Source organism: Lytechinus pictus, chromosome 11 (genome assembly GCF_037042905.1).
Source record: "Lytechinus pictus isolate F3 Inbred chromosome 11, Lp3.0, whole genome shotgun sequence".
Lineage (NCBI taxonomy): Eukaryota > Metazoa > Echinodermata > Echinoidea > Temnopleuroida > Toxopneustidae > Lytechinus > Lytechinus pictus.
Window position 1 is genome coordinate 31,797,188 of NC_087255.1, and position 72,089 is coordinate 31,869,276.

At 35.6% G+C, this 72,089-nt stretch overlaps 2 protein-coding genes across 2 annotated transcripts; one reads left to right on the forward strand and one right to left on the reverse strand.

Annotated features, from left to right (window-relative positions):
• Nucleotides 1-5,364: 5,364 nt before the first annotated feature.
• Nucleotides 5,365-25,027, forward strand: LOC129271680 (solute carrier family 23 member 1-like). The gene is made up of 13 exons (XM_064106358.1): nt 5,365-5,461; nt 6,550-6,774; nt 12,723-12,880; nt 13,161-13,249; nt 14,343-14,419; nt 15,120-15,301; nt 16,774-16,894; nt 17,639-17,795; nt 18,122-18,375; nt 19,684-19,813; nt 20,669-20,812; nt 22,180-22,275; nt 22,674-25,027. Exons 2-13 carry the CDS (start codon nt 6,568-6,570, stop codon nt 22,928-22,930), a joined length of 1,872 nt encoding a protein of 623 aa, XP_063962428.1. The 5' UTR covers nt 5,365-5,461; nt 6,550-6,567; the 3' UTR covers nt 22,931-25,027.
• Nucleotides 25,028-36,187: 11,160 nt separating this feature from the next.
• LOC129271189 (uncharacterized) lies at nt 36,188-55,511 on the reverse strand. The gene is made up of 7 exons (XM_054908562.2): nt 55,343-55,511; nt 48,913-49,208; nt 46,873-47,169; nt 41,862-42,361; nt 39,520-39,745; nt 38,084-38,227; nt 36,188-36,492 (listed from the first exon to the last, which is right to left on the reverse strand). Exons 2-7 carry the CDS (start codon nt 49,094-49,096, stop codon nt 36,272-36,274), a joined length of 1,572 nt encoding a protein of 523 aa, XP_054764537.2. The 5' UTR covers nt 49,097-49,208; nt 55,343-55,511; the 3' UTR covers nt 36,188-36,271.
• Nucleotides 55,512-72,089: the final 16,578 nt, after the last annotated feature.

A 72,089-nucleotide genomic window follows, 5' to 3' on the forward strand; every position in this document is an offset into this window, starting at 1 on the left:
TACTATCAGTCACACATTCACAATAGTATACACGTACCTGACTCATACCTTATTCTGCATTACTACATCAATGAAATAGGCCCTATTTATATTACAATAAAGAGATAAATATGAAAGCATGCACTCATAAGACTTATATCTCTCGTAAAGGTTGGTATTCGAATCACCAATCAGAGCAATTCCAACTCTATATATAATTATATTCTATTATTTCCAATGTTTGAATTGACGACTCTCTCGCCCCTTCCCGAAAAGAAAATTTCCCAATTGGTTTACTTTTAGAAATCCCGGTAGTTTGGCAGGGCCCTGAAAACGATTTAAAAACAAAAAGGGGGGGTTCCTTCAGAGCCCTCAGCACCCCCGCTTCCCAGTGCCATGTAGTTCGGATCAATCATTGAGTTCGTAACATTGCTCGCAATTGTCGGGATGGGAATGGGATCTTATTAAAAGACCCGGTTACGATACATATAAACACATTTCGGAAATCGGGGTGTTTGGAGGCGTAGATAATTGGATTCATTGCAGAGTTGCTCCAAAGAACACAAAATCCAACAACAGCATAAAACGGGTTTGACAAGTTAATCATGAATGGAAAGGGAAGGAAACATATGACGAATACTACAGTAACCAGTGCCAGTTTCTTCGTGACTTTGACTTCACGAGCTCTAAATCGGTTAACTGGGATTTGATGACGTGGGCGAACTGGTCTCGCAGGTGGTACTTGGTTCTCTGCTCTGCGGATTGGTAGAGACTCATTCTGATTTACTAGCACCCGTGCCTGAAATGGTGGGGACTCATTCTCATTTACTAGCACCCGTGCCTGAATTGATGGGAATTCATTCTCATTTGCTAGTTCTTGTGCCTTAATAGGAGGAGACTCATTCTGATTTGCCAGCTCCCGTGCCTTAATTGGTAGAGACTCATTATTTTGATTTGCTAGCTCTCGTGCCTTAATTGGTAGAGATTCATTCTGATTTGCTAGTTCTTGTGCCTTAATTGGTAGGGACTCATTTTGATTTGCGAGCATTCGTGCCTTAATTGGAGGAGACTCATTCTGATTTGCTAACTCTCGTGCCTTAATTGGAGGAGACTCATTCTGATTTGCCAGCTCCCGTGCCTTAATTGGTAGAGACTCATTATTGTGATTTGCCAGCTTCCGTGCCTTAATTGGTGGAGACTCATTCTGATTTGCTTGCTCTCGTGCCTCAATTGGTGGAGACTCATTCTCATTTGCAAGGACTCGTGTCTGCATTGCTTGGGGCTCTTTCAAATTTGTTAGCTCTCGTGCCTCAATTGGTGGAGACTCATTCTTATTTGCAAGGACTCGTGTCTGCATTGCTTGGGGCTCGTTCAAATTTGTTGGCTCTCGTGCCTCAATTGGTAGGGACTCATTCTCAGTTGCTATTTCTCGAATTGGTGGGGCTACATCTCCAGCAGCAGCAACTGCCATCCTTTTGGTGCTAGCTCTAACATACAGAATTATTTTGATATAGGAAATCAAAATAATCAAACTCGAAGAGACCATCAATGTTCCGTCGATTACCTGGTAAGGAATTTCGTTGATGTTCGATGTATTGAACCAAAATATCTTAGCCTTTGGATCATACACAATTAAATCAATGGGTCTCTCCATCAAGAACAGAGCCGTGTTTATTATAACCGGGAAGGCCCATGAACTCAAAATGAAGAGTGCTATTTTGGGCCTTGTGAAAAGTTTGTCAAAGGTAGTCAAGGTTTGAGTGATCTTGATACATCGTACAAATGCGATCATAGCCAATGTAAGAATTGTAGTGTAAGTTGAAACCACGACGAGTAATTCCAGAGAGTTTATGAATTTCGTTGATAGTGACGGTTCATTGGGTGATAATAGAGCAATAATTTGGGCGGGAATAATCAGACAGGTCACCACATCACAGAATGCTAAGTTAACCACGAAGACATTGGTTTTGGTTTGTAGTTTAGTTGACAAGAATACAGAGATGATCGTTAAGCTGTTTCCCACCAGACCAGTAACAAATATCAAAATCAGAAATGACGCAGCGACGATGTACCAAACGGTATGCATTGGTGTCAAATCTCCTGAAGTTATATTTAAATTAAATTTGTCATCCATGACTGCTGAAATTAAATGTGCGATCAGTTAAAACAAACAAACAATATCAGACGTACATGTTATACTCAACAATTGGGCACCAGCCTACAATTGAAATGTCCTCAAAGAGAGTGTCAGAAAATGTCATATTCTCCCCATGGACATTGAATAAAGTTATGAGTATAAACTCTAATCAAGTCACCGTGCTACACTTTTTACTATAAAATAGCATCTTGCGACATGTTTTCCCCCTGAAACTGAGAAAGAAAGTCATTGATGCATCCCAGCTTAGATAAACGTTGTCAGACGGTGAGGTCAAACTAAATGCATTAATGAAACATGATATGATAATTATATTTTCCTCAGGTTTTCAATTTTCTTTTGATAGGAATGTTTTGGACAGGCCTTTTTGGCGGCAATTTGTCACTGCAGTTTATAGCAAAGAGAGGAAAAAAGAGGGAGAAATGGTAAAAAGGAATTACGAGACAAAAAAAAAAGGATAAAGAGAAGAAAACCAAGGAGGTGAAAGAGAGGAATATCATTCATCACTTTCCATTGTCATTTCCGCTGCTTATCTTTCCATTTCATATCTTCTCTCATTTTTGCCGATATGAATTTTGATTAAAAATATAAAGGTTTATGAAACTTTTATTAACATTTTTCCTTCAAGGTTGCTCAACACATGCCGTCCATATGAAGACTGTTAAGAGTAAAAAAAATTTCACATTACTTTTTCTTCCAAATAATGTATCAATAAGCTGCATGTTTGTATATTATAGCCCTACGTATTTTTTTTTTATTTAAAGGAAGCTATATTTTCATGAGATATAACGGCCAGGGGCTGTGTAGCGTTATGTACAGCGTTAAGTAGCCATCATAGTTAAGGCCTTTGGTTTTTTTTTCTCGATTGATCCTTTCATGTGTTGTGAATATGATGCATTTTCATCGGGTTTGTCTGGCCCGTGAATATCAAGATTCGAGGGAGCAAGACAAATTATGAAGTAATTGTTATGTAGATTTGCCCATTTGTCAAATATGACGCCACCCATGAAGAGTTCAATACAAAAATCTTTCTGAATCATTAATCATTTTAAAGGGATCAGGCCATATTTGTTTAATCCTGGTTATGTTCAAACCAGTATTGACAATAAACCATAATAACACGTTTCTTCATCTTCTTCTCTCGTAATATTCGAAATGACTTGTGATAAATTCGTGATTGGGCTTATATGTCTTTGATTAAAGAGAAAACTACTATTTATCATGTTTAATAATTCCAACTGAACATCTGTAAACACTATTTTTTATGTTTCAATGGATAGGTCCTATGTCATGATGGGGGGGGGGGTGTGGTGGGCTTGTGGGTGCTTCACTTCATGGAAATACAAATGAAAAGGAAAGAGAGAAGGGTAAAATATATTATTATTTTCTGAATATCATTTCAAAAGCTATCACAAAATTGGAATTTTGTTAAAAGAATGTCGAAAGTTTTGCTCGGTAGCTTCGCTCGCTCGCAACTATTTAGAAAGTTTGCCCGATATATCTGGCGCCCTCGAAATTTTTGGCTCATTACCCCACTGCAATACATGAATGAATCAAATGGATTTGTGTATAGCATAAATTGATTAAAACAATTTAATGAATCAAAAATATATAAACGATTATGAGAAATAGTGAGAAAAATGCAAATTATGAGAAAAAGAAAATAATATCAGTGTAGAGCTAGAGATATGGACAAAACAAACTTATAGAGGGAGAAAGAGTGCAAGGCAGTGGCGTCACCAGAGTGTCTAAAGTGTGTGAGGGTGTGCGTGTATGAGGGTGGGTGTATGTGTGTGTTGGAGGTGCTACTATTAGTAGCCAAAGGGTCCGATTAGGGTGCATGTACTTGCTCATGCCCGCCTTGATCCTGTTGATGCCGCGATTTCTCTTCGCCTCAGAGGGGTCTGGGATGTTTAATTATTTATTTTCAAATTGGGAAACTTAACGTGTCGAATATGATCATGTAACATGCATAACACAGCATACGCTGTGGAAGGATTTTTCGGATAGGGAAAACAGATACAAAAATAATTCTAGAAAATAGAAAAAACTGCAGTATTAAGCGCCTTGAAAATGTTATGAATATTCCTTTTATTAATTTGTCTGTGAGAATATTTAAAAGTCGTGTCTATTTTCAAGAAAAAAAAGAAATTTATTCTAGAAATAAGGGTTAATTTTGTACACTATATTTATGTAAGCGAAAGAACTAACAACGAAGGAGTAAGAACATTTTTAAAACTGGTAGCGTAAACTGGTACAGAGTGTTATCGCAGAAAACTTAACGATTTAGAGACTTAATGAGAAAAAAAAGAGACAAGATCAAGTATAGATAATCAAGGCGATTTGATGATGATGAGATTACTAGATCCCGTCTGTCGTCAAGGCAACTAATACCCCTAAAATTTCCATGACACAAAGAAAAAAGAAAACAAATCTGGGTCGAACATTTTTAGCTTTAGTGTGCTCATGACATTTTCCTAGAACATAATCATGATAATGAGGAAATGACTCATTCTGCATTGTTATAATGAAGTATCAATCATCTTCCGAGACGGGTGCTAACAACCCCCATGTCTTTCGCTAATTTCGCTAATATATCGTATATATAAACCGAAAATAATTATGATCTGAATACAAATGAAAATGATAAACTTTTTTCAACACAAAAGGATTTTTTATATGCAATTATTATTAACAAAAGTTGGATCCTAATTATCATAGAGTTTAAAAAATCAGATTCTTTTATTCTACAAAATACACAATTTTTATCTTCTTTTTTTTCTTTTAATAAAATTTGGACATAATCATGATAATGGTGGAAGCGTGCAATGGTGATGGCATCGTGAGAGAGGAAATAAAACGGATAGTTCGAAAAATTGGGCACCATACATTGCCAAAGGTCATATCGGTGAAATCGACTTTAGACCTCCAAAGACTATGACGTTACCGGGGAGATTCGAGTGATGGGGGGGGGGGGCGCAAGTCCACCTAAAGATGACGTCATGTTATACTAAGGGAGAGTATATTGCTTTACGCGACTTAGACTACTTTACTGACACTCTTCTTTTTCTCTATTCCATTTTCTTCTTCTTTAAAAAAGGTTCCCTTTCATTACTACTTGAAAAATTAAAGGGGCGGTACGTCGCCCATGCACCCCCCCCCCGAAATGTCATGGTTTGGTTTAGATCCAGTTTCGCTTGTGTGCCTGCATCATTAAACGTGGATAGTCATTTGTGAATTTACCTTTGATCAGGGTTCATTTCGAATTCATAAATCTATAACGGATTTACCTAAGGCCAGTCAGTGTTTGTAGTTGGATACAATTCGGTAAGTATTCCCATGTTTCTCTCTTCGTGCTGTTAGCAAGTTTGGACGTTTCACTCAACCAATAATGACTAACAGAAGAAATTACTTGGAAGAAACGCTTTCGAAAATTTTTTTTTTTCATTAGAACGGGAAAAATCGTTTAATATTTACCGATGCAACCAAATCTCAGCCCCAATTTTTTTTTTTTTTTTTGGGGGGGGGGTATTCTGGAGGCTGTGTTATGCCTTTTAGATTAAGCGAATGATATATTTAGAACATTGTGAGGAAATAATTAATATTGCATTGTTTTTAATTATTTTATTATTCATGACGTGGCAATCAATCATCGAGAAGAGTGTTTGAATATCACCTCCATATCAGTTTATAACGAAAAATTAAAAAAAATTAAATAAATGTGGATAAAATATTAGACAGAGCATATACAAAAATATACCACATGTGCTGATTTCATAGATTAGCCACTGTATTGCAAACGCTGTTTACAATATTAATTTGATATTATTTCATTTTCAGGCAAAACAAGGTTAGAGAAACAAATTTTCTTGAAAGAATACAAATTATGAAATCGTCTGAAGGAAATTATTGCAAGTCGATATCAATATTTTACTTTTCTACGATATTCAATACATCGGAACGACGTATGAAAGCGCTTTGCAATAATTACCCCGGTCATCAGACCCTGGCATGCCATCACACAATGCATGAACTTTCTCTACTCCTTGGGGAGCATTCTAACAAGAATATCCAGGCTATTTTTTAAAAGCAATTCTACATTGTTTTGCATCCTTCAGACAGGTCGGATACTCATTTTGATACTATTAACAAAATCGAACGAACCTTAATTGTCAGAATTATTACACTTCAAAGATAAACTGCCAAAACCTTCATGATTTTCTCTGTTTTTTACGAGGAGGTGGTGCTATTTCATATAGTGTATAAATCGAGAGGTTGATGTAAAGAAAAAGAAAATAATGATCAAATAGTTTTTATTCCATTGTGAAATTAAACACAAGTTGGATTGTATCATATAGTGACAAGTTTCTCTCATTCCACAAAATAGACAATGTGTTATTGTTCATTTAACAAAGTGTGGATATCTTTTTAAAATGGCGGAAGCGATCAATGGCGATGGAGGGATTAAGCTTACGAGTTTTGACAAAGAAGATGACCATGACGACGTGGAGAAGGAGGTCGACATCAAGAGCATCGCCCAGCAAAGAGCTGACGATATTATGAAGGAGACATCGAGTAGGGTTATGTATGCCGTGGGGGATAGACCGCCTTGGTACACTACCATTATACTCTCCTTTCAGGTAGGCCCTTTTACATCTACCGAGTGAGTTTTAAAAAAAAAACATGACGCCTCACAAATCCAAAATTTTAGGAAAAGATATATCATTAACACATACTTATAACATATGGCCTGAAAGAGTATCTCCCCCCCCCCCAAAAAAAACAAAAAAACTAATCTTTATGTGGTATGTCTTCACGCATGGATTGATCAGAAGACATTTTTTACTGTGATGTAAAGTTCGATTTGTGACAAAGTAAGGCATGGCTGCAATGAATTAATCCAGATTCCAATGATGTTCCAATCCTACATGAGTTAATAAGCATATTGCAACCCCTTTTTCAATAAAATTAACTTGAGAACTGATAATAAAAAGTGTTTTTAAACAATTGTAATGTAATGTTGAAAAGGTGTTTTGCAATTGATTTTAATGCAATGCTTTTTAGAATTATTGACATCTGGATTAATTAATTGCAGTCCTTACTTTGACGCAAATAAAAATTTACATCACTTCAAAGAATACCTACTGAATATCTATGCGTGAAGACATACCACATTAATATTATATCAAATTATTTCGGAGATGATACTCTTTAATATAGAATTATTATTTGGTCATGAGATATTTGTGAGATTTCAAGTTGTTCTTTTTTTAAACTCACACGGGTATATTTTGAGGACTGCGAATTTTGTTAAATAGGATTGTTCTGCATTATAATCAAAGGTCATATTCGAAAGGAAGTATCTCTTTTCTACAGTCATGTTCTCAATAACACTGTGGGCGAAGCCACAGGATAAGGGGGGGGGGGCAGGGGGACCGTCCACTATAAGTGAACATGGAGGAGAAGGAGGAAGAAAAGTTAAGAAAGAACCCAACATAAATTATGAAAGGCCTAAGAGGGCGGTGCTATATAAAGACATTTTCTATCAATTGCAGATATTCTGCTTTAATTTTACTATTGATAGATCAATATTAAATGGAGCAAGTCAGTCTAAACTCATTGTTTCAAGAATCAGATTAACAATCTGCAAGTTTGCAATTAATTGCAAGAGATAAGATTGATTTAGGAGCGAAAATGGACTTGCAATTGATTGCAATTTTCTTGCAACATCCGATAAGTTGTGTAAGTCTATACCTTCGTTAGTCAACAGAGGAGTTTCATTTACGTCGTCTTACCCCCCCCCCCCCCATTTAAACATCCTGGAGTCGTCCCTGCTACATACGCGCAGAAATGTTAATTGTTAATTGCTATAACATGATGGATTGTGACTCTATGAACGCAAATGGACATACAAAATAAATGCAGATGAGTTCTGCAGTTTATAGCTCATAAGTATATATATAAATAAATAAAGTCACAATATGAATCGTTAAACAATATTTATAGGCAATAACTCAAAGTTTGGACTATAATACCGGTAGCCAAATTTAGGGTTACTTCGGATCGGAAAAAATGAACTAGACGTTGAATAAATTATTTCAGACACACAATAACAATTCCGATAAAACCAAAAAGGGTACGCCTTGTGTTTTGGGATCGCATATGTCTAATAATCTGGATTAATGATTTGAGTCAATTTGGGTTCGAAATTATGACAAGCCTTTTTGTAATTGTTCGTATACCGATACCATAAAACTATACTTCCAAAATTATAAAATCGATTATTAAGATCTGTGATTCTAGTACTACATGTTTGGTTTATTTTCAATTGGTCTAATGCCAATTCATCCAATTGCCAACTCGTCTACTATCATTTTGGTCTACCATCAGTTTGTCCACTATCCACATGGTCTAATTGCCTTTTCTTCCACTCACCATTTTGTCTAATAACCCATTGGTCCAATAACCAAATTTATTCCATATACCATTTGGGCTAATTGGAATAATGGTTAATTGGGCGAAAAGAATAAACGTAAAATGAAGTAAGACCAACTGGTTATGAGGCGAAATGGTCATAGACGTATTGGTGATTAGACGATGACTTGTGATGATTTGACCAAATGGTTGATAGACGAAATGTTGATGGACGAAATGGTATTCGACTAAATGAAGGTAGACCATGTTAAGTGGACGTGTTGGTATACTTAGACGAATTGGCAATTAACAACATATTCGAGTTTGTGATATATAATTGGAATTTGGGGTATTGAAATTGAAACATGGAAAAATGGCTTGCCTTATGCATGTTATGCAGGAGTAAAATCTTAAGATCATATCCCGTTTATTTACCACAAACAAAGTGAATTGTAGTCTTTGTTTTGACTTACCACGCGGCAAATATCGCAATCAACAAGTACACCTCAAACCGTCATATTGGCGAACAAATTTGGCAAAGTTTGTGTCTGGAATCAATAGCCACTTTCGGTCGACTGGAGATAGTGGACGAAATGATGGTGACCAGATGATAGTAGACGAGTTGGTAATTGGACGAATTGGCATTAGACCAATTAGAAGTAAACCGTTTATATTCACTTGGTCTACAGGTAATTTGTCCACTTGTCTGATAGGTCTAATTTATTGACCCATTTGGTCTACCATCAATTTGGTCTAAATGTCGTTTGGTGTACGGTCACTGGTTGAAGGTAAACTGTAATATGATAAGACTATGTGGGATAAGACCAAACGGACCGTAGATAAAGCGGGCCTAGTCCGGTAATTTGCCAATGAGAGGTAACAATTTGCCCCATTCTAAAAATTCATAACAAAATTTAGATTCTACAGAGACCTCGACGAGCATATACACCGAAACATAAACAGGAATTCGGTGAAAAGTTCACCAGGCAGCACATTGCTTAATCGAGGCTGGAATGAAAACAACAGGCCAATTCAAAACATTTGCTTATGAGGCTACATTGAGGTACCATTGCGTAATGCGTAACATGTACTTTTTCTCAAACTTGAACGATATGCAGAACAACTTTGATTGGAATTATAATCCTTAATTCACCGGTAAATGGCTGAAACTCAGACTATAGTTTCAGTTTCCTGTTTCAGCTAAGATTTGTTAAAAGTCAAATCAATGTTAATTTAACTGCTTTCTTTATTCGACTTAATTTTGTAGCAGTAGAATATAGAACAAAAAATATATTCTCTATTTTCTCTGTAACACATAGGTTTCAATGTTTATGTAGAAATTATATAATTGAATGTCGATATATATTTACGACAGGTGTGTTCATATAGACAAAAGCAGGGATGTCGGGCTTCAACCCCTGTAATTATTCAATATCTATCTAAAGGTCAACGTATAAAATTATAGTAAACGCGTATGAAATTGTGCCATTAATATTGATAAAACAAGGTAAACAAGAACATCATTTCCTTTCTGATATTTGAACAAATAAATGTCCACTGACTCTCAAATCTCTGTTTAGTTATAAACATAACATAAACTGATTTCTGAGAGATAGAGAGGTAGGAGTTTACTTTACCGAGTAAATATGTTTACTCAGTCAACACATACACATGTGAATAAAAAAAAATGTATATTATCATGTTAAAGTTGATTAGAAAATAGTTCAGTGTAAATGTATGGTTGATATATTCATATTTAAATGCATGGAAAACCAGAGCAGTTTTATCCCACAAATTTCTACAATAATGGTGGTTGTATTGTATTCATGAATAAACATAAAATATAGAAACTATACATGTAGATTAGAAGTTAAAAGCTAAATATGATACTCCACCGCCCCCCCCCTCCCCACTCCGGGGTCGGAGGGACCGCATGCGTGTTTCCAAAATGTCCGGTAAAGGGGTACTTTTTCGCGAGACAAGTCCGGTCCGCGAATTGAAAAAAGGGGGTGTATTTGACTTTTCACCCGGAGATGGGCTCCTGAGAAATTCAAAATGGGGGTTATAGAATATCTTGAATATCATAGAAAAATTGATCAAACCCCGGGATCAAATCCTGAAATTCCTGCTAGTTTTGAAAGCTCATTCAGGATTATTTAATTTTGAAAAGTAAAATCATAGTCCCCCAAAGCCCGGGAAAGGGGGGGGGGGTCAGAAATTTTGGCAGACATGAGATAGGGGGGGTGCTTTCAAAGGGAAGGAACGAGCATAGGCGTATCCAAATAACACTGAGTGGGGGGATACTCCCCATCTGTATCACAGAGACATATCTGCATGGGAGGTCACTCGGCCGATGCCGGAAAGAAAATTATTTGATAGAACAATTGAGGTAAAAAGAATGGAGTGACAACGATATGCAAATAGCTTCCAATTTCTAAAGAAGTACAAAAGGAATATACAGGTCATGCAGGTGCAATGTAGCCTTTGGTTGCGACCTGTGATGCCGCCAGTTTCATGGAAAAACTGAAAAATGATTTGTGGCGAAAAAGATAACTGGGATATTTTCATTTGAGCACAAACATAGATATTGAAGACATGACAAAATATACATCAAAAGTGTATTGTGTCCTGATATTGGGCGAAATATTGAATGATAACAATTTCAAAATGTGATAAAACCGAATAATTTGACATTTTTTAAATCAACATTTTACAAAACCCCACACACTTCCACAGTATAAAAATTACATGATTAGTTTGTTAGAATGTATCCATTTATGATGCTACGTGACAGAACTGCGGCCACTCGAGTAATTTTAAATCATATTTCAAGAAATACTGCAACATCTATGTTTGATGTCCCCTGTAAAAGTGAGCAATGCGTCTGCACATGTTATCCGACCAGAAGCAGCGTAAAGTAATCATTACAAAAGCATGTTTCATTTTGTAATTTGCCTGTATGTCTGTAGTTAAGCAGGAATCTTTTGTCTTAGTACAATCTACAAGACATGTGTATCAAGTGTTGGATGGTTCTCCATGTCTTTAAACTCCTTGACAGAACGTTGATAAGTCAGGATTTGTTTCCTTTCTGTAAAATGAATGAGTTTGCATCCATGATGATACGTCTGAAGAAAGATGAATTGACTCTTGGTTATAAATGGGATAGAATATGAATTTAGTCTCACTCACTATTACAAACTATACACTGGGCGTTGTGGCATGCATCTGTAATCCAAGCCATGTGGGGAAGTTACAAATTGATGCAGAGGTTCGAGCCCTGGTCACGTCTTTCGGATGGTGACGTTAAAGGTCGGTCCCAGACGTAAATAATCATATCTGATTGATACACGTCTGACAAAACTCAAATACACACATAGTATATGTTGGCACACTTTTACAATATAAAGGGGATCATAATATTTGTGTAGAAAGCAAACAAAATAAAAACAAATGTCCTCTTTCTGTTTGCATGATGGCGCCATGGGGTCACCTTTCGAACAGAGTTGAATAAAAAAATAATAATATACGGTACATAAAAGAAGAAATGCATACATTCTATTTGTGAAGTATATACAAAGGTTATAGTATACACCTAGTCTGCTGGGTGAACCATTCACTCGAGTTACGGGTCTGAATGTGCAGCCTACTCATGCCTTGTGTACTGAAGGCCCTCTAGCTCATTTAATTGAAACAGCAAGTTTTGTATGTGGTAGTCTTTGCGTGGAGACACACTTGCTAATCAAAGTTTCAACCAGGGTCTGTGCCTGCAGACTAGTATTCACCAGTATCTTTATTTTCTTCACAATAGGTATCACCTCAAAGTGTAGAGTGGGGGTGTTACTTTCCACGTGGATTACTGCCCATCTGTGTCCAACAACCTCAGAAATACACCCTAAATGACGTTATCACGATATCAAATTTCCAACCCCTATGGCATAGAGTTGGATTTGCATGTTTGAAAGTGCATTTAACATGTTATAGCTCCTTCTGGAGTGAACTGTGCGTATATTTAGACAATTTCACTGCAGGAGGAGCTATAATCCACTCTCTGAAATGATGCAAATCCCACTCCAACATGACTGGTCCCTTGCCTCACTCTGAGAGGAGTGTAATTAGGGACAAAATTAGCTCTTTTGCATGTAGACTAATCTCTATGTCTCCCCTTTTCATTTAGAATTCTTTAGGAATGTTTAGTGGCGCCCTCTCCATGCCCTTGGTTGTCGCTCCGTACCTATGCATCCTGGATGATCACTACAGCCTGTCACGTGTCTTTGCATCAACATTCTTCGTCGCTTCAATACAGACCCTGTTGCAGACTACCTTCGGTGTCCGGTAGGCTATCATGTTGTTTTTCCTAATACGACGCCCCCCCCCCTCTTCCCCTGTCATCAGAATAGGGTTTATGCAGTGAAAACTAATACCCCGTTTAGACAGTTTGTCCACTGTAGACGGTCTCGGCACAAAGCGAGGTCAAACGGCATGAATTGACATTGTTTTCTATTGACCTAATGTCAATTCAGTATTATTTCCGGTCTTTTGAACAATTTTTAACAGATTTTCCTATCAAAACACCTTCTTTGATCCCCGCTTTATTTTCACCTGACCTTGACAGATTACCCATAGTTCAAGGACCGACAATGACCTTCGTACTTCCAATGTTTACTCTGATGTCACTCCGGGGTGAATGCCCTGTAATTGGAGGTAAGTTCTCCTACATCTTATCCATTTTTTTTTAATTCTAACGTTTGTAACATGATCAACTATAAAGCCCGACAAAATTAAATATTTCTATCGGTCATCAACATTAACCCTACAGTCACTCCAAGTTCCAGCGAAACCGAGTCGAGATCGACCTTTTGTCGTGTCATTGGTCTTAATTTCACCGGTTTGACGTTATATTGAAGGTTTCAAGTCCACATAGCCAGTTATATTCATTCCATTTATAAAATGATGCTATGGATGCTTGTCAAATAAGACATTATAAATTCTAAGATAATAAAATTAAAGTTGTTTGGAATTTAACATTAAAAAAAAAGTGTTTTATTGTATTCTCTCAAATCAAAATACACATTCACATTCCATAAGCAAGTTGTACAAATTATTTGAAACATGATAATAAATTATACAATAAATCCATAACAAGTATAATTATACAAATTATGCATCAAACTTCAAAGATACTGGAAATTAATACTAATGCGTTTCAGCAATTACAAAATGAAATATTAACAAGATGTATGAAATGATAAGAGAGAAAAAAAAGATAAAAAGTGATGTATTTAACATATAAGACGTAATCGATAATCAACTGTGTTGAGAAAAAGCTCCATAACTATCAGTTATGGCGCAGTCACATCTCCCAGCCGTACGGCGGGTCATAACAATCGTTTGAAAAACGAATAATAAAACGGCTGTTTTCGACTCGCCCTATAAGGCCGCCGTGGGGAGAAATGAGACTGCGCCATGATCACTTTGACCGAGTTAAGTAAATGATGTTAACAATATCCTAGTCTTGATTATCAAAAATGAAATGCTTGATATAATGGGATTAAAGGACGTCGGCGTAGGCTGGCAAAACGCCAGGGCCCATTGCAGATAGACTTGCCTTGAAATGCAACAAATGCAAACAATCAAGCGCAAGTCACACAAATAAACAATCTTGATTGGTTGTAAATCAAGTTGCCGTTAATTTTTGACGTCGCGTTTGGCTGCAATTATTTCTGCACCCCCGGTGTCATAATCCCTTGATACCTACTTTGCTCACTTTGCTCCTAATCATTATTTTTGTTTTTAGATCCTGTTGGTAATGAAACCAATGTCACCGTAACGGTAGAGGATGTCAGATCAGAATTCCGGATCAGAATGAGAGAGGTAAGACAATAGATCACACCTTTGAATGTCATTATAGGGTTCTAGGACACCTTCCCCGGATAAACACCCGAATGCCCCCCCCCCCCCCGGAATAGGCAGTGATAGATACTGCTGTCTTGAAGGGGGGCAGAGTTTCTCTCTGGGGCATTCCGCCAAGGGCAGCCAATCCGCTATTCTCCCTGACAAGAGAAGACCAACTTCTGTGCCCAGGACGACTACCCTCTATAACAAGTATGGGGGGGGGGGGTGCCCCTGTAATGTTCTTAGAGGGTGTATATAATATGATCTTGGGGGATGTACACGGAGAACGTGCTCGGGAAATTCCATCTTCACTATCCAACATATCTCACGTTCATCTTCAAGGATTGACTGCTTGTCTCTCCATAATCAAGTTCCAAAGAGTTAGGCAAATGCCTCACCAGGAAATTTACATAATTTTCCTTGTTATGTGGAGAAGTTTAATTTTTACTATCAAAGCAATCTTATGATCCTATTCAAGAATTTGTAGATATTATTTTAATAATTGTTTTCTTTCTGAAGTCAAGATAGAACACTTACTTTATCTTAAGTTTCTAATTGTATATTATTATATAACCATGGGTTCAGTCAATGGTTGAATTCCTGCCAACTATATTTATTGCCTTTATCATCTGCGTTTGAAGGATACACTTCTGCTAATTATGTATTTTCATTAACCAAGTTCCAAGGAGCTCTCTTGATAGCTTCCCTGTTCGAGACCCTTGTTGGTTTCCTCGGCATCGTAACCCTGGTCATGAGATTCATTGGACCGATAACCATAGCACCAACAGTCGGACTAATCGGATTCTCACTATTTGAAATCGCAATCCTGCAAGCTGAGAGTAATTGGGGAATATCTGCTTTGTAAGTATTTATTTGTATAATTTATATAATATGCTATGGATAAAGTAGAACCATTATTGGCGCACCATGACATATATGTTTCTGTTCTTTTTCGCCAACGTAGAAGGATCTTATTTTGAAAAGTCCCGATATTCCATATTGATAACTTGATAAATATTCATAACGTTTAATGTTCAATCAAACACAAGTGTCCGTTATTCGTATAGGAGGCGCTGTTGACATTCTGAGTTGGCACACAATATGTAACAAATATTTCCCTTTCAGTCTTTTCTATAAAAAAAAATGCTGAAATTTATTTACCAAACCCTAATTAATGTACCAAAAAACGCTACATAATCAAGTCAGGGGCGTATCCACACAGTAAAAAAAAATTATACAACGCTGTTTACTATATGAACCTTACAGTAATTGTTTAAACAGTTTAAACAAGTGTTTAAATCTTAAGCAACAAAGTTTGATTTTCAATATCAAATCTTCAGTAAATTAAACATGATTGTTTAAACGGTTAAACAAATACTGTAAGGTTGATATAGTAAACAGCGTTGTATAAAATCTTAAACAGCGTTTTTACTGTGCAGGGTTTTCCAAAAGGGGGCACATTTTCCCGATGAAAATTTGACAAAAAAAGTTTTATCCTAAAATTTAAGATCATTTCGTCCGCAGACATTTTAAAAAGCCCCCCCCCCCCTCCAAAAAAAAAAGGTTTCATACTTTAGTAAAAACGGTATATTTACATTACAAATTTTGATTATGGCTCTCAAGGGGGGGGGGGCACGGGCCGACTGGAGGGCAAATAATAAACATTAATGCATTAAATCGTGATAAAGCAATGTTTTTGCTGTCTTATGCACATGTTTTAAACTGTGACGTCATCTGAAAATGCTCTCCATGTAATATCATGAAAAAGTATCATTTTATTGTTTTAAAAATTATCTTTAAATGATAGATTATCATGGATGGTATCACAGTTATTATTATCACACTGTGTTTTATTCATCATCATCTTCATCTTAATGATTATTATCTTATTATTTACCACTATAGTAATTATAGACCCTAGACTTATTGGACCACTTCTTTAATTATTATTTGGCCTCGAAAATTTCATTATCCACGTTATCTTTGCAAATTACATTTTGGCTTGCAAAATGAACTCATAAATTCAAAAGCTTGTTCACATTTTAGAAGCAAACTATTAAACATTCTCCAATATCATATGCAGTTCTCGGTTCACCAAGTAATAACATTGCATTCTCTGTCCTAAATGTTTCTGTAATATCCTGCATGCACGGTAATTCTGGGGGGGGGGGGGGGTCCCCTTGAAAATCAAATTTTGTACAGCAGCCTGTGTGAGAGCCCTCCCCCTCCCTCCCCCTCCCTCCCCCCCGAGGAGACCAAGATTTTCACGATCAAGACACATTATAAGTACAAACAGGTTGCTTAAGTCTGAACGCATTTTTTTCTCTCTAAAGCGTGGTAATCTTGGTAGTGCTTTTCTCCCAGTACATGGAGCGTCTGATGGTGCCTTGTTTATCTTACTCGAAGGAGAAAGGCATCCACATCTCCCGGTTTCCCGTATTCAGAATATTCCCGGTAAGATACGATTGGGAGTTTTACTCCGCGACATAAGGAGGATTCAAGTCCACAGTATAAATGTATTGAAGATCGAAGCCCATTAAAATGACAAAGAAAAGCTGGGAGGTCTTTTTTTTCCAAAAAATTGGTAAAGAGGAACAGCAGTTTCGCACTGAGTGAGATGACGAAAACTTACAAATATGTAATTTCTCGAGAGTCGAGGACTAAACTGCTGATTTGATTCACCGATTTTCGACAAAGACTTCTTAGTTGTTCTTTGTCGTGAAGGGCATTTGCCAGTACATTTCCTCTGTCCTCGAATCCTCCTTTAGTCAATGTGCGGAAACCCCCTAACAAGATAGTCAAAATGTCCTCATTGTGCCAGTATAAACTCGTATTTAATTTCACCTCGTTGCTAAATTGTTTTTCCTTACCACATTCTCTTCCCGATATCATAAAGGGTTTATTATTTCAAAGTCTACACATGATGAACCCAAATCGCAGTATAATATAATTTGCGACGGCTTTATCCACTCGTCAGTATTGAAGTGTATTCATAAAAGCTAGATAAAAAAATAATAGGAACTGAAATTATCCAGAACATTATATCGCATGGATAATGAGAGTAAAAATAAATGTTTTCAGTAATCAGTTGTTACTTGAATATTTCTGCTGATGAAAGTTGTCGTAATTGGAGAGATGTGTATGATGTCTATGAATTCGTTTTTGTGTGTGTGTGTGTGTGTGTGTGACTATTAACAGATCCTTCTGGCAACTCTATTAGGATGGCTGCTTTGCTACATTCTGACCATCACGGAAGTATTTCCTAGTGACCCGGAAGCATCTGGTTACCGAGCCAGGACAGATCTCAGAGACGAATCCTTCCGAGAAACAGACTGGTTCTTTTTCCCATCTCCAGGTACCGAAAACAGTTGTTAAACAAATCGCAATTAATTTATGAATTATTATTTCAAATGCTCATGTGCGACTTTGTGTCAAAGAATTTCAGCGTACTTGTGTTTCTGTCTATATTCGGTGTCACATCGTTAGTTCAAGTGAAATATGTTGGAATTAAGAACTTACTATCTAATGATAATGATACAACTGTTCAGGATTTTCAAACCATTCTGTCGAAATCAATGCTCACTGCGATAAGGTTATATTTTTGTCATGCTCGTAGTTCGTAGTATGTTGCCTTTATTTTATTGCTGTCAATGATAAATTATTGTTTTTTTTTTAATAAAGGCCAGTGGGGTGCTCCTACCTTCAAAATTGGTGGAATCCTGGGAGTAACAGCTGGCACATTTGCATCCATCATTGAATCTATTGGAGATTACTACGCATGCGCAAAGTTGGCCGGAGCGCCACCCCCACCCGGTCATGCGCTGAACCGGGGCATTGGTATGGAAGGACTCGGCGGATTCTTTTCGGCATTATGGGGTACCGGTACCAGTTCTACGTCATATAGTGGTAATGTTGGTTACATCGGAATAACAAAGGTAAATACTATGGATTTGTCCCTTTGTACGTCTTAGATAAATACCAAAACTTGCCCTATTAGATATTCAATTATGAATATAATCATCAGTGACGCCTGGCCAATATGAAGGCACATCGAGCCCGTGTAGCGGCGGATGGCGGATTCGGTGCTATGCAGATACGGTTGTAGGAACACTATCTGCCGGTGGATCGTGTTCCAACTCCGGCGGATTCAGAACCGATTTCTCATCGGCAGATATCGTTTTTATTATCGTTTCTCGATATGCATGCACACGGTACACATTTTCTTCAAAATTATATCGGGCCTACCATTTGTATTTATCTATTTTGATAGGAAAATATATAGTAAGAAAATCAAACCATCAACCGGCAGATATAGTTCCGAGTAAGAACAATATCTGCCGTTAAGAACGATACCTGCCTGCGGATACTTTATGAATTAATACATTCATTCAGTTTGCTTAGCTGTTACGTTATGTCATATTTTATAATTTCTTTAGCTGCATGCAGTAGTCGTTAAGAACGTTATTTCCTATGATTTGGATTATGTTTCTGTTCTAATACATTATCTTCTATGTTTATTTTCCAACTGTCTGTAATGTTATTTGACTTGTGTATTCACAGCTTCAATCAATTTGTTATATAATTTCTATGATATTTTCTAGATTATATGTATGTATGTATGTATGTATGACTTTTATTTGAAGTGAATGAATAATAAAGATTACTTCAAAACAAAAAGTACCCGCCTGTGAAACCAGATCTGCCGCTACACCGGCCGCACATTTTTATTTCCAACATAAATTTCATCTGGAATGGAAATTCACTCAAGATACATCGTCCTTAATTGGACAAAGGACCAGACATTTTATAAAGCTTATAAATCAGGAAACAGTTTTCCAAATCAAAGATTCGTTAAGAATGCTTGAAATAGTTTTGAAATAGCATTTTCCATGTTTCTGGAGATTCCATAAGTTTTATTTCAAAGGTAGAATGTGTGTTTTGTATACCAAAGTATCAAAATATAAATAAACTTAATAAATACATGCAATTATCTTAGACGAAAATGACTAAGAAAGGTGTTATAGCCGATTGTAGGCGCCGGTCGAACCTCCCCCCCCCCCAAAAAAAAAAAAAAATCAAAAATCAAAAATTTTGCAATTATAATGTGAGGTGTGTTAGCTCTCTGGAAAAGAAAATGAGCTCAGATTCTTGAATTGAGATAGTGGATGGTAATGTCTTTATCATGTTTGTGATAGACATGTACATGCATATAAATTAAATATCTTGTTTGTTTTATATCCAAGGTTGGAAGTCGACTTGTTATACAAGGAATGGCTCTAATACTATTATCGGGCGCTTTTCTTCTGAAAGTTAGCGCCTTTTTTGCCCTTATTCCTTTACCGGTTGTAGGCGGGATATTTGCAGCCACCATAGGTATGGATATCTTGAAATTCACAACAATTGAAGTATATATGTGTGATGTAGAAAGTCAAAGGTGAACAAAAACACATGTCAAACATGTCAAAAGAAACGGACCAAAATGAATATTTTATTGACCATTGCCAATTAAAACAATAGAGCATACCATTGTATCCATTAATTCTTAATTACGTCTTTAAAATAATGCAATGGTTTGGAGGCTATTGTGTTTTGGATGAGCCATCATAGCTCAACTCACTTGTAGGAACAGTTCATATTTTTTGCTATATTGCCACAACACAGGAACTTGATCTGAATCTGTACCATCATTAAAGGTGTTAAAGAGGGATGAGCGATTTTTTAATTTCCTCATAGCTATTTCGTAAAATAAATTTTAGAGCAACTTTTCGCGAATGACTTTTTCATTTTTTTAAATTTTTTATCAGATAGGTTCTAAATTGATTGTTATATGTTTAATAAGATGTTACATAAGCTTGCATGGTATACCAACCTGCGACATTCAACCAAAATAAAGAAACCGATGCAAAGGTCTAGTGACACGATTTGCAGGTTACTGTTTATTACATTAAAAAAAAGTTTCGGTACCTTCATTACATCGCTCTAAAGTAATTGGCTATCAATTGACGTATACCAAACATGACTGAACACTTTCTTCATGGGATACCGATCATATTGTGAAATATGTGAATAATCATGTTCATCTCAGCGATATAAAATAACACTATTCCGGCTTACGCATACGGCCAATGACCTTCATCTGCTCCTCCGCAAATTGTGATTACGTCACGTCACGTCACGAAATGGGCTTATTTGAGTAACAACATAAATTTATGCTCTATCCATCCTTAGGTATGATTGCCGCTGTCGGTATGGCAAATCTTCAATATATCGACATGAACTCGCCCCGTAATCTCTTCGTTGTTGGGATCTCTTTTTTCTTGGGTCTCGCTCTTCCACAGCATATTCAAAGAAATCCCACCCTTATCCAAACAGGTATGACTATACTCTATTTATTATATAATGTATATATATAATGTATATATATATATATATATATATATACATATATATATATATATATATATATATATATATATATATATATATATATACTCTAATCTAAATATAACATGATTATATATATATATATATATATATATATATATATAATTCACATATGATTAGGGTAAAACCCCATGGTAAGAGTGCTCGAATACACATATGTACAGGAGCAATAAACAAAAAACAAAACAATTAGTAGCACTTCGTGAACTACAGATCTGTAGGAACAGCAAGAATGCAGTTCCTACTCTTCAGGAACACTCTTCTGTTCTTACGAAATAGATCTGTATGAAGTCATACTAATTTCGATTTGTTTATAAATATATGGTCTCACATGGAAGATGACAAAAATTATGTTTAAGTTATGAAATTTGTTTTCCGAGTAGATAGCAATAAAAGCGAGAAAAACTCTCTTAAAATCGTAAATTGCTCGTGCTAATGGAAATTAGAACCTCTTTCTATTGTTCTAACTCAGTCATGCGTGCATTATGAACGTTGAGATTGGCTTTAAAATAATGAAAGAGGGGAAAACATATCTTTCCATTGATGTTCATAGCATGAAGCTAAATTATGATTATGATGGCATAAAATTATACTGAATTCCGCTTTCCTTTTTTCTGGGACGCACTGTATATTATCATAAATTACCTGGATTACCTGGCAAAACTCGTCAGGAAGGTCCGGAATTTTCGGACAAGCAAAAGAGTAATGAAAAAGAGGTCAATATTTTTGCAGGACCGGTGAAAACGGAGGTCAATTTCAATACCACATTTCCTGCTATTATATTTGTTACGAGGTCGGGTTTAATATGTTTCAGTCCCATTATGTTCCTTGGTTCACAAACTTGTTCCTTAATACGTGCAAATATTATATAGATATTTGTAACAGTGATTATAATAATTATTTAGTAGAAAGTGTTTTTCCATATCAGTGATATTTACAGTATATTTATATCTATATCAAAACAAAACCACTGAAATTAACCCGGAAGTTTTTTTCTCTTTTAGGGGGGGGGGGGTAATGGCGCAGCCATAGAATGAATGTTAATGATTTCAATCGCTATGAATAAATTAAATGATTAAGCAATTATCGACCGAAACGAGTACTAATATTGCAATTTGTTCTAAGGAATTTGTTTTAGTTCCCTACATATCAATTATTAAAATTCGTCCCCCAAATGCAAACCCATTTTTAGAGATATCTATTATAATTGTGGAAAATATAGAACCTTTTAACAGTATAGAATATATCATAAGTCAGTCGATAAAATATCATGCAAACAACTTCCTTTGAAACAGGATCAGACACACTTGATCAAGTTCTGCTTGCGGTCCTATCAACGAGTATGTTTGTGGGTGGTGCAGTTGCTTGCTTTCTGGACAACACTGTACCAGGTACGTCTTCTATAGTCATACATTATAACCTTTGTTTTGGTTTTTGTTAGACAGAGTTCGAAAAATTGGCCTAACAGTAATTGTCCAATAAAATAGAGAAATATGACTGAATGTGATATTACTGTGGGATAATGAATTGACATATGAATCATCGTTGAATACTTACAACTTGCAATCCTGTTAAAATATCAAACACTAATTATTTTGGAAAGCTCATGACTAATTGCTGTGTATATGAATTCCGAGATATATATATATATATATATGTATATATATATATATATATATACATGTATATAAACATTCTAGCGCAATCAGAACAAAATGTGTAAGTTCAGAAACATCCGAAGAAACATGTTATAATTCTGTCGATGATACCCTTGTCTTTTGTAATGTAGGAACAATCGAAGAGCGAGGAATGACTAAATACTTGAAGTTATACGATGATGACAGGTATGCAGGAGAATACGACGAAGAAACCGAGGATAAGATTGAAAAGGAGGTGACTCGCATTGTCAATAAGTGTTATGACATGCCATTTGGCATGGCTCGCCTTCGTAGCTGGTCCTGGTCCTATTACGTGCCGTTTAGTCCAACGTTTAAGGGATTTAATATCCGATGTGGCTGCAAGAAACAAGAAGCGAAGGCCTCGTAGGTGATCTTGGAACAGACTTTTATTAAGGGGAGTCTAACCGGAATGGATAGTCGTTTCATAATTGATAAGAGAGAGATATAGGTGGAAAATCGACAAAATACTACCAAAATAAGAAAATTCTGATTTTTTATAATTTGGTTTAAAAAAACATGCTCGAGTGATAAGGTAGAGACAAATTATCTATTGGCTCTAAAAATGTCAGAAATATCATCTTGTCAGAGTTTTAGTCAGTACGATATTTTGGTTGTATGTATAGCATTTGGACATTCTATAAAGCGGAAATTATGTATATAATAGTTTGTTACTAATCCGATAGCAAAATGTTTAGGAGAAAGAACACGACAAATACAAGAATTTCTCTCTTTCGCATGTCAAAATATACTTTTAAAATTTATGATTTGGAGATTTACACAGTCTTTTTTTTCATTTTGAAAATGGACATATCTTTCTTGTTCTTTGACAGATATGCAAGGGCTGACAATTTGTCCTGTTAGTCATGTATAAATTTATCAGCTATTTGTGACAGTATTTTTGTTACACTGAAATATCCCAATAATATTTTGTCATATCAACTGCATTCTAAAGATCTGGTCAAAATTATTGTTTTGGTGAAATTATGTTCCCGATCGGTCATATATCACGAATTTGGTTCAATTAAAGAGGTGAATATTTTCGAATCTGAATACATGTTGACCTTTTAGTGAGTGCACCGAATGAATTAAAATGGGTTTAATGTCAAAACATTTTTGCAGCTGGAAAAATATTCTGGTGCGTGTTACGTATTCAAATCAAGTACGATAACACGATTTATATACATATATACAAAAGGAACTGCTGAAGACTGTAGGTAAATGAAGATTTACTACGTATGCGAATACATATTTTTATGAAGTTATATATGCACATTAAACTTTTAATAGGGATAATTCATTATCGCATCGTTTCTCACCTACATCTATAGGTGTGGAGTTTTACGTCATTAGATCATGTAGATTGAATTCCACCTACCAAATATCGAAATCATTTCACCACTTTCCTCGTATGTGTGTGTGAGATAGAGAGAAGGGGGGGGGGTGGTGAGGGAGGGGGAAGGGATTGGTGGGGACCGTGAATTATGTCTGTGAGGGGATTATGAATTTCCCGTGCATCCAAAGATAATCTTTCTAAAGACCCTTTTCCCTATTCCAGTATTTTCGTAACACATATGTGTATACAGTGCGTCCAATAGAAAGGAAACCCGTTTTCATGGATAGATTTCACAATTATTGATTTTTTTTTAATATGAAATTGATACTTATGGTAAGGGTGGGATCTCATCTTTAATTTGAGACCAACAGCTTAGCAAATCATTCACGCATGGCAGGTTACAAACAATAAATATTGAGGCCTATCAGAAACGATTTGCGCAGAAATTCACGTGTTAATCTGAATCAACACTTATTTCAGGTATCAGTGAGAGAAACTTAAAGAAAACAAAAGAAACGCTGAGTCAATCGTTATTTAAGCACGGCTGTCGTATCACGAATCAATCTTTTCCAATTTTTCTGTGCAAACTGATTTTGACATCCAAATTTCAAACTCGTCTTGCTCATTAATGCGTGAAGCGTTCGTCGCATATTCTGTATCAAAATGTAGCGAAATAATTGAATTGTTCGAAGATGTAAATGAAATATCATACCAATTTTCCTTTAAAGGAAAAATATGTAGGAATCCCGGATTCCTTTTTTCTGGGACGCACTGTATACACACTACAACTACTCACACATACACCTCCCATCCTATCCATTTTCCTACTCTTCCTTTTCAGAAACAGACTCCTGGGGAGCGTTTCATGAAAGGATTTTATCCGACATATCCTGTTTTATCCGACAATTACCATAGTAACAGTACCTCTCAGCCAATCAGAATCAAGGAAAGTTGTCAGATCTGACAACTTGTCAGACAAAAATGTTGATTTTTAATTCATCAAAATTGAAGATCTGTGAGATTACATAGTTTAAGTTTTGGTTTGAAATACCCATGCATGTTTGTTTGTTTAGTGTTTGCTTGTGCAGAGGTGTGTTTGATTCCATGTTAATGTTGATGTTTAGGTGTATGAAAAAAAAAGAAACTGCTGAGAAACTCACTCATCACCACGGAAAAAAAGAACAGTGACTTTCAATATTGTCATTTTGCAACTTTTGAATTTTGACCTTGCCCCCACATTTCAAGGCACTGCACCTCCATGTGAACCATAATCATAATATGTAGGGTATCATTTTAAAGAGAATTAAATGATCTTCTGAATGATATCAAATGTGCATTGTGTAAAATTGAGAGTTAAGAGAAATTAATGGCCAAACTCAGATTTCCAAACTTTTTGAGGAGTTTATATGACAACTATTGTCAAAATCATGGTCAGTTATCATTATAACTGTTATTATCATGTGTAAAATCATTATTATTATTATTATTATTATTACTAATAGTATTATTAGTTACGGTGACTTTGATCTTTCATTATCATAATCGACATTATTATCAATTATTTTACGGTGACAATTATAATAATAAAGTAGAGGGCACTATTAGTACTAGTATTATGGTAATATTGGCCATCATTGTCATTTAACATACAAAATAATTAAGATATTTAAGTTTAATACAGAAAAGACTATAGAAATTATAAATTAAAAAAAAAACTTTGAAATGCCTTGAAATTTCAAGGCTCAAAATCCTCGAAGCCAAGGCTTGAAAGTCCAAGGCCAAGGCTTTGATAAAGTAGGCCTTAAAGCCCAGGCCAAGCATCAAGGCACTACAACACTTCGTGGTAATTACAAGGATTAAAAAAATCATGTCAACCATGTTATATTTTTTTTCAAATTAGATGTTACTTGGTTGCCATGACAACGGATTTATATGTTATTTGCATGTTAACAGCAAACATATCTATTCTTACCCTAAAGTTAAGGGAAATGAAAGAAAAATCAGATTATACAGTCCTCTTTAAAAATCAAAACTGCTACTGTTCTTGGGTAAATGATCCGTTGCTATGGTAACAGGCCATTTGGAACATTGATATTTATCGTTGAATTCAAGTATTACCAAGGCAACATCAATGTTTATTATTTTAATTAGTTCATGCAGAACACTGACTGTATTATTTTCCCCTAAATTAGTTGAGCAGGTCAGGCCTTACGAATGCACATTAAGTTAATATTCGTTGTATCTTTCACCTGTTTTTAACCTTATCATCCACTTTTTAAAAAAATTAGATGTTACTTGGTTGCCATGGCAATGGCTTAAGATGTTATATTTATAAATTTAGTCACAAACATATCTCGATTAGTACCTTGAAATTAGGGAAAATGGAATGATGATCATACCGTACATGTATTCTACATTTTTATCAATATTTTTACCTTTCTAGAGGGAAATAGGCTGTTGCCATGGCAACGGGCCCTTTGTAAAATTGTTCCTTTTTAAATTCAATTCAAGCATTTCCAAAGCAACATAATATTTTATCTTTATTAAGAACTCCTGCAGAACAATTTTGTATTTTTTGTTCAAATGAGGGGGTCAAAACTTAAGCATACAGATTGAGTCAATTCCAATTGTATTTTCCACCTATCCATTGTCTTGACAACCATGTTATTTTTGTAAATTAGATGTTATTTGGTTGCCATGGCAATGGCTTGAGATGTAATTTACACATTTAGCCACCAAAATATCTTTGTTAAGCACTGTAAAATTAGGGTAAATTAAAGATATATCATATTCTACAACTTTTTTTAATCAAAATTTTTATTTCTCTGGGAAAAAACAAGCCGTTGCCATGGCAACGGACCAATTGGAACTATCTTAAAGATCTTGAATATTTCTAAATTTCATATGTTTTCAATCGGGAGCCTGAAAATTATTATTTTTGGTCATCTATATCATGTTTATTTACCATTTATATGGGAATGTATGTTGTTTTGGAGAAATTAATCCGTTGCCATGGCAACGGCCGAAAATGGCATTTATAAATTTACCTCCCATCTTTAAAATAAATCTTATGGCATATACTAATACTTGTGAAAGTTTTATGCTTTAGTCAAAATTTGCACAATTGTTGTGATTTTTGGAGCTAATCCGCTCTACTATTAGTACACTTTCCTCGTATGTGTGTGTGAGATAGAGAGAGGGGGGGGGGGGGGTGAGGGAGGGGGAAGGGATTGGTGGGGACCGTGAATTATGTCTGTGAGGGGATTATGAATTTCCCGTGCATCCAAAGATAATCTTTCTAAAGACCCTTTTCCCTATTCCAGTATTTTCGTAACACATATGTGTATACAGTGCGTCCAATAGAAAGGAAACCCGTTTTCATGGATAGATTTCACAATTATTGATTTTTTTTAAATATGAAATTGATACTTATGGTAAGGGTGGGATCTCATCTTTAATTTGAGACCAACAGCTTAGCAAATCATTCACGCATGGCAGGTTACAAACAATAAATATTGAGGCCTATCAGAAACGATTTGCGCAGAAATTCACGTGTTAATCTGAATCAACACTTATTTCAGGTATCAGCGAGAGAAACTTAAAGAAAACAAAAGAAACGCTGAGTCAATCGTTATATAAGCACGGCTGTCGTATCACGAATCAATCTTTTCCAATTTTTCTGTGCAAACTGATTTTGACATCCAAATTTCAAACTCGTCTTGCTCATTAATGCGTGAAGCGTTCGTCGCATATTCTGTATCAAAATCTAGCGGAATAATTGAATTGTTCGAAGATGTAAATGAAATATCATAACTAATTTTCCTTTAAAGGAAAAATATGTAGGAATCCCGGATTCCTTTTTTCTGGGACGCACTGTATACACACTACAACTACTCACACATACACCTCCCATCCTATCCATTTTCCTACTCTTCCTTTTCAGAAACAGACTCCTGGGGAGCGTTTCATGAAAGGATTTTATCCGACATATCCTGTTTTATCCGACAATTACCATAGTAACAGTACCTCTCAGCCAATCAGAATCAAGGAAAGTTGTCAGATCTGACAACTTGTCAGACAAAAATGTTGATTTTTAATTCATCAAAATTGAAGATCTGTGAGATTACATAGTTTAAGTTTTGGTTTGAAATACCCATGCATGTTTGTTTGTTTAGTGTTTGCTTGTGCAGAGGTGTGTTTGATTCCATGTTAATGTTGATGTTAAGGTGTATGAAAAAAAAAGAAACTGCTGAGAAACTCACTCATCACCACGGAAAAAAAGAACAGTGACTTTCAATATTGTCATTTTGCAACTTTTGAATTTTGACCTTGCCCCCACATTTCAAGGCACTGCACCTCCATGTGAACCATAATCATAATATGTAGGGTATCATTTTAAAGAGAATTAAATGATCTTCTGAATGATATCAAATGTGCATTGTGTAAAATTGAGAGTTAAGAGAAATTAATGGCCAAACTCAGATTTCCAAACTTTTTGAGGAGTTTATATGACAACTATTGTCAAAATCATGGTCAGTTATCATTATAACTGTTATTATCATGTGTAAAATCATTATTATTATTATTATTATTATTACTAATAGTATTATTAGTTACGGTGACTTTGATCTTTCATTATCATAATCGACATTATTATCAATTATTTTACGGTGACAATTATAATAATAAAGTAGAGGGCACTATTAGTACTAGTATTATGGTAATATTGGCCATCATTGTCATTTAACATACAAAATAATTAAGATATTTAAGTTTAATACAGAAAAGACTATAGAAATTATAAATTTAAAAAAAAAATTTGAAATGCCTTGAAATTTCAAGGCTCAAAATCCTCGAAGCCAAGGCTTGAAAGTCCAAGGCCAAGGCTTTGATAAAGTAGGCCTTAAAGCCCAGGCCAAGCATCAAGGCACTACAACACTTCGTGGTAATTACAAGGATTAAAAAAAATCATGTCAACCATGTTATATTTTTTTTCAAATTAGATGTTACTTGGTTGCCATGACAACGGATTTATATGTTATTTGCATGTTAACAGCAAACATATCTATTCTTACCCTAAAGTTAAGGGAAATGAAAGAAAAATCAGATTATACAGTCCTCTTTAAAAATCAAAACTGCTACTGTTCTTGGGTAAATGATCCGTTGCTATGGCAACAGGCCATTTGGAACATTGATATTTATCGTTGAATTCAAGTATTACCAAGGCAACATCAATGTTTATTATTTTAATTAGTTCATGCAGAACACTGACTGTATTATTTTCCCCTAAATTAGTTGAGCAGGTCAGGCCTTACGAATGCACATTAAGTTAATATTCGTTGTATCTTTCACCTGTTTTTAACCTTATCATCCACTTTTTTTAAAAATTAGATGTTACTTGGTTGCCATGGCAATGGCTTAAGATGTTATATTTATAAATTTAGTCACAAACATATCTCGATTAGTACCTTGAAATTAGGGAAAATGGAATGATGATCATACCGTACATGTATTCTACATTTTTATCAATATTTTTACCTTTCGAGAGGGAAATAGGCTGTTGCCATGGCAACGGGCCCTTTGTAAAATTGTTCCTTTTTAAATTCAATTCAAGCATTTCCAAAGCAACATAATATTTTATCTTTATTAAGAACTCCTGCAGAACAATTTTGTATTTTTTGTTCAAATGAGGGGGTCAAAACTTAAGCATACAGATTGAGTCAATTCCAATTGTATTTTCCACCTATCCATTGTCTTGACAACCATGTTATTTTTGTAAATTAGATGTTATTTGGTTGCCATGGCAATGGCTTGAGATGTAATTTACACATTTAGCCACCAAAATATCTTTGTTAAGCACTGTAAAATTAGGGTAAATTAAAGATATATCATATTCTACAACTTTTTTTAATCAAAATTTTTATTTCTCTGGGGAAAAACAAGCCGTTGCCATGGCAACGGACCAATTGGAACTATCTTAAAGATCTTGAATATTTCTAAATTTCATATGTTTTCAATCGGGAGCCTGAAAATTATCATTTTGGTCATCTATATCATGTTTATTTACCATTTATATGGGAATGTATGTTGTTTTGGAGAAATTAATCCGTTGCCATGGCAACGGCCGAAAATGGCATTTATAAATTTACCTCCCATCTTTAAAATAAATCTTATGGCATATACTAATACTTGTGAAAGTTTTATGCTTTAGTCAAAATTTGCACAATTGTTGTGATTTTTGGAGCTAATCCGCTCTACTATTAGTACACTTTCCTCGTATGTGTGTGTGAGATAGAGAGAGGGGGGGTGTTGCACCCACAAATGTAATAACACTTTACCCACAAATGTAATAACGCCCACAAATGTAATAACACTTTACCCACAAATGTAATAATTTTTGATCGCCCACAAATGTAATAATGACTTTACCCACAAATGTAATAAATTTGAAGGGATTTTTGGCGAATCCGTTCTAAACTGAAATCCTATAGTAATGCGTTCATATAGCACAAAAGTGTAAAGTCTTTTTTCCATACCCGATTAATTCAAAAATTATAATATGATTTAAAGTTTTTTTTCCAGACCCGGTTGTTTCAAAAATTATAATAAAGTCCAAAGTCTTTTTTTTTCCAGACCCGGTTGTTTCAAACATTACAACATCAGTCCAAAGTCTTTTTTCCAGACCCAGTTATTTCAAAAATTGTAATATAAGTCCAAACTAAGATACCAGTGGAATAAAGATAAAAATCGAGCTTAGTCTTTTCTCCAAACCCTGTTATTCGAAAATTATAAATAACAATACAACAACAACAAAAACAGTATAAAGACCCCATAATCCTATTAATGCTGGATAACATGGACATATAGCATAGTCTTTCAGCCAGACCCAGTTTTTTTTCTTCAAAATAACGCTAACAGTAATAATAAGAAAATTCCAAATCTAAGACCAAACAATCCTTCAACCTAAGAACCTGTTTTAAAAAGAGGTTTAGAGCATTGTCTTTATTCCAGACCTAATCATTAAAAAAATACCCAAAAAAAATCTTATAACGTAAGACTATATCATATTCTTATTCTTCTGGAATAACACGAGTTTTAAAACGTACTCTTTTCTCCAGACCCGGTTATTTAAAAAAAATGAATTAAAAAACTTCAACAGTTCAAATCTAAGACCAATCTTTAAAAGTTACACCCTTACTGGCTATAACTGGGTGTAAAAATATGTATTTACCCCGCACCCAGTTTTTTGTTTAAATAATACTAAGACCCTTACAAAACATTGTAATAATGCATGGGTAAAGCAAACATCCTTTCTCCAGACTTGGTTATTATTTGAAAAAAAAATTAGTTTTTACAAATATTCTAAAACGAATACCCAATAATCTAATTAGTGTGGAATAACATGAAGATCGATTGTAGACTTTCCTCCAGACACAGTTATTTCAAGAATAAAAAAGCAATAAAACCCAACCCCAACAACGAATCTAAGAACCAACAATCCTCCAAATTAAGACCATGTAGAAAAGCACATGTTTAGAGCGTTGTCTTTATTCCAGACCCAGTCATTTAAAAAATAATTCAAACAGTCTTAAAAACACAAGACTTTGTCATATTCTTATTCCTGTGGAATAACACGAGTATTATGCTTAGTCTTTCGTCTAGACCCGGTTATTTAAAAAATAAAGAAATATTGAGAAAAAAAAACTAAGACCAAATTTCAAAATAAAGCCCAGTTAAAATGCTTGGGTTTAGAGTGTTGTCTGTACCCCACACCAAGTTTTCTGAAAAAATACAAATTAAGCGAAACTTTAATCTTAAAACTTAACCCCAGCATCTTCTAAACTATTAAAACCCTGTGATAACGCATACCACGAAAACGACAAATTAATCATAGGCGTAAATGTTCATATCTAAATGATACGCACCTTAAAACCCAAGATAACAATAACAACGTTATTCTACATCAATGATATTGTGGGGTCTTTGTTGATATAGTTTGTTTGTTTTTATTGTTTCTTATAATTTCCTATTTTGAAATAACTGAGTCTGGAGCAAAGAATACACCGTAGGTCTTTGTTTTGTTGTTTTAGTTTGGACTTATATTATAATTTTTGAAGCAACCGGATCTGGAAAAAAGACTTTGAAATTATATTATAATTTTTTAAACAACCGGGTCTGGAAAAAAGGCTTTGAACTTACAGTATAATTTTTTAAACGACCGGGTCTGGAAAAAAAGATATTGGACTTATAATAATTTTTGAATTAACCGGGTCTGGAAAAAAGACTATGCTTGATTCTCAATTTACCCTTAGCGCATATATTCACAATATGCGCCGTATAAGTATAAACAACAACAAAGACACTAATTCCACCAGTTTTACTTAACTTGGTCTGGAAGAAGACTAAGCTCGATTCTCATTTTTATTCCACTGGAATATCATTATCATATCTTAGTTTGGACTTATATTATAATTTTTGAAATAACCGGGTCTGGAAAAAAGACTTTGGACTTATATTATATTATATTTTTTTTTTAACAACCGGGTCTGGAAAAAAGACTTTGAACTTATACTATAATTTTTGAAACAACCGGGTCTGGAAAGAGACTTTGGACTTATATTATAATTTTTGAAACAACCGGGTCTGGAAAAAAGACTTTGGAGTTATATCATAATTTTTTTAACAACTTGGTCTGGAAAAAAGACTTTGAACTTATATTATAATTATTGAAACAACCGGGTCTGGAAGAAAAGACTTTGGATTATATTATACTTTCTTTATTAACCGGGTCTGGAAAAAAAGACTGCACTTTTGTGCTATATGAACGTATTACTATAGGATTTCAGTTCAGAGCGGATTCGCCAAAAATCCCTTCAAATTTATTACATTTGTGGGTAAAGTCATTATTACATTTGTGGGCGATCAAAATTATTACATTTGTGGGTAAAGTGTTATTACATTTGTGGGCGTTATTACATTTGTGGGTAAAGTGTTATTACATTTGTGGGCGTTATTACATTTGTGGGCGATTATTACATTTGTGGGTGTAACAGGGGGGGGGGGGTGAGGGAGGGGGAAGGGATTGGTGGGGACCGTGAATTATGTCTGTGAGGGGATTATGAATTTCCCGTGCATCCAAAGATAATCTTTCTAAAGACCCTTTTCCCTATTCCAGTATTTTCGTAACACATATGTGTATACAGTGCGTCCAATAGAAAGGAAACCCGTTTTCATGGATAGATTTCACAATTATTGATTTTTTTTAAATATGAAATTGATACTTATGGTAAGGGTGGGATCTCATCTTTAATTTGAGACCAACAGCTTAGCAAATCATTCACGCATGGCAGGTTACAAACAATAAATATTGAGGCCTATCAGAAACGATTTGCGCAGAAATTCACGTGTTAATCTGAATCAACACTTATTTCAGGTATCAGCGAGAGAAACTTAAAGAAAACAAAAGAAACGCTGAGTCAATCGTTATATAAGCACGGCTGTCGTATCACGAATCAATCTTTTCCAATTTTTCTGTGCAAACTGATTTTGACATCCAAATTTCAAACTCGTCTTGCTCATTAATGCGTGAAGCGTTCGTCGCATATTCTGTATCAAAATCTAGCGGAATAATTGAATTGTTCGAAGATGTAAATGAAATATCATAACTAATTTTCCTTTAAAGGAAAAATATGTAGGAATCCCGGATTCCTTTTTTCTGGGACGCACTGTATACACACTACAACTACTCACACATACACCTCCCATCCTATCCATTTTCCTACTCTTCCTTTTCAGAAACAGACTCCTGGGGAGCGTTTCATGAAAGGATTTTATCCGACATATCCTGTTTTATCCGACAATTACCATAGTAACAGTACCTCTCAGCCAATCAGAATCAAGGAAAGTTGTCAGATCTGACAACTTGTCAGACAAAAATGTTGATGAAACGCTCCCCGGGTGAATCAGACTGTAGATCTAACACAGAGTTAAACTATTTCAGACAATTGAATTACTTTTTCAAATAAAGCCTATTTTCAGCTTCTTTTTACTTAAGAATAATCAATTTTCACATAAGAGATATATATATTATATATAATCTATTCACAATCCTTGTCATTATTATCGTGGTTGAATATTGAATATTATAGTCAGAAAATATTACATGTTTTCTTTAAATACATATGGCATCATTATAATTTCTTATTTAAGTTTTGCTCAACCTTCTCAGAAGGTCTTTCATATCTTTAGTTAATATGCACCTTCTCATAGATTTTCAAATATTACCTTATATTACCACTATTACCTTGAGAATACCGTAATATTTTGAATTTATATTGTAAATTTTGTATATTTCTTTATTCTTTTTTTTATATTGCTTATTTGTTAATTTCATTGTTTTTAATTGTAAAACATTTGTCAATTGATCACATGTTTTTAATAAATTTTGAATCTATTACACATGCAGTATCTATATTTTTAAATATAAAACATAAAAAATTATATAAAAAACAAGCTGTATGGAAATATACATAATTACATAAACAGATATAATTTCAAGAAAACTTAAGAGAAATACACCGATTTATGCATTTTTACTTTATTACGTACCCGCATTTTAATAAATCAAGAAAAATGAACTCGCCGGCCAGGAATGACATGAAAGTTAAAACATAAAGAGATTTGGTGTTTTGCCGAGATTTTGGAATGAAAGAAATCTCGCCTTTTGACAAAATTCCATTTCAAGTTGGTTCTCAACTACTTTGTGGGGGGGGGGAGCTGGAGCCTTGAGGGATACGTGCTTTTGTATAGTAACGCTACTGTTTTCAGTTATTACCATTCACAGGATATTGTTTACCCTTCGGAGACCAAAATACGTGATATGACCAATAATCTATAAAAAAAAAAAAAAGCGAAGGAATGAAACAACCGAGGTAACAGTGTTGTAGTCAAGGCCGGAACCCTCAAGGCCAAGGCTTCAATACCCAAGGCCAAGGCTTTGAAACCCAAGGCCAAGGCTTGAAAACATCAAGGTCAAGGCATTTCAATTTTACGATATACAAAATGGGGAATTTTACAAACAGAAGTAAGGCACGAACAAAATATGTATAAAAGGTGAATGATTGATTGAACCGAGAGTGTTACTTATTTTTAATTCACCAAAATTGAAGATCTGTGAGATTACATAGTTTAAGTTTTGGTTTGAAATACCCATGCATGTTTGTTTGTTTAGTGTTTGCTTGTGCAGAGGTGTGTTTGATTCCATGTTAATGTTGATGTTAAGGTGTATGAAAAAAAAAGAAACTGCTGAGAAACTCACTCATCACCACGGAAAAAAAGAACAGTGACTTTCAATATTGTCATTTTGCAACTTTTGAATTTTGACCTTGCCCCCACATTTCAAGGCACTGCACCTCCATGTGAACCATAATCATAATATGTAGGGTATCATTTTAAAGAGAATTAAATGATCTTCTGAATGATATCAAATGTGCATTGTGTAAAATTGAGAGTTAAGAGAAATTAATGGCCAAACTCAGATTTCCAAACTTTTTGAGGAGTTTATATGACAACTATTGTCAAAATCATGGTCAGTTATCATTATAACTGTTATTATCATGTGTAAAATCATTATTATTATTATTATTATTATTATTACTAATAGTATTATTACAGTTACGGTGACTTTGATCTTTCATTATCATAATCGACATTATTATCAATTATTTTACGGTGACAATTATAATAATAAAGTAGAGGGCACTATTAGTACTAGTATTATGGTAATATTGGCCATCATTGTCATTTAACATACAAAATAATTAAGATATTTAAGTTTAATACAGAAAAGACTATAGAAATTATAAATTAAAAAAAAACTTTGAAATGCCTTGAAATTTCAAGGCTCAAAATCCTCGAAGCCAAGGCTTGAAAGTCCAAGGCCAAGGCTTTGATAAAGTAGGCCTTAAAGCCCAGGCCAAGCATCAAGGCACTACAACACTTCGTGGTAATTACAAGGATTAAAAAAATCATTATTAAAACTAAAGGATCTGGTGCATATTTTTATGGAATTTTGTTAATCTTTGCAATAAATAAAAATAAAAGGTTTGAAACTTTGTCGTGGCGATTTTTTTCCGAGAATTTCAATTAACAGTCAACGTATTTTGGCCTGTCGTTGAATTGATTTTTCTTTAGCTACAACTAGCTATTGATATGCTCACTTATGAAGCAGGCACTTGCTTCTCTTTATATTTGGGGGAATTGGCCTAATCTCAAAAGAAACCAGCTCCTTTAACTTTCTGTGCGGCTGCAAGCAACAACAACAAAAATCATACCGAAGACACCTTATCAGTGACAATGTATGTTACGTTTTCTTCTTTATCCACACAAAGTGCTTTTTCTATTTTTACTCGTATGTATTTCATCCTTGGTACTTTCTTCATGTTTGCATTCGAAATAAACGTCCATAACAAAACGGTCTTTGGCGAAACACCTCTGGCAAACAGGAACTAGAATGCAAAACAGGGCACACACGGCGTAAATTCCAATGCAGACGTATAAAGTTATGTCGTAAGATCCAGTCCGATCTACACTTTCACCTACAAAAAAAACAAAGAAATTGAATGATATCAAGAGAAGGAGGAGAAAGACAGACAGAAAGAGAATGAAAGTGGGGGCAAATCATACGCAGCCCAGAAATAATGTATTTTGCGGATTAATGATGAAAATAAGAATGACATTTTTTTTCATCTAAAATGGGTCTGGCACCGCATGAACATTTTAGAAAAAGGTAGCTACAGACCATTTTTTTTCGGTGGGGTGTTAATCCCTATCCAAGACCTGTCTCGGAGACAAGTAGGAAGTGAAAATCTTAATCTCTGGAAAAATACCCCCCCCCCCAAAAAAAAAAAGAAGATATGTTGAGATTTGGACTATCATCACAAAACGTTAACATAGTCTTGGGAATGAAAGGACTAATTGTCGGGCGGTTCCTGTGTTATCCGACAGTAGCCATAGTAACAGAGGTTCTCTGTCAATCAAAATGAAGGAAAGTTGTCATCTACTGAAGCATCAGTCAAAATTTACACGGGGGCAATAGCAATTATAAGGTCGCCGCAGAGTTTCCATAATGATCTGCGGCGAATTTTGTGTACTCCTTGCTCTGCGCGAAGTGGTTCACTCACATTTTTCTATCAAGCACACAGTACGCATGCAGGACGTGCAAGATGGTATAGACCACGGAGCTATTCAGAGCTCAATGAAGAGCTCAATATTAAAACGCACATGTGACTACTTACTCTTTAAACGCAAGTGATACACACGGTCATCGTATTTTCTTCGCGTGCTTACGTTGTACGCACAAGCAAATTGCGGCCACTTGAGATAGAATGGAGTGTGCCTTTCAAGTGCGGTGATCTATGTTCGATTCAATATTTCTTATAAAAATGCTCCGACATAGAAACTAGAAGCTCAAGAGAAGGCGAAGGCACTTAAGGATGTGACCACTAGCGTACCTACGGGGGGGGGGGGCAGAGGGGACAGTCTGCCCCCCCTGACGAGCCACAACCCATGCAAAGGACGTATCCCTGCCCCCACCCCCTGACGAGCTTGAAGACCTTTATTGCCCCCCTGACGAGCTTAAATTTTTTTTTTTTTTTTTTTTGCTTGTCAAATTTTTTGGCCTATGGTTTTGCCCCCCCCCTGTGCAAAATCCTAGGTACGCCACTGGATGTGACCACAAAAATTATAAAACTTACTTGCGGTGAATTTTGATAGAAGCCAATAAGGCAGACGAACAAGCTGGACGCTGTCCGCCCGCATGGCAAACACACTGAGCCATGTACCGTACGCGAGACGTACAGCCGTCGTAGAATCGTTAAACGGCATTATTACATTGTTATTGTTAACATCGAAATGAAAATATTGTATAATTCAATTCGAAAGCCACGTCTTCGGCCTCTAAATTTATGGATGCGCCGTAGAGTGGCACTGGGCCGCCGCAGTTTATTTATTTATTTTTTAAGCGAAGCTAATACGTTAGTCACTAGATTTCGAATACTACCTACGGCCGTCGTACATATAAGCTTTAGAGCAAATGTGACCGGTGTAATTAGACCCTACTTTTTCTTTCTTTTCTGACGTCCAGTTTGGAAAGCAATCTTCATATATAGATTTTCCCGTGCATCTTACCGAGAAAGGATGCAAGCATGAATCCAGCTCCATGGAAGAAGGCAATAATGGGAAGGGCTTGAGTTCCTGTTGAAACACCGAAGGTATTGTTGGAAACTGAATACGGAAGACTGTCACATATACCTACCACAGTCACGCCTAATGCTGAAATAATGAAATAAATCACAAGTAGAATTATCCAGAGAGGACGATTTTTCTGCATATTCCATTTCCGAAATAAATGTGGGAAACAAGCATAACATAATGATATACATAAGAATAGGATAAATACCGGTAGGCCTTTTTGTCACTATCCCATATTCCGTCTCTCGCTATCATTTTAATCTCATCATGGGGAAAGGAAGCATCTCAGAAACTATGGCTGTGACATGTTTTCTCGTTTCTTGAGAGAGAGGCAGGGGGGGGGGGGGCAATTAAAGGGGAATCCATTCTTGGCCATAAAATGTTGTGTTGGGAAGGAGAAAAATAAATTAAACAGAATGGCGAAAGTTTGAAAGAAATCGGACAAGCAATAAGAAAGTTATAGCTGCTTTAAAATTGAGATCACTAATATTATGTAGATTTCAAATTGGCTACTGGGTAAGTAAATTAAGACAAGGTGCAAGGACAACTTTCCCATAGGCCATGTACTTTATTATCAGGGATTTGTGGTTTTCTCCTAAGTACCCATTCCCCTGGGGCAATAATCAAAATATAATCCAGGTAGTATATTGTTTATGTCCTCATAAAAGAAAAATATAATTTAAAATAAAACTTTTGGGAAAAATTACATTTTAGCCATAATATGTATTGGAGGAGTACATGGAAGAGTAGTCCTTGCCTTACATCACTATGAAATCCCATATGCGGCCAATTTGAAGTCTCCATGGGTATAGTGATTACCAATATTTACAACTTTTAAAAATTCATAACTTTCTTGTTGTTTGTCCAATATTGTTCAAACTTTCACCTATCAACTTGTCTTATTTTTCTTTTTCTTATAAAAACAAGTTTTTATTTGGGTTGGATTCCCCTTTAAGGAGAAGAAATTGCTCCCCGGTGTGCACACCACCCAACACTCCAAGCTAGTACGAAATAGCAAAGAGACAAATTTAGAACTCCTCATTAAATGATCATAATAAATAGAAGTGTTCCACAAATTTTCGTAATATACATGACAGAATGAAACCGCAACACTTTACATTCAGAAAAGGATGTGATAGATTCTCTAACGTGTGTGACGTTGGCGAATATTAGTTTGGAAGTCAATACGAGCATCTCACGGGCAGAGAGAAGGATTTCCTTCTTATTTCTATAGAAAATATAATCAGGACCGGCAATTATCAGTTGTTGATGCCCGAGTTTTTCTACATTATATCCCCACCGCCTCCACCATCTACAAGTGTTTACTCCCTCCGGAGCAACCCCCTTCAAAATTATGAGCAAATAACACTTACTGCCCGTCAACAACAACACAGCGATGTGTTCATGCACCCACAGAAAGGACAGCAGTATACCAGATCCGATGAAACTAGAGATCAGGAAGAAGCCAAGTTTAGGAAAAGGTGCCATGTCCGCAAACAGGACTAGCACTATTTTGCCGATCGTGACGGAGATGCTCATGACCATGACGGCCTGTGTTCCTTGCTCTGCCGTGCGCCCGATAGAAATCATGAAGTTTACCTGATAATTAAAGAATAACCATAATACTGTTACATATTCGGTACCATGACATTTGCTCCAGCGACAATTGCTCCGCTGTAAATTCCACACACTATATGTAATGACCAACGTCATGGATTTAACACTATACCCTATACTAAACCTAACCCTAACATAAAACGCTATTGCTACTGTTATATATTTATAATGATGTCATACATGATGTCATAGCATGACTCACAATTGTAGCTGCGCAGGCGCAATGCGGAATAAACTTGCTTTGGAATCATATAACAAGAGTATCAGATGTGTGCTTATTTATGTGCCTTAATTGCTAATTACTGTAGATTAATTAGGAGTACATAGCAACAACCCTTACCCTATAATATATTGGACGAAATAAAGCCCGGAGCAACTGTCGCCTGAGCAAATGTCGTGTCACCCCCATAGTCCACCGTGTATATACGATTAACTATTACTACGACTATGACGACGATATGTAAAGATAAGGATTGGGGTTTATTCAGTTTCGAAGGTTATGTTTGGCTTAACGTGCAGATATTCCTTCGGAGCAATTGTCGTCGGAGCTTTTGTCATGGAACCTATTGGGATATCTTGATATGATTGAGTATTCTGTAAAGCTCAGACGATTTCCGTTTGACAGAAAGGTTTGAAATTATAATTACAACAGTAGCTGTAAAGATGATTTTAATTAAGAATCTTAGACAAACTTACCGTTTTAAAGGAATGTTCGAAAGACCTACATGTAGCTCCTGGACGGACCGCCATGCGGTATTCCTATAACTAACCTTCTAAACTGCGTTAAATCACAAGTACACTTATTTGCTGATGACTGGTAATACTCATTTATAGACCGATCAGAACGGAAAAAGATCACGAGACACTTCTGGAAGACCTAACAAAACTAATGGGCTGAAAAATGGGGCTTGGGATTCAGAACCTCAAAGTCACTCACATCTACATCTAAAAAAGGTGTACCTGAACGCTCTTAACAAGGAGAAATTCTGGGGGAAAAGGTAGCGGAGTTTGAGCTCACACGCTGCCAAGAAAACTAGCATAACAAAATCAGTAATTGCACTTGTAAAAAGCAAATGACAACCTACACGTGGCTCTTGTCAAGCAATAAAGTATCGAATATGGCGCCACGGTGTCGAACCGTACATGTTAGAGAAGGACATGATCAACTCCCTTGAACAGTTGAAAGGAAGTAATAGGGACTTGTTTCATCACTGGAGACAACACTTCTTAAGATCATGCATGAAAGTATGACGAAGATGCTGACCAGTCAAATCTGAAGGCGGAGATGCGCAAGGATATATCTTCCTATAATTAAAAGCGGCCGGTGGCTGGTTCCACCAGACCTTCAAATGAATTTCTAAGACCCATTAGACCAATAAGACAATTCAAAGTAAGGACATTTATCGGGTCCGAGACAGCCTAGTAGGCAGTAGAAAGTCACATATTGATATGCTTTGTTGTTAACATGACATCCCAAACAGCTAGAAACAGGTTTCAAGGCTAATGTCGTAGACGACTTCCTTCAGTATCATTCTCCGTTACCCCCATATCCTGGTCATTTATTATACCACAGCGGTCCTTGCCTATATCCAGATCCAGGTTAAATACATTTTTCCTAATACTACTGCTACTTCTACTCCTACTACTACCGCATACTGTCTACCACTACCAACATAGCAACAACACTACAACTACTCTTAGTTAATTGTAATTTGATATCTTGATGAGAAAAATCTCAGCAAGAACGCTCCAATATCATTCTCATGAATTATGTTCCAGACAGAAAAGATATATGAAGCATCAAAAGTGTTGCAGAGGCATGCAACATACATTTACGCGTCTACATGTACATCAGGCGACAACATCAAATTTGAATTCTTGTGAAAAACGAAATTTAGCGCCAAAAGAATGGTCCAGAATTGTGCAGACAGCTTAATGACATCGTATAACAAAAGCCAAGACATTATGAAATATCCATGATGTCTTATATCATGCGTTAAGGCATATACATAATGTTTGGCAGTGCGAGTGTCTCTCTATGTCTGAATGCTTTATATAAATGTTGCTTAGTTTTGTCGCATCTTATCTTTAGTCTCACCAATTGTATGAAGAAAACGGAGTTTACAAGACCATATCCGAATACAGAAAATGAGAGCAATAGGACATCTGGATACAAAAGAGTACGAAGAATTCTGCAAATGGGACTACGTTGAGTTTCGTTTTCTTGATACACTCTACCTTTGATAACCATTTTTCGTCCATCGGCTATCCTCTGTGTGTTATCACACAAATCGCATTCATGAATGGTTTTATCCATTTTTGCGGAAGTTTCATGACTGGAAGAATTGTTTTGACTTTTGATGCCTTCACTTCGAACGTCGGAATTTTCGTCTTCCTGTGAAGCTATCTCAGAGTATTTCGTTCTTCCGGACGCGCAAATCGTTTTGTGTTCTATTCTTGGTTTAGATGGCGGTTTCAAAACCAGCAAACTCAAGGGTATGCAGATGACCCCTATCAACGATCCCATGATTCTTAGCATGTTTCTCCATCCGTATCGTGTCTGCAGAAGGTAGGTCAAAGGTCCAAGGGTAAACGTACCTACAATAAATGGTAAAAATGGAATAACCCTAAATAATCGGAAATCACTTTAAAAAGGATTGGAACAAACTATGAAAAGGCGAAACAAGATTTAAACTTCCCCAGTGGGAAAGAACACTCAATAGTCAACAATCAGTCGATTCTAAGTTGTGTATAATAGCGCTGGCACCGATTGGGACGGTCGCATTTCGGCGAGTCGAAAACCGCTGTTTTATTCATTTTTAATCAAACCAAAATGTAACTGGTACAAAAAAATGTTAAAATGACCCGGGGGGCCACTTACATTGACGAGTGGATACCATGCGCGACCCAAAAAACACGCCAAAGGATGTCTTTTTCTAGATAGGGCACGTTACGTACGTAACATGATAAGGGTGTCAAAAACACAAAAATATTGAAAAAAGGGTATCTATTTCGCTCGGAAAAATATACGTGTTTAGAGTCAAATATGCGGGGATGATAAAACAAAATCAAAATATTTTATAAAGGATGTCCTTTTTGCCCCAACACTACGTGTTTAGAGTCCGATTTGCGCGAGGTGTGGAAGGTGCGGGGCCGTACTAAACCATAATAGTGTGTAAAGGTAAACCGACGACCGACGGACCCGTGACAACAATGAAACATCGCTGTACTTGTTTAGGGGTTCATTTCAGGGAATACTTGCCAAGAGTATCATTTTGTTTCCAATACTTGTTAAGGGGTGCATTTTCAGAATATGGAAAATACATCGCTGTCACTTGTTTAGTGGCTCAATTCTGGGAATACTCGCCAATAGTATTTGTTTCCAATACTTGTTAAGGTATAGTTTCACACGCCAATACTTGTTAAGGGGTGCATTTTCAGAAAATGGAAAATACGTGTTTAGGGTGCTTTTCGAGACCCCATGGTCGCGCATGGTATCCACTCGTCAATGGAAGTGCCCCCCCCCCCCCCGGGTAAAATGACTGTCTTCGACTCGCCGTACGGCCACCGTAGGGGGAATGTGACTGTTCCATTAGGTGGCGAGGCAATTTCGACCTCTTACTTCTTTCAATAACCATGCATCTTTTGTCAGTCTTGGAGTTTGTTCTTATAATATGTTTAAATAATATTCTGTATTTTTTATTCTTGATTTTATTTATTATTTTTTTATCTTGCTAATTTACTGTAAATATTGTGATTCTTGATGATTAAAATAAAAATATTAAAAAGTAATAGTAATAATAATAAAGTTGTGCATAGCGCACTAGCATATGAGATTGAGGGCATGATAACTTCATATGGGGCCCTTATGTGAATCTTGAACCATCATAGTAATGATGATTGCACTTCGTCTATAGAATCATCGTACCATTCACACGTTCACTCGAAAACTGTGATTTTAATTCGAATACCTGAGCGAAGGCGCTATTGTGTCATTGGTGGCTTGTCAATCAAAACACTGCGTCGCAAATACAAACTACAGTCAATGAGTGTACGACAATTCTATTATCTACGGAAGTGTTTGAAAGGTCACGTAAGCACCGCACTCCAAAAGATGTTTTGGAGGTCAACCCTTTCAGACGTAAAATTCGTACCGTAATTTGAGTGAAACTTAACTGGAATTCACCTCCGATGTAGAATTTGAATTCGTGATTGTGATTAGCGTTTGTGATTCTACAGTGCGTATAAGAAAAAAGTTTACACTTTGAAAAAATCCTGTAAAATTATACATTTGTAATATCCTGAACACTTTTCCACATTTTAACATCGGTACAGGTATTTAATCAAATGACGAAATAACTGTCGAAAAATATTTCTGCATGAGTGAGCACCACTTACTTTTGAAAAGTTAGTGAAAAATGATTTGCGCAGAACTTTGAAATAGTTATGCACGTAGAATTTAGCTATTAAAATTGATTTGAAGATATCTTTTACCTTTTTTGACTTGATTCCTTGCCCAAAACACTTCGAAGAGAGCATTTCACCCCACCCCTCTCCCCCACACACCGAGGCCATCGTGACGATATTTGCTTTACACTGAGCTGTGATTTACATGTACATGGAATGGCTTAAGCTTGATTTTCATTTTGTTAATCATTGCCAAGCTTGGGAAAAGTGTGGAGAAACAAGTATTAAATGAAAAATGAAATGTAAACCCACTTTCAATGACAAAAACTGAGTGAAATAATGCTGGAGATGTCTGATTTAACCTTTTGTTCAGATTCGGTTATGTCCTCAGATCCAGCTGGCACAAAAAGGGTATAGGTTGTGCTTACTAAGTGCTGAAATTTCGATTTGGGTGGCAAAATTGTTACAAAATGCTTGAATGTATCCGTCTTATTTCAACTGACTAAAAGTGCAAGGAAAATGTATGAGAAATGTTTCGCAGGGTAAGTTTGATTTCGCCGTTTCCCCTTAACACAGCGTGAAAACGAGCATTTCTGCTCAAACAGATTTCTGCGAGCTTTACAAAAATGGACAGTGCTAACTCAAGTGTAACATTCTGACAAAACTTTTACTTTCATTGGATAGATGAGACCCAAACCCAAGATTATATGTGAAAAAATTACCCACATGTTGTATATTTTTTAATTCCCAGCTAGGGCTTTTTCAAAGTGTAAACTTTTTTTTATACGCACTGTAGTTTGGTTTCACATGTGCTAAAAATGTTTTTCACTGGTTCATTCAAATTACAATTTAGGTACCGTGTGAAAGGGAGGATGGTGAGGTCGTTAATGCTTCAATCATACAGTAGGTTAATGCCTAAAGCCTGGCTCACACTTTGCGATTCGTCGCGATCCGAATTTCAAAGAAATTAATTGTGATAACATTTGGTATGGACTTTCCAACTAATAAAATATTACGGATCAGTATTCAGAATAGTGGTAGGACTACTGAAATTGTAATTCAGCCCAGTTCGAGCCTCCCTAAATGAATATAAACAAATTTAATTCAAAATCGTAATGACATCATCATCGGCTGCGACTTGAAGCCGACTTGGACTTTACTCCGACCACGGGGCTTGCCGCAAAGTTAAAATATGATTTCAGTATTCCTTAATTCTTGCCAAACTTTATATGAAATAATTTTACTTCTTGGAACTTTCATATTTAATGCAAAATGCGATTTCTTGAAAAATCGCATCGCACCGGATCGCATAATGTGAGCCGGGCTTTATGAAACACAGTTGGTTCACTTTGGAAATGTTTACACTGTTTTGCAATGGCAAACTGTCTTCACACAAACCTCTCAAAAAGTTCTGCAACTTAAGTTTGAGCGGTAATGAATTTCTTAGCATGCTTAGTATGCCATGATTATGTAAAAGTGGTAATGAAAAGCAGAAATACCCCTCTTTGATTTTTTTTTTGTAATGCACATACATGATAAATATGCAGCAATTAATGTAAAAAAAAATAAAATGTTGCAAAATTTGTTCTTTCCAATATACCGAATTTCCAGTTTCGAGGACGGACCAAGTTTGAATGATGTTGATGCACTGATGCCTAAAAATCCACACATTGTGTATTCTCTTTTGCGTAATGGATTGAATGTGTTTGGAATAATGTTGAACTCAAATTTTTTTTAGGATGTTGAATTAAAAAAAAAGATGCTTAATACGCACAATTCAAGTCTTTAGCCTTCATCAATGACCACCCAAATAGCATTCAAGCACATTTCATTCGTTAAAAAGCACCATTCGATCACCACTGACCTATGCAAAACATTAACTGTCGCCTGTCTGCATGGTCAGAATTCTATAGAAATTGAGAATCTTGTTAAAAAACAATGCATTTTGCAACATTTCACTCCTGAATTTTACCTATATTCAGGGTAACTGCACATTCCATGATTATATAATCACAGCAGATGGCACATCATTGTAAAGAGGAATTCTGTAATTAAACTTTTCAATGATACCAGTTTAATCTTTTATACTTCAGTAACAAAAACATATAGATGTATCATCCCTCAAAATTGAGTTGCAGAACTTTTTTTTTGAGGGGTTTATTTTCTATTCCGCGAAAGCAGGCATTTTCGCGCCGCGACGCAGAACGCTTTTAAGAACATAGAAAGTGTTTTGTCAAATTCCTTTATAACAAAGATCAACAAGAAGTCTTTGTCGAAAATTGGTGAATTAAAATAGCAGTTTCGTTCTGGATTCTGGGCAAACGACGTATTAGCAAATATGTTTCGTCAGCTCCAAAACTTAGGACGAAACAGCTGTTCCGGTTCATCAATAAATTGTCGACAAAGAACTTCCAGCTGTTCATTGTTATTTGACGGGCATTTTCAAAACATTTACTGTGTTCTTGAATTGGTTCTGTGACGCTGAAACAACGTCATCATGTGGCACTGATTGATAACACTAGCTGTGTTCACATTGATCCACAAAGTGTACAATCTTAGTATAGCCTTCCTACAGAGGAAGACGAAAACTGTTGAGAGTCTACCCAGGGACCAACCTAGGTTCTTTATCCCATGCAACTTCAGACGGAGACAGGAAGGAAAGAGAGAAACAAAATTTACCTCTATAGAGGCGGGATAATTACCGAGGTTTGAGCTTGCCATGGGCATTGCCGTGGCCCTGGTTGCATTCTTAAGGGGGAAGTAGGTTAGGATGAGATTAAGGCAACCAAAGAACGCCATCCCAGAGCCAAAGCCAAAGGCCAAGCTAAACGAGAAGTACATCGGTGGAAGAGAGTGCATGAATGACGTCACAATGATGCCAACCGACGAGATTGCCAACCCTGTCACGACGATAGCACGAGGCCCAAAGCGTTCAATCAGAAGGCTGATTAGCGGTGAGCTGGCACAGCAAACACCTAGCGGCAAGGAACCCATCCATGCTGTGTAAGGGAGAAATTATATTCAAACATTCAACACGTATAACAGGCCTTACGCTTTTATCTGTTTCCAATTTGTGTAAATTTTTGTGTGAGTATGCGTGGGACTGTGTATTTATATAAGTAGTGTTCAATCTATTGTACAATATATACTGGCTTATGTACGACACATATAAAATTATCCCGAGTCCAGGTTTATTTCATCGAGGCCGAAGCCGAGGTGAAATAGACCTGCACGAGGGATCAATTTGTATTTGGAGTTCATATAGTCCAACAATATTGTATGACAGACCGTTCACTATTTGTTATAGTAAATTGCACAACGCATACTTAGTCTTGGCTTATTGTGCGCTAGCAAATGGGAGGCTCAATGACAAACATTCGTACCGTTAAAAATGTACCGTCCAATAATACGGCTCAGGAAAAGGTGACGTCACTGTAAGAATTAAGATTCAACCAATCAACGCATTGCATGCGCTTACTGTAGTTAAAGTAGACGCGTTGAATAGAGTGTTTCTTTCTTTCACCGATATCAAAAAATTGAATTTCTGATATCACGAAATCGAATCCCTGATATCAATAATTTGTATTCTTGATATCAAGAAATGAATTCTTGATATCAAGAAATCGAATATCAAGAAATGGAATTCTTGATATCAAGAAATATAATTTCTGATATCAAGAATTCGAATTCTTGATATCAAGAAATGAATCGAATTCTTGATATCAAGAAATTGTTATGTGTAGTTAAGCAATGGTAATTCTTGATATCAAGAAATATGCATGTTAAAACGGCTTGCCATACGTCGTGTGTGCAACGGTACGAATGTTTGACATTCAGTCTCCCATTTACTCGCGTACAACAAGCTAAGTAGGTGTTTTACAAAAAAAATGTCAATCGGGTGGATATAGGCATTCTAATTATAGGGAAGGATCAGATAATCAATTACATTATTCTTTTAATGAAATATTTGATCTTTGCTTACAGCAGGATTAAAAAAGACCACCAAGTCCCAATGAAATTAGAGAGAAGATTTGAGAAAATGAACGTGAAGAGAAAATTTTAGCAGTAAGGCGAGGTAAACTATCAAACCATTTAAGGAAATGGGAACATTTCCTTACAAGCATGATAGCATAGTGTATAGAGGCGACAGAGCTCACGAGATTATGTTCGTTAATTATGGTGTTTTGCTTGTTTCAAATGAAAACGCAGGCACCTTATGCAAGGGCGTATGAAGTGTGTGAGTATTTGAGGGTGTGAAGTGTGGGTGCTTGCGTGTGCGGGGGGGGGGGGTAGGCAGGGAACTTAGGGTGGGTAAGGATAGCGAACCACGCCTTTACTTTTTATAGGTTTTTTTCTCAGACATTTGTGAGTCACCCCTCATCTGTTACGATACAGTGTCATTGAATAATATTACATGATTAGTAAATGTATAAGAGTTTAAGTAATTTGTTAGAATTATTTTTACAATTGTTACTTTGTGAACTGTATTGTATGTTTAGTTAGTTTAGTTTATTTTACTAGTACTCCAACGATGTTGCAGGACTAAGCCTGTTCATCGATCAAAGTAGAATGTCTGAATGAATTAATTTGATTTGAGAGAAAAACAATAAAACATCTTTAAAAAGTACCTTGATGTGAAGGAAGTTTCAGAGAGAGAGAGAGAGAGAGAGAGGGGGGGGTGGGATGGTGCATTCAGACGCATGATAATGGAGCATGGCATATCTCCAAAAACACGTACGTACCTGTTTGGGTGACTGTACTCTTGAATTCTTCTTGGAGGGCGACGAATATAATGCTGAAGACAAGCATGAATCCAAAGATGAGAAAGAAAAACACCGAAGCACCGGCCACGACGACCCAACCCCACCGGTCACTCAACCACCGCTTCGTATTTTCTATCCGTGATCCCATCCTAGCTGCCCCCATTCAAAGTCTCGATGGTCAAAGCTGTCGGTAGCATGCAGCCCGGAGAAGGAATTGCCTTTCCAATAGGACCTATGGCGCTTGAGCTTCAACAGGAAAGTTAAAGGACAGCTACCTGAAGACAATAAATGACCGGGAGAAGTGACCAGGTTAATACTGATCTGCTCTCGCGTCTTGAGGGGAAATAAGGCAAGACTTGTAGACTAATCCTAGATTTCCCTGTAGGAATTGACGCTGCCCTATAAATCACCGGTCATTTTCATCGGAAGCAAAAAAACCCAGAATGTTTCCTTTTTAGCTTATGACATAGGAGCACCGTATTCAATCAGGAGCACTCCCGGTTTTGCGAGAGCAATCGACATTATCTCGATCGTCGCATTATGTAATCTCGAAGTATCCCACCGAATAGCTTGCCTGTACAAAGTGCATGGGGGTTTTCTGACATACCCTCAGCACAATCATATAAAAAAGCACCACGATGGCGGATATTTATTTTCAAATGTGTTAAAGAAAATTAGATTTCTCGTCTATATTCGAGATAAGAAACTTCGCCATCATGGTGCTTAGATGATATTCAAGAAAGAAGACACGTTCATGTTGACCAAAAAAATGAAATAACAGTACGTTAGTCTTTGCGTTCAGCCTTTATGCCACTAGACTCCGCAGCACCGAACGTGCTACTAGTATATGAAGAGTTTTGTTCCAAAAGGAGCTAAATCCACTTTTGGTGTTTTTCTGTAAATCAAGGTTTTTTAATTCACCACTTTGCCTTATCCACAGCTTTTTCATTTTGATGTATGATAGTGCTATCATCTTAGATGAATTAAATCATGTTTTTGAAAATCTAGCATTCAATATCAATTTAGAACAAGTATATACCCCAACAAAAAGTTGAAGTGAATAAAAGGGGAAAAATCCAACAAGCATAACACTGAAAATTTCATAAAAATCGGATGAAAAATAAGAAAGTTAAGACATTTTAAGTTTCGTTTGATTTCACAAAAGTTATATGCACATCCTTGTCGGTATGCAAATGAGGAGACTGATGATGTCATCTACTCACTATTTCTTAAATACGAAAAAATATTCTCATTCTCTTCATTGTTAAGTGACACAACGATCGATTCCACCCTGAACATAAAAACTACTTAATCAAAAAAAAAAAACATGTGGAATTCGCATTGTTTAATAATATATGGTTCCGTCAAGTTGGTCCTTGTTGTCAAATCTGTAAAAAAATCATATATTGTATAATTCAAACAATAAAAAAAAAAAAATAGTGGGTGAGGGACATCATCGACTGTCTCATTTGCATGTCCCTGAGTCATGTGAGTTGTGCATATCACTGTTTTGTGAAAAATAAGCGAAACTTCAAAATATCATAACTTTCTTCTTTTACATCCGTTTAGATGAATTTTTAGTATAATTTTTATGCCAGTTTGATTTTTCTCTATTTATTCAAATCAACTTTTTGTTGGGGTGGACTTGTCCTTCAAAATAAATATGAGGGTATTTTTGTACGCGAGTGAATGGGACAGCGTTTATTAGTAGAAAGGCATTGCGGAAAAGTAGTAGGGTATTCTTTGTACATGCTGGTATTACATATGTGATGCCCATAATGCCGTACATTACTACTGATAATTAGAAAAGATTGAGGAATATTTTTGTACTTGTTAAAGGGGGGGGGGTAGTACGAAAAAGATGTTGTGTGTCATGTGTTTATATTATAATCATTTGCAGATAAAGATCTTTTGAAGTAATGTTTATGGATGATGCTTTTTCATGTTAAAGAAGTTTGTTCAAAGGCGTATAGGGTGACTTGAAAAAGTGATATAAGGAGTGAGTAGGAGAGGCAGAGAGAAAGGTTTGGGTATTATGCTTAAAACTACGCTTTAAAGGGAAACTCCAACCAAATAAAAGGTTGAGAAGGTATAGACTCTTCATCAAACAACAGCAGCTTACAAAATACATGGACATGTAAATATTCTCATTTTCTCTTCATTGTTAAGTGAAACAACGATCGATTCCACCCTGAACATGTGAAATTCGCATTGTTTAATAATATATGGTTCAGTCAAGTTGGTCCTTGTTGTCAAATCTTAAAAAAAATGATATATTGTATAATTCAAACAATAAAAACAAAAGAAATAGTGGGTGAGGGACATCATCGACTGTCTCATTTGCATGTCCCTGAGTCATGTGAGTTGTGCATATCACTGTTTTGTGAAAAATAAGCGAAACTTCAAAATATCATAACTTTCTTCTTTTACATCCGATTAGATGAATTTTTAGTATTATGCCAGTTTGATTTTTCTCTATTTATTCAAATCAACTTTTTGTTGGGGTGGACTTGTCCTTCAAAATAAATATGAGGGTATTTTTGTACGCGAGTGAATGGGACAGCGTTTATTAGTAGAAAGGCATTGCGGAAAAGTAGTAGGGTATTCTTTGTACATGCTGGTATTACCTATGTGATGCCCATAATGCCGTACATTACTACTGATAATTAGAAAAGATTGAGGAATATTTTTGTACTTGTTAAAGGAGGGGGGGGGGGTTAGTACGAAAAATATGTTGTGTGTCATGTGTTTATATTATAATCATTTGCAGATAAAGATCTTTTGAAGTAATGTTTATGGATGATGCTTTTTCATGTTAAAAAAGTTTGTTCAAAGGCGTAGGGTGCCTTGAAAAAGTGATATAAGGAGTGAGTAGGAGAGGCAGAGAGAAAGGTTTGGGTATGATGCTTAAAACTACGCTTTAAAGGGAAACTCCAACCAAAGAAAAACTTGAGAAGGTATAGACTCTTCATCAAACAACAGCAGCTTACAAAATACATGGACATGTAAATATTCTCATTTTCTATTCATTGTTAAGTGAAACAACGATCGATTCCACCCTGAACATGTGAAATTCGCATTGTTTAATAATACAGTATATGGTTCAGTCAAGTTGGTCCTTGTTGTCAAATCTTTAAAAAAATGATATATTGTATAATTCAAACAATAAAAAAACAAAAGAAATAGTGAGCATGTCACTGAGTTGTGCATATCACTGTTTTGTGAAAAATAAGCGAAACAATAAAATATCATAATTTTTTTTATTTGACATCCGATTTGATGGAATTTTCAGCATCATGCTAGTTTGATATCTCTCTATTTATTCAAATCAACATTTTACTGGGGTGGACTTGACCTTTTACAAAACCTTAGTTGAATGTCCATTTTCGTCAATTTAAACATTATGGAAATTGAACACGAAACACATAAATATTGGTAGAAGAGTACATTTTACATCATATCTGATATTGTAATTGAAAATAATCGATAAACAAAAGAACATTATCAAAACGAGTGCTTTAATTTAATTAGTTAGTTTAAGGAAATCCTGAAAAGAAAGTTAGCGGGACCAGAAAAGAAAGGGGTTATAAGTGTTACTGAGGGAGAGTGTTCGCTATGTTTTTTTTTTCAACCTTAATACCGTTACCTATTCAATGAAAATCCTTGACATGGAGAAACTGTTTGATGACTATTTTCTCCTTAATAATTTGATGCCTTTTCTATGTTTTTTTTTTATCTGGTATGATTATGTCTAAGCTTGGATAATCGAAAAGTATTCTTTGCTGTGAAGTAAAATTTGATTGCAAATCTTTATCCTTGGACCAATTTTATGAAAGCTGTCAGCACTGGCAAGTTGTCATTATCCGACAGTTAAGTAGTAATTGAAAACTTATACATCTAGCCATTCTCACCAGACAAAGTCCCCCTTCTGCTTTTAAAATAAGAAAGAAAATAAAGGCATTTTACAAAAGGGTAAATCAGTCCTACTACGGAGAAGGCTATACTAGGTACCTTTGAACGGTCTAATAACATTATTGTCAGTTGTAGACCATAAAAAAAATCAATTTCAAGAAATAAAGGCCAATAATGAGGGGGGGGGGTAAAGAGGGGTTGTTTGAGATCAATGTTAAATCATTTCACTACTGCAAACAATAAATAATTTCTTAAGTCAAGTCCACCTCAGAATGTTAATTTGAATAAATAGAGAAAATCAAACTAGCATAACACTGAAAATTTCATCAAAATCGGATGTAAAATAAGAAAGTTATTTTAAGCTTTCCCTTTAATTTTCACAAAACAGTGATATGCACAACTCAGTGACATGCAAATGACATGGTCGATGATGGTCCCTCTCTCACTATTTGAAGAGTTTGGTTGCAAAAAGGGTTAGGTCCACTCTGGAGCATTCCGAGAAAAACCATGTTTTTTATTCTCACTTATTGCAATATTCTTATGAGAAACTAAATTGTCACGATGCACTACCCTATTATGTAAACATAAAATTGGGTATAAAAGAAATCTACCTGTTTTCATTTTTTTTTTAATATTTAAAAAAAAATTATCAATGTGGACCTAACCCCTTTCGCAAGCAAACGAAAATGAATCCAATCTCTTTTGATTAAAAAGGGATTTTTCTTTGCCACTTTTATTCACGTTTTCATGTGAATTTCAAATTTTCTTTGGTATCATCAGAGCGACTAAAATTTTTGAGGTTTTGAGACAGAAAACAATAAAATTTATGAAAAATGGACCTAACCCCTTTTGACAAATGAGCTCTTCAGCAGAGTTTGGTGGCAAAAAGGGTTAGGTCCACTCCAAGATTTGTTTTATTTATTGTCCCATAGTGCAATATTCTTATGCGACACTAAATTTTCATGATACCCTATACCATGAGAACATAAAATTGGGTATAAAAAGAAATCTACCTGTCTTCATATTTGTTAAAAATATTCTTTGCAAAACAAAAAATATGTGTGGACCTAAACCCTTTTGCAACCAAACAGAAATGGGCCTAACCCCTTTGAAAAAAAAAGTGATTTTCCTTTTTAATCGGAATTTCAACTTTTCTTTTGTATCATCTTATAGAGCTACTAAAAATCTATACATTGAGACCAAAAAATCAAATTTGATGAAAAATGGACTTAACCCTTTTGTAAGTGAGCTCTTCATTTCTTTCGATTTCTGTTATTTGAATTATACAATATTTCATTTTTTACCGATTAGAAGGACCAACTTGACTGAACCGTATGTTAAACAATGCTAATTCAGGGAGGAACTAATCGTTGTTTCGCTTGACATTGAGGAGAAAATTAGAATATTTCATATTTCGTATAATAAAATACAAAATAAATAGTGAGTGGATGACGTCATCAGTCTCCTCGTTTGCATAGCGACCAGGATCTACATATAACTGTGTTGTGAAATTTTAAGTAGAACTTTAAAATGTCATAACTTTCTTATTTTACATCCGATTTTGATGAAATTTTCAGTGTTATGCTTGTTGGATTTTTCTCTTTGTATTCAAATCAACTTTTTGTGGGGGTGGACTTGTCCTTTAATGAGCATGACGAGAGTTTAACGTTTGGAAAATGTATATTACTTCTCGACAAATTGATTACGGAAACCATGTAGCTATTACTTCTACTCTGTGTTAGCTCCATGCGGAAACAGTATATTGCTGTTGTCAAGATAAGAAGCATGGAAGAGAAGAAAAGTGCGTAGTGACTAGTCTGCAGGCACAGACCCTGATTGAAACTTTGATCAACAAGCGTGTCTCCATGCAAAGACTAGCACATACAAAATTTAGTGGGCCTTCAGTACACAAGGCATGAGTTAAAGGACAAGTCCACCCCAACAAAAAGTTGATTTGAATAAATAGAGAAAAATCAAATTAGCATAATACTGAAAATTTCATCAAAAACGGATGTAAAAAAAGAAAGTTATGACACTTTAAAGTTTCGCTTGATTTCACAAAACAGTTATATACACATCCTGGTCGGTATGCAAATGAGGAGACTGTTAATGTCATCCACTCACTATTTCTTATGTATTTTGTATGAAATATTCGAATTTTCTCCTCATTTTCAAGTGAAACAACGATTGATTTCTCCCTGAACATGGGATGCCCATAATGCCGTACATTACTATTATTATCTCATCAATTTAAAAATAAAGAAGGTGGCAATCACCTGCTATACCCCCCCCCCCCCGCCAGCCCCCCTGCCTGTCCCAACCCCGGGTCTAAACACCGACCTACACCGAACTGTTAGGTGTCACTGATTATTGCGATTACAATATTTGTGATGAAAAAGGGAAAAGTTGACAGCAATTTCCGAAAATACACAAATGTTTCCTCTTTTAATTCATCTTTATAATAGTATGGCAACAAATGGCATATTCTAAGACTTACCACAATTTTTACGGCTTCTTCACTTCCAAACAGTAAACATTGTAAAGAACTCAAGAGCAGAAGAGGCAATAACATGAAACAATACGTTCATGACAGATTTCGTCTCTCATATATCTTTCCCCTCATACCAGTTATTATATTATAGAAGGTGACTACTAGCTATATCAGCATTATGTATGTGCGTGTATTATATGTACAAACAGCTCCAAATAAATATGATATTCAATAGAACCATTGTCATTTCTTACCCATGCTTGCCCCATATCTGTGTATTATTATTATTATTGTTGAATGGAATTACGGTTCAGCAAAAAAAAAAAAAAGAAGAAAGAAATCCGCTCCAAAGCTTCGCATATTTTCCGTTACGCCGTTCCGGTCGCATTGATCTGCCGCAATTTTGGTAGCCTCTTGTCGTGGCCCTGTCGGCTGATTTCCGAGCAAGGGAGAGAGCGAAGCACAGCGCCGCAGGGGGGCAGACTGCCCCCCTGACGATTTACAAGCAAAAAAAAGCGAAAAAGGGAAAGAAAAGAGGAAAAAGAAAAGAGAGAAAAAGGGGGAAGGGGAAAAGAAGAAAGAGTTTAAGAGAAAGGGGGAAAAAAACTGTCGGAAAAAATTATAAACTGTCGGGCACACGGGGCTGTTCCAACTGATTCGGTTTTTTAATTCAACCATCTTTGTCGGTAAATATCAATTAAACTGTACAATTTTATCGGTAAATTGTGGTTTTTACGCAATGCGACTTTTAGAGCTCTCTAGTACCGATGGTGAGGACGGACTGGGCTGACCAGGGACAGGAAAAAGGTAGAGAACAACTTTTAGGTAATGTAATTATAACAATAAAAATTTCGCTCGCGCTACGCGCTCGCATCAATTTTTTTGTTGGATACCTAAGATAAATGTCTAGTTTTCAGGTTAATATAAAAAAAATTCACTTCGCGCTCGCGTCAATTGATGGTTAAAAACCAATATGTTCACGGTTACAAAAAGTGCTTATAATATCCAGTTCTTAGGCCGGGATATAAAAAAATTGATGCGAGCGCTTCGTGCTCACATATAACTGATTAGGTATATCCATCCAGTTCATAGTTAAATGAAGTGTTTAGAATGTCCGGTTTTCAGGTCGGAATATAAAAATTAAAAGATGTCAAAAATATATCATTAGAAACCAATTTGTTCACGGTTGCAAAAATTGCTTAGAATATCAAGTTCTTAGGTCGGAATATAAAAAAATTTCAGCTTGAGCTTCGCACTCGCATAAAATTCCATCCTGTTCATAATTAAAATGAAGAGCTCAGAATGTAAAGTTTTCAGGTCGAAATATCAAAACTGTTCAGCTCGCGCTTCGCGCTCACACCAATTAATTGTTTTTAACTACCGTCTTGATCATACTTTAGTTTAAAAAAAAAGGTGCTTAGAATGTCCACTTTTCAGAGGAGAATATCTTTACTTTTCAGCTCGCTCTTCACGCTTGCATCAATTTATTATTCAGTTAGAAACCAATTTGTTCATGGTTACTAAAAGTGCTTAAAATATCAAGTTCTTAAGTCGGAATATCAAAAGTTTTAGCTCGCGCTTCGCACCCGCACGACTGTTTAGATATCCATCCTAGTGTCCAGTTAGGAATATCAACATTTTTAGCTCGCACAATTTGTTAAGGAATATACCCATCCTATTCATAATTAAGTGCACAAAATGTATTGTTTTAGGTCTAAATTTTTAGAAAAAATTCAGCTCGCGCTTCGCGCTTGCAATTACTATTTTTATATTATTATTTTTAACTAATTTCAATGTCAAATACCTCTTTTATAACGTCTCCAATTGAGCAGAATTGGGAACATATTGTAAACACCTTCAAAGGGGAACAAAAGAAGTATTTTAATATAAACATTGCAATTACCACTTGATTAGAAATGTGAATTTCGTCGCCAATTTCGTCGTGAATTTGTTTTGCTTGCCTGGGCGGGTATGCGGGTTGAAACCAATTCGTCTGCTGCTAATTCCTCCACTCACAACAGGGTCTACATTCATTTAGTCTAATGCAATTCTGTCCATTCGCCTAACAACCATAATATGGTCCAATAACCATTTGGTCCAGTCATCACTTCGTCTATAATCACCAGTTCGTCTATGACCATTTCGTCTCATAACTAGTTGGTCTAATATAAATTTTATTTTCCTTAATTTCGCCCAATTAACACTTAGTTCAATTAAACCAAATGGCATATGGAATAAATGGCAATGGGACCAACTTGGTTATTAGACGAAATGGCAGTTAGACCATGTGGATAGTGGACGAACTGATGGTAGACCAAATGATAGCAGACGAGTTGGCATTAGACCAATTGAAAATAAACAATTGAAACGACAGAACGATGTCCACTCCTATCCAGGGGGGAGGGGGCCGACTGGCCCGCCCCCCCCCCCCCCTTATTGGCGGAGCAAAAAAACAAGGAGGGAAAAGAGAGTAGAAAAAAAGAAGAGGAGGAGACGAGTGAATAAAGTAAGATGAGGAGAAGACATGGAAATAAAAAGAATCTTTCATGTCACTATATAAAATTTTCGCTCGTGCTTCGCGCTCACATTGCCTGTTAGGTGATTTTCAATATCTCGTTCAATATGGAGCTTAAATATCAAGTTTGGAAGTCAATATACAAAATATATTTCATCTCGAAAGTCAAACTTTTATTATTTTGCGTGATTTACAAATTGATTTTAAAAAAGTGCTCTGTAAATATGATAGTTTTATGGTCTGAATATTAACATTTTCCGCTCGCGCTGCGCGCTCGCAAATTTTGATTTATCAGGTACCTATTATTTTCGTGTATTCCATAAAGTTTTCAAAATATCCCTTTTTAGGTCTGATTGTCAAAACGTATCAGCTAGCGCTGCACGCTCGCATTTTGATTGTATGTCTCAATATTGATTATACAATCCCCTTTTCATGACAATGTATACATAGATTTAGGCTCGCAATTTGCACTCGCATTAATTGTTAAAATATATTAACTGATGCATCCTATTTATAATTACAAAAGTGCTTGAAATGTCCAGTTTTCAGGCCATAATATAATCAGGATTCGCGCCCTTATTAGGCAGTAATGAATAAGATATTAATTTAATAATTGAATTGTCTCTTTTGTTTCATCTCGCGCTTAGCAAGAGGAATAGGAAGACAGTCATCATTTTCATATGATGACATGTCCTACATGTCCTAAGGATGTACCGGTCCTATGTCAAAACTCAAAGTAATTATAATGCAAAAATCAGCTCTGTGCCATCCATATCCACCTTACAATTTTCTTACAAAGTGCTTGAAATATAGAGCTGAAATTGACTCTTCTTTTTAGATCGGAATATCAAATAGTTTAAGCTCGCGCTTCGCGCTCGCTTTGATTTTCATGATAAAAGATGTATTTTGAATGCCTAGATTCTAGGTCTAAATATGAAACACGCGCGCGCATGTTTATTCAGATATTCAACTTGTTCTCTATTTAAATCATTATCCAGTTTCAGATCACAATATAAACAATTTTCTGCTAGCGCTTTGTGCTCGCATCATTAATGTAGGAATTGCTCACTCTTTTCAAAATTTACAAAACATGAATAGAGTGTCCCGTATTTAGGTCTAAATCTCGATTTTTTTTCCCCTCGCACTTCGCGCTCGCATCAATTGTTTAGTTATATAGCTATCCTGTTCACGATTACAAAAATTTATTAAAATTTTCCATTCTTTATGTAGAAATGTCAAAAATTTTCAGCTCGCGCTTCGCGCTCGCATCAATTGTTCATTATATACCTATTCTGTTTAAGTTACAATAAGTCCTTAGAATTTCAATTTTTAGGTAAAAATGTCAAAAAAATTCAGCTCGCGCATCGCGCTCGCATTATTTGATCTTTAAAATATATAACGTCTTCATGACTAACTGCATGCAGTCTTTAACAGGTATTCTTTTCCATCAGTTCATTTCTGGTCGCGCTTCGCGTTCGTAGTAATTATTTATTTGCATACACATCTTTTTTAGGAAAAACAAACATTGCCCAGAATGTTCAAATTTTAGGAAAAAATACATCTTCGAGCGGCCGATCGGGGAAAATATGGCTGAAAAATAATTCCGCCCCCCCCCCCCTATTGGCGAAGGCTGCATCCACCCCTGGAACACCTAACAGGCAATGCGAGCGCGAAGCGCGAGCGAAAATTTTATATAGTGACATGAAAGATTCTTTTTATTTCCATGTCTTCCCCTCAGCTTATTTTTTTAACTCGTCTTCCTCCTCTTCTTTTTTTTCTCCTCTCTTTTCCCTCCTTTTTTAATATTTCTTTCTTCCCTTTTTTCCTTTTTTTTGCTCCGCCAATACGGGGGGGGGGGGGCCTCGGCCCCCCTCCCCCTGGATCCGCCTATGCATATGGATAGCAGTGGACATCGTTCTGTCGTTTCAATGGATTATTTTCAATTGGTCTAATGCCAAATCGTCTGCTATCATTTTGGTCTACCATCAGTTCGTCCACTATCCACATGGTCTAACTGCCATTTCGTCTAATAACCAAGTTGATCCAATTGCCATTTATTCCATATGCCATTTGGTTTAATTGAACTAAGTGTTAATTGGGCGAAATTAAGGAAAATAAAATTTATATTAGACCAACTAGTTATGAGACGAAATGGTCATAGACGAACTGGTGATTATAGACGAAGTGATGACTGGACCAAATGGTTATTGGACCATATTATGGTTGTTAGGCGAATGGACAGAATTGCATTAGACTAAATGAATGTAGACCCTGTTGTGAGTGGAGGAATTAGCAGCAGACGAATTGGTTTCAACCCGCATACCCGCCCAGGCAAGCAAAACAAATTCACGACGAAATTGGCGACGAAATTCACGACGTCGTGAATTTCGTCGTGAATATTCAAATTGACGACGAAATTGGCGACGTCGTGAATTTCGTCGCCAATTTCGTCGTGAATTTTCGCGATTTGGTATATTTGCGATGTCCCTTCAGGGCCACCATATATGTCCACCCCTGGCACGAACCAGCGCGGTGAATTATCGGATGGTCTAATACCACATGGTCTACTTATCACTTCGTCCAACTTCACATAGTCTAAACTCATTTCGTCTACAACCAGTTCGTCTAATATCCAATTCGTCTAATTCCCACTTGGTCTAATATCCAATTCGTCTAATTTCCATTTGGGCTAATAACCAGTTGGGATAATTTCCACTTGGTCTAATATCCAATTCGTCTAATTCCCACATGGTCTAATATCCAATTGGTCTAATGAGCAGTTGGGCTAAAATCATTTAGTCTAATTTCCAGTTGGTCTAACACCACTTGGTCTAATTTCCACTTTGGCTAATTTCCACTTGGTCTAATTATCACTTTGTCTAATTGCCACATGGTCTAATGACCGTTTGGTCTAATTTTCACTTGGTCTAATATCAAATTGGTCTAATGACCACTTGGTCTAATATCCAATTGGTCTAATAGGCAAATGGTCTAATGACCACTTGGTCTAATCGCCAATTGGTCTAATGACCAGTTGGGATAATCGCCACTTGGTCTAATTTACATTTGGTCTAATTCACACTTGGTCTAATGTCCATTAATTCTAATATAGCATCATTCAGTATTATTTATTGTATCTAGAATTAGCATATATGGTACGTAATGGATGAATACTAGGCATCGGTTAATACATATCGCCAGGATCCGGAGGGGTAGAGCTGGTGGGCGCAAAACCTCAGCGTGAAGGACTATCGATGACAAATTAATTATTCTAATAAAATAATTCTCATAATTAGGCCTGTATATCGATTATAAGGTGATGATGAAAATTATCATACTCATAATCATTACATCACCGCATGCACATTTACAGAACAATAAGTTGGGGAACTTGTAGCTTATAATGGTCGAATGGCGGGGTTTCATCAGAATAAGATTATTATGAAGAAAGAAACGAAAATATAATGTAATTGATTGTGTGGATACGTATCTGGTAAACATGTTTATGCCTCTTTTAAATCATTGTTATGCACCTTTACGGACGATATTTGAACTTGATGGCCTAGTTATTCAGTTTGGGGGATTCCAAAACTTACAAAGCCATTGGATTCAATTCAATTCATTTATTTTCTCTTTCAATCTTTTGACATTTACAATGATAGTTCAATATACATATTTACAAAATATAACATTTAAATCATTTTTTATAATACAATACTACCATGAAATCGAAAGGGAAGGAGACCAACTAAAAAGCAGAGCTTGTAGGGTGAAGGCCCCCTTTAATAAGTAAATTTTATGAATAAAAAGTAAGATAAAATAAAGAAATAAACAATATATAAATATATATAATGAATAAAAAATAAACAAATAAAAATAAGAATAAAAATAAATAAATAATAATAAATGATTCAGTAGACACCGTATACAGAAGTCATAAAACGATTAAACATATATACAAAGATAAATTAATAAACACATTTACATATTAAGTTCTGAATTACATTACTTTGGGAAAAAACGATAATCTAATATGAATTCAGAAGATATCTTTGAAGTTTTCCTTTGAAATTTTGTATTGAATTACTTTGTATAATATCCTTTGAAAAAGAATTCCATAATTTTGGACCAGTAAAAACAAATGTCTTCTGTGCAAACGATGTTCTATTCAGAGGTAAATGAAAGGAACTCGCCTGGCGAGTGAAGTGCTTATGAATTGTATCATTTTTTACAAACATATCATTAAAAGGTAACGGTAATTGTTTATTGATAAACTTGTACATTAACTGTCCGAGTTGAAAATAATATAAATCTTTAACCTTTAAGACTTTATTTCTCAAAAACAGAATATTTGTATGTGCCCTGAATTCTGCATGACTAGTAATACGAATCACTCTTTTTTGTAAAATATAAAGTCTGTTAATTTGAGAATTCGCTGCGTTACCCCACGCAACTACTCCGTAATTCAAGTAAGGTAAAATTAACGTTGAATACAATGATAACAAAATATAGATCATGCAATTTTGTTATGAATATTTGTTTAGTTATTTCAATAGTTAGTTTGGAGGCAAATAACAGACCAGTTAGATATAGTTTGATAACACTATACAGGTCTATTGGTTTAGCTGCGACAACATCACTGCGACCATCTTGGTAGCAGCCACATCATTCTGACGTGTAATAACATAGTATAGTCTACGCTTGCAGACCTTTATCAGTTATCACCACAGTATTCATTCATCTTATATATCTTCTCATTCTGTTTTTTGTTCTACTTCTTTGCCTCTTCCTTAAAATGGATTGGCAAGGTTCCCATCCCATCAGGGACTAAAAAATCAAGGAAATCAGGAATTTTTTTCCAGTCAGGGATTGCCTCAAATCCGGGGGAAATGCCTCAAATGAGGGCAAAATCAGGGAATTTTGATCGGCCCAAAAGTCGAAAGCATGATAGTCAGTCAGACTCTGTTATATTGTGTTGTATATTAAAACAAATTCATTGAATGACATGTATCCTCTTATACTACAATACAAGTATAGGCCTACTGGTACATTATACATGCATAACTAAAATAATAATAACACATGTAATTCACTGCAACAACTTAGAAAACATGAGAAACTGGGAATGGGTTTAAATAATTATCAAGGAATTTTTTAACTTCATCAGACGTTTACTTGAAAAGTTGGGAACCATGATTGGGTTAAGCCAGCGTTAATTATCTACGGAAGATCGTATACATAGAGGTGGATAAATAAAAATCATATTTTTTCACCTCTATATTAGCGAATTTTACAGAAAAATAGCAAATTTGATTGTTTTTCACCAAAACCTTCAAAAATCACCTGAAACAAAAAAAAATCCCCAAAGTTTGTTTAATCCCCAAATAATTTTTTTCGTCCTCACAGGCTTTCGAAAATCCCCATATTTTCAAAATTAAATCGGGGACGAAATATACGTCACTCTTACTGTACTCCAATATCGAGGGGCGTGCGTGTGAAGATTCGAAGCCGGCGCGCGGAAAGTAACTTTAAAAATTTCACCGGAAAATTGAAAACAAGTCACCATGCAGACTTTACAAATTAGACCAAATGGCATGTAGACGAAATGAATGTTAGACTATCTGGAAATTAGACCAAGTGGAAATTAGACTAAATGGAAATTAGCCGAAATGGAAATTAGACCAACTGCACATTAGACCAAATGAATAATGGACCAAGTGAGGATTAGACCAACTGGTATTAGACCAACTAGTATTAGACCAACCGAGTATTAGACGAACTGGTATTAGACCAATGCAATTAGACCAAGTGACAAGAAAATACATTAGACGAAATGGCAATTAGACCAAATGAAAATTAGACCAAGTGACGATTAGCCCAACTGGGCATTAGACCAAGTGGCTATTAGACCAAGTGGTCATTAGACCAATTGGCTATTAGACCAAGTGGCCATTAGACCATGTGGATATTAGACCAAGTGGTCATTAGACTAATTGGCTATTAGACCAAGTGGTCACTAGACCAAAAGAGAATTGGACTAAGTGGGTTTAGCCCGAATGTTGTTAGCCCATCTGATGATTAGACCAAGTGATAATAGACCATCCGTCAGTAAACCACCAGCGCATGCAGACGTCGTGGTATGCTGTCCACTAGCTTGTTGATGACGTCAACAGGCATAGCGTCCCATTCTTCCCTCAGAGCATCTGCCAACTCCTGCAGATTTTGAGGAATGACCTCTGTGTCGTTGATGGCTCGGCCTAGGGCATCCCATGCATGCTCTATGGGGTTCATATCCGTCGAACAAGCTGGCCATGGCAACTGTACGACGCCCTCTGCCTCCAGGAATTCCCTTACTGCAGCGGCCCTGTGCGGTCTAGCGTTGTCATCCTGTAGTCGGAAATTGTGCCCATACACTCGTCTTTCATGTGGAAGACAGTGGAACTCCAATATATCCCTGTAGGCGGCGGCGTTGACGTTTCCGTCCGGAACCAGCAGTGGCGTTTTCCCTCCATAATGGATGCCGGCCCATATCATCACTGAGCCGCCTCCGCCTTGAGTCGTCTCGTGGATACATTCATCGCGAAGGTTTTCCCCGGCTAATCGACGAACTCGTTGTCTCCCATCCTTTCGGTCAAGGATGAACCGGCTCTCGTCCGTGAAGACCACATGTTGCCAATGTCCTGGATGAAGCCTTCTGTGCTCCCTAGCCCAAAGAAGACGAGATACTCTGTGGCGAACAGACAGGCGTGGACATTTGGTCAACCGTCGCGCTCGGTAACCATGTTGGAGCAATCTGCGATTAACGGTTGACCGGGAAACGTTGATCCCTTTATCTCCTCTACAAGCGACGAAGACGGCTCGTGGGCAATTTCCGGTTTCTGCGGCTGAAATTCAACAGTTTGCGATCATCTCTTCTTGTGGTCAATCTGGGACGTCCTGGAGATTTCCGTGGCCGCACATTCCCCGCCTCACGTTGACGTTTCAGGATTTTGGAGACTGCACTCTGTGATATCCCTAGGACTTCTGCGATATCAGTCTGCTTGTAACCCTCCTGTCGCAGTGCTACCACTCTCTCGCGTGTTGCTGTTGGACCAGGCATAGTCCAGGGAACGTCTCTACCGATTTTTATTTCAAACGGTACAAGGAACTCGAAAAAAATGCAACCTTCTTATACACAGTGCTAAATCAGGGAAAGGGACAAAATATCATATGCATAGGCTTTTGTAGTTTACAACAAAATAATTTATTACGTAATCCAAATTTCTCATGTTATAATGTCACCTGTGTAATGGGGAAACATTATGTAATCACTCAATTACCATTTTGTCTACGCGTAGCCTTTCAAATACCAACAAAACTGTTGATTTTTATTGAAAAATATTTTATTCCACCTTTATGACCAACAGTGTATATATATTTTACAGAAAAAATACAGAAACGCCGTACATAATCATGATAATGGTCAAGAGCGACCATCGCACCTTGGATGGATGTGCGAGCTTGCACCGTCCATATTGCGAATATAAGAATTCTTGATCGGTGTCGTGGTATGCTTAGGATTCTAATAACGTGGATATCTCACTCATAAATGTCCCGTTATAGTAGACCGGCCAAAACGATTTTTTATACTTTGGACGGCAAAATTTGTTAATGCTTGCTAATGCTTGGCATCCCAGCTAAAAGTCTTGCAAAAATACCCAGAAATAGCGTACGGCCGGATGCCAAGCGCACTTTTGCGTGAAAGTGTCATTTTTAGCGTAAAGTCTTAAAGAATGTCGAAAATCACGCATTTTGATATTTTGACGGAATATGTTTACATTTTTGATTATCTTTGATATGCGATTCTTTTTATTTGTTTTTTTTCAAAATATAAGTCTCATCAATAAACATTTCAAATTTGAATATTACACACACTTATATGGCACAATGAAACATAAAACCGCGATTTCCTCAAAATAAAAGTTTGTGAAAATTATCAATAGTTTGAAGTTTTTACACAACTTAAATTTTTCGATTTAAATTTTTTTATCCATCGAATGTATAGTAAATGTCCTAATGCCACAAATATTAAAAGAATTTTCAACTTAAATTTTTCGATTTAAATTTTTTTATCCATCGAATGTATAGTAAATGTCCTAATGCCACAAATATTAAAAGAATTTTCAAATTAGATGGGAGATATCTCATTTCATGTTATCCGAAAGGAGACAATGTGTATTTTACAATGTGCGCATTTTGAATGAAAACTTGAACATACCGTACATTATGTACATAATTACATATAAGTACATACTAATGGGGTGTTGCAAGAAACTTGCGATCAATTGCAAGTCTATTCATGGTCCCTAAATCAATCATATGTCTCGCAGTTAATTGCAAATTAGTGATTGATTGCTAATCTGCTCCTTGAAACAAGAAGTTTAATCTGATTTGCTACAGCTAACGTTGATCTATCAGTTGTAAAATTGCAACAGAATATTTGCAATTGATCGCAAATATTTTCTTGCAACACCCCCTATGAGTTTTTATACTTTGTATAGCAAAATTTGCCATTTCTTGGCATCCCAGCTTAAAGCAGATACGAACCAATAGCGCCATCTCGAGTCCTCAACTATTCATACCTGGCCAGTTTATTGACCCACAAAGCTAGTGTAGTCTAGTAATATAGACCCACTTGAATGATAACATGCTATTTTTTATACTCAATACATTTATACCGCTGTAGTTATAAAAGAACAATTACCCTTCCTCTCAAAACATTTTAGTGTCTCTATACAAATACAATTATAGTTCAATTTATTATCTGTAGTATTAGTAGATATCTGAAAAGGTATATTTTAAGACTATGCATCTATAACACACAGTCAATGAGAGACCACACACAGTTCACTCCCTCCTTTAAAGTCTTGAGGAAATACTGAGGAATAACGTCCGGGTGGATGCTAAGTGCACTTTTGCGTGAAAATATAATTTTTAGCGTAAAATCTAAAAGAATGTCGAAAATCATGCATTTTGATATTTTGACGGAATATGTTAAAGTTTGACTACCTTTGATATGCGATCATTCTTATTTGGAGTTTCAAATTATAAGTCTAATCAAGGAGGTTTCAAATGAGATGGAGTAACAGCAAATAAAATCTCTTTGAACAAGGTTAAAAACCGCCAGCAGAAAGTATGTCAGGCATGCACTTTGCTCAACATCTCTTGCAATTGTGTAGACAAATGATTCCCGCATGACTCCGCAGCTATAGGTCATACATAAAGGGAAATATGCTTTTGTGATGATAATTACTTTTTTGCCGCATCTTGGTCTGGTTATATGTGTAGTACATAATTCGGAGGCATGCGAAAATAAACTATGCAATATGTCCTGAAATACGACTCAAATTTGCTCGACTGGGCATGTGCGGGTACTCATCTGGCATATACAGTAATGAATAACAATATTCCACCGACCACATTTGAAAATTTCATTCGCCGCAAACGATCGGAAAAGTGTTAAAATCTGGTTTCAGTTAAGGTCATATTCTTTCTTTTTTCACTAATTAAAGGTGAATTGATATAATATGGGCAAATATCTCGTCGTAATAGTGCTTGGTTATTGATGTTTTGTCATGCATTCAAATTTCAGTTTGTTTATTAATATGAAACATGAAAAATTGATACAAATGAATATTCGTAAAATTTCACCCCTCGGATTTCTTCATTGAAACTGGCGGCTTCGAAGGCGGACATAAAAAAGGTCCTTATTGTCGTTCTTTCTTTTGTGCTTCTTTAGAAATGAACAGCTGCTTGAATAAATTTGTTGCCTGTTGGAACTCCAGTCATAGAATCTTCTTGGTCTAATAAATATACATTTCAAATTGGAATATTACACACACATAATGGCACTATGAAACATAAAATCGTCATTTTGATACTAAAAAAAAAAGTTTGTGAAAACTATCAATAATTCGAATTTATTTTACAACTTAAATTCTTCGATTTAAATGCATTTATCTATTGAATATATATCAATCGTCCTAATGTCACAAATATTAAAGAATTTTCAAGTAGGATGGAAGATATATCATGGTATGTTATCCGAAAGGGGACATGCATAAGTTAGCGGGTGGGCATTTTGAAGGAAAAATTGAATACCGTACATTACATATAGACACAATTACATACTTAAAACGAGTTACAAAATTTCTGGCCGCAACTGCCTGCCCCTGCCCCCCCCCCCGATCGATTTTTTTTGACTGGGGGTACTGATGTAAATATGACAAGCAGAGGTTACAGTATATATATATATATATATCTTTTAAAATGCTGTTTAACTATTACCAATGCTGTAAACACTTGACACCGACCATACGCCGGGCTGAAAATAGTTAACTCTATGTAAATAAAAAAGTAAAAAATAAAATTTCACTGCGCAAAAATGTGGCATAATCTGATAATAACAAAGTTATAGATTTTTTTTAAATTCAGCATTGTGAAAACAGTTATACGTACGCCGTCATAATATAAAGGTGGGCTCATGATGTCATGTTCCTACCTTCTTTTTCTGTTACATGAAATTGAATTTATTTGAAGTTTTCACTGATCGCCAATAGGGAGGAGCGGAAAAATAATTTTCTCTACATTTCCCTCCGTAATCATGATAAAGGATAAATTATGTGAGCGCGAGCTGAGAAATTTTGATATTCCGATCTGAAAGGGGGAAATTTAACAGGAAAAATGATCACACCTTTTCAATGATGCGAGCTCGAAGTGCATGCTATCTGAAACTATTTGATATTCCGACCTAGGACTATTCGTAGGAATTCATGAAAAAGATATATATCTCATTGATTAATTGGCCTAATGAGAGTGCGATCTTTAAATATATGTTCAGGCGTGAAAATGGGACATTTTACATGTTTTAGGCACATTTTGTAATCCTGAACAGGATGCGCGTATTAATAAATATTGTTAACTATTAATGCGCGCGCGAAACGCGAGTCGAAATTTGTTATAAACTAATATGAAAAGGAGATTTTAAATAGTTTTTAGAATGAATATAAAAGTTTACATAAAATGCAAGCACGCAGAGTTATGAGTTTTGACAATTAGACCTGAAAAGGAATTGTTCCAATGGTTGACAGAACCTAGCTGCTACACCAAATAAATTGGCCTAGTCGTGTAAGTAAAATTTTCAACCCACTGCAAGAGAGAAGTTCATATAAGTATAAACGGACAAAGTGGATTATAATCACCTTCACATTTTTTACAGACGTTTCCAAAATAGTTGAGTCAGAAATAGCCGGTTTCCGGTGTATCATTACATTTTAACCATTGAAAAAGATATAACCTAAAGTGCCTCTAGCGAATGACCATTAAGAATTTGCTATTATGACGGCCATCTTTGAATTTTTATGGAAACAATAAATTTTTAACAAAATACCATGAATTTTGAATTTTTGAATTTATTAACAAACTTCATTCATATGGCATGAATATTTTGTTTTAAAATATATACAATGATAACATAAACCAAAACATTCATAACTGTATGTCGCATAAATCAGTAATACATCAATACATAGATTTCCAATTATTATAAAGATATACATCTATATACAAAGAGAAATGACGAATTGAAATTTAACATAAAGAAGGTGTAGCATAATGCAATATACATAAGTTATCTAATTATCGAATACAAATCAGGAAGTAAATCAATGTATAACGTTAGAGAGATATATATATATACAGACTGTTACGCAATCAAGTCACGGCAAAGCGACGTAAATCCAAAAGGGAATATATAACAAAGAACATTCTTGAGAACTCTGGCAATAGTGCTGGAATATGGAAACTGCTGGGTAAAATCCTTCCAAACAAACGCAAAAGTCAAACTTTGAAATCACTTGATATTGGAGGAAGTATATTGTCTGACTCTAAAGACATCGTAAATTATATGAATGATTATTTTGCAAATATAACTAAAGAACTTAAAGATGGTGCTCAGTTTGCTAAGAAAACGTTTGAACCAACAATCAAACACTCAACTGTGTTTTCTTTTAATGAAGTTACACAGAACGATATAGTAAAGTGTTTTAATGAGATTCCAAAAAACAAGTCTTCAGGATTAGATGTTATACCTACCTGTATCTTAAAAGATTCAGTTTCACATATTATTGTACCATTGTTACACATAATAAATCTTTCTCTTAAGCAGGGAATAGTTCCATTAGACTGGAAAATGGCTAAGCTCACGCCATTATTTAAAGGTGGTAACTTAAAGGATCCTACTAATTATAGGCCGATTTCCGTATTGCCTGTACTATCGAAAATAATGGAAAAGGTTGTTCTTAAACAAGTATATAAATATGTTTCTGATAATGATATACTTTCAAATAATCAGTTTGGATTTCGCCCCAATTATTCAACAAATACACACACAGAAAATTTTACACAAGTTGTGTTAAATTTTACACAACTGTGATGTACGTATAGAACTCCACAACAATTGTGTGAAATTTTACCTAACCCCTATTTTGTAAAATATACAAAACTATTATGTAAGAATTTACATTTCTGCAAAGTAAATTTTTTACATAATTGCTGTGTAATTTTTTCATTTTGTAAAAAATACACATCTGCGATGTACGTATAGAACTCCACAACAATTGTGTAACGTTTTACCTAACCCCTATTTTGTAAAATATACCAAACTATTATGTAAGAATTAGATTTCAGCTAGGTAAAAATTTTACATACTTGCTGACTAATTTTTTTTAATGCATCATTTTTCTTCAGTATTCTGTACCCTTTACTCTGTTATTGTGTTCACCCAATAGGTTCTCCATGTACTAGCAGAGTAAAGGGTACAGAATACAGAAGTAAAATTTACACCAAAATGATTCATTTAAAAAAATACACAGCAGTTATGTAAAGTTTTTACCTTGCTGAAATGTAAATTCTTAAATAATAGTTTGGTATATTTTACAAAATAAAACAATTATACAGAAAATCATGTAAAAAAAGAACATATATTGTAATATTATAATGACACAGACAAGAACACATCGATCATTATATACATGTAACAACTTTTTTTATATTTATATGTTTATTTAGAAACAAAATTACATGAATTATTTATACAAATAATTATAAGGGATTAGAAAAAATAAATATTAATTACAATATTTACAAATAATTAGGATGATTCTATAAAAACAACAACAAGGAATATAAAATGGTGGAAAAAAATTATATATGAACTTTAAGTCATGTTTTGAAAAACTAGTAGGCCTCCCATGTAAATTGCTGAAAGATGCGGTTGCAATATTTTGAGTAGGAAAAAAAAAGAAAAAAAAATTAAGAGAAAAGAAGAAAAAGAGGAAGAAAAAGAAAGGGTGAAGGGTAGATAATTGTAAAAATAGCGTTTTTAATCATGTATAAGCCGTTTTACCCTGATTTTACCCCTGTTGTTCAATTTTCAAAAAATATTATGATGTCACCCCCCCCCCCCCTGGAAAGTTCGCCCCTCCTACCAAAACACCCTGGCGCCTCCCCTGGCTATATGGCATGTTATTGCTTCTACATCCGAACTATTGGAAAAATGCAGGCACCCTACACTTTGGAATTCTCTTTTTGGTGACAAGCTAATAAGTCAAGTATAAAACACCTATTGAAAATATCAGGTCATTTAATTATTAACGATAATTAGGGCAAACAAACAATTATAGATGATGGAAATGAGAGAAGTGTTTTGAAATATACACAGAATAATTATATCACATACAGGTGCATTTCTACTCTAGTTTACATACAATTTAACTGCCTTTATAAGTTCACCACCCAGATCAGGCCTTAACCAACTGGGGGGGGGGGGTGGGGGTCTATTTGATGACCCCCTCCCCCTCAACGATTCACACAATATCTCCATAATGCATAGTGGTCTTGGCACAAGCTTTCATGAATTTTTTTTTAACAAGTATCGCACAACTTTCAACAGTGTCAACACCAAATTTATCGTGACTGCACATACAGATTTAAGGCCACGATCCTTTGAAAACTTTTCATCAAGTCAACAAATGACTAAAAAACATGATTTTGGGTACAAATTCAATGCAATATTTCTATGTTTCAATAAATCAATATAAAAATTCACTTTTAAAATTCAAATGGCTGAAATGACTTAATTTTAGCATAATCATACTTCAATTCAATTATGCTTGCAGAGATCACTGCGCATTGTGGAGT

Excerpts from the sequence above, each read along its gene's own strand:
- LOC129271189 (XM_054908562.2), bottom strand. The coding sequence starts at position 49,096 with ATGGGGGCAGCTAGGATGGGATCACGGATAGAAAATACGAAGCGGTGG. Across the intron at positions 39,746-41,861 it reads CCGTTTTCTTCATACAATTG|GTAAACTTCATGATTTCTAT; the intron begins GTGAGACTAAAG and ends TTTAATTATCAG. Across the intron at positions 38,228-39,519 it reads TGTGTTGTTGTTGACGGGCA|CATTAGGCGTGACTGTGGTA; the intron begins GTAAGTGTTATT and ends TCATTATTTCAG.
- LOC129271680 (XM_064106358.1), top strand. The coding sequence starts at position 6,568 with ATGGCGGAAGCGATCAATGGCGATGGAGGGATTAAGCTTACGAGTTTT. Across the intron at positions 17,796-18,121 it reads GTTCTTTTTCCCATCTCCAG|GCCAGTGGGGTGCTCCTACC; the intron begins GTACCGAAAACA and ends TTTTTAATAAAG. Across the intron at positions 20,813-22,179 it reads TCCCACCCTTATCCAAACAG|GATCAGACACACTTGATCAA; the intron begins GTATGACTATAC and ends CCTTTGAAACAG.